This window comes from Bombina bombina, chromosome 5 (assembly GCF_027579735.1).
Source record: "Bombina bombina isolate aBomBom1 chromosome 5, aBomBom1.pri, whole genome shotgun sequence".
In the NCBI taxonomy this organism is placed as follows: Eukaryota; Metazoa; Chordata; class Amphibia; order Anura; family Bombinatoridae; genus Bombina; species Bombina bombina.
Window position 1 is genome coordinate 1,092,689,548 of NC_069503.1, and position 72,089 is coordinate 1,092,761,636.

The window sequence follows — 72,089 nt, forward strand, 5'->3', positions numbered from 1 at the left end:
AAACAACTTTCCAATTTACTTTTATCAACAATTTTGCTTTGTTCTTTTGGTATTCTAGTTGAAAGCAAACCTAGGGAGGCACATATGATAATTTCTAAGCCCTTAAAGGCCGCCTCTATTTTATTTACTTTTCACAGCAGGGGAGAGCAAGCTCATGTAGGCCATATAGATAGCATTGTGATCACGCCTGTGTCTAGTGGCAGACACTGCACTAATTGGCTAAAATGCAACTATATGCAAAATAACTAAAAGTCATGTGATTAGGGGCGGTCAGAAGATGCTTAGATACAAGTTAGTCACATAAGTAAAAAGTGTATTAATATAACAGTGTTGGTTTTGCAAAAAACTGGGGAATGGGAAATAAAGGGATTATCTATCTTTTTAACAACAAAAATTCTGGTGTTGATTGTCCCTTTAACCCCTAATCTACCCCCCTACACCGCTGCCAATATATTAAATGAATTAACCCCAAAACCTAAGTCTAACCCTAACCCTAACACCCCCCTAACTTAAATATTATTTAAATTAATCTAACAAAATATTCCTATAATTAAATAAATTATTCCTATTTAAAACTAAATACCTATAAAATAAACACTAAAATAGCTACAATATAATTAATAATTACATTATAGCTATTTTAGGGTTTATTTTTATTTTACAGGCAAGTTTGTATTTATTTTAACTAGGTACAATAGCTATTAAATAGTCATTAACTATTTAATAGCTACCTAGCTAAAATAAATAAAACATTACCTGTAAAATAAATCCTAACCTAAATTACAAATACACCTAACACTACACTATCAATAAATTAATTAAATAAATGAACTACAATTATCTATAATAAAATACAATTAAATAAACTAAACTATATTACAAAAAAAACAAACACTAAATTACAAAAAATAAAAATATTACAAGACGTTTAATCTAATTACACCTAATCTAAGCCCCCTAATAAAATAAAAAAGCCCCCCAAAATAATAAAATTCCCTATCCTAAACTAAATTACAAATAGTAGTAATCATCTCTTTTACCAGCCCTTAAAAGGGCCTTTTGCGGGGCATTGCCCCAAAGTAATCAGCTCTTTTACCTGTAAAAAAAAGAAATACAATACCCACCCCCAACATTACAACCCACCACCCACACACCCCTACTCTAAAACCCACCCGATCCCCCCTTAAAAAAAACCTAACACTAACCCCCTGAAGATCACCCTACCTTGAGCCGTGTTCACCCACCCGGGCCGAATTCTTTGTCCAAGCGGGGCAGAAGAGGTCCTCCATCCGGCCGAAGTCTTCATCCAAGCGGCATCTTCTATCTTCAATCATCTGGAGCGGAGCAGAGCAATCTTCCATCCAGCCGATGCAGAGCTATCTTCTTCCAACGACGTCCTAACACCGAATGCCTGGTCCTTTAAATGACATCATCCAAGATGGCGTCCCTCAAATTCCAATTGGCTGATAGGATTCTATCAGCCAATCGGAATTAAGGTAGGAAAAATCCGACCTCGCATTCTATTGGCTGATCCAATCAGCCAATTGGATTGAACTTCAATCCGATTGGCTGATTAAATCAACCAATCAGATTTTTCCTACCTTAATTCTGATGTTGGGGGGGTTGTATTTTGTTTACAGGTAAAAGAGCTGATTACTTTTAAGGGCTGGTAAAAGAGCTGATTACTTTGTAATTTAGTATAGGGTAGGGCATTTTATTATTTTGGGGGCTTTTTATTTTATTAGGGGGCTTAGATTAGATGTAATTAGTTAAAACTTCTTGTAATTTTTTTTATTTTCTGTAATTTAGTGTTTGTTTGTTTTTGTACTATAGTTTAGTTTATTTCATTGTATGTAATTTTAGGTAATTGTAGTTAAATGTTTAAATTAATTTAATGATAGTGTAGTGTTAGGTGTATTTGTAACTTAGGTTAGGTTTTATTTTACAGGTAATTTTGTAATTATTTTAACTAGGTAGCTATTAAATAGTTATTAACTATTTAATAGCTATTGTACCTAGTTAAATTAAATACAAAGTTGCCTGTAAAATAAAAATAAATCCTAAAATAGCTACAATATAATTATTAGTTATATTGTAGCTATCTTAGGGTTTATTTTACAGTTAAGTATTTAGTTTTAAATAGGAATAATTTAGTTAATAATTGTAATATGTATTTAGATTTATTTAAATAATATTTAAGTTAGGGGGGTGTTAGTGTTAGACAGGTTTAGGGATTAATAAGTTTAATATAGGTGGCGGCGGGTCCCGGAGTGGCGGTTTAGGGATTAAACATTTTATTTCGTTGCAGCGGCGTCCGGGATCCGCAGGATATGGGTTAATAACTTTATGTAGTTGGTGGCGGTATAGGGGTGGCAGATTAGGGGTTAATATGTATAATGTAGGTGGCGGCGGGGTCCAGGAGCGGCGGTTTAGAGGTTAATAACTATTATATAGGTAGCTTACGTCACTAGATTCTATTTTTGCCGGTCTCTAGCCTTTGGTAACTATGGCGAATCGGCCTCGCCACAAATACGCTGTGGAATTCCAGCATATTTGCGGTTGACGGCTTGATAACTAGAGGCCATAGTGCATTCTTATTTTACCTGCTGATGGTTGCTCCCAGATATGCCTATTCTCCCTATACTATATTTGGGAGAAAAATTGTATTGTATTCTTTAAGAGAGTTTGATGTGTCTGGTTGTACCAATATAATCGTCTACGCTTGTTCTATATCTAGGTGTATAATTTTGGAGGTCCATAAGTGGCCTATATAACTTAAATACTACCCCTCTTATTATGGTGTCAAAATATGTCCTGAAGTCCAAGTGGCTTCAATTAGTGTGGGGGATACTGCTTCCATAACTATAGTATTAATTGTTGCATAGCTTTAGAGGCCCAAAAGTGACTTGTACAAGTCAAATAATGTCCCTCTTAATACAGTGCCATAATGTGTCTTGAAGTCCAAAAGTGGCTTCAATTTGTATGGGTGATTTCTCTTCCATAATTTTTACCTTACTATTTATAGTTCTATAACTTTTATAGCTGTTACATATATTAAGTGAAGGCGTAGGTCCAAGAGTGGATTGCGTCGCCTAAAAATCCTAAGTTTAGAGAGCTATACATTTTTGGGGTCCGTAAGAGGCCTTGGATGTTAATGAGGGCGAAAAAGAACAAAAGTGGCTAATATAACTTAAATACTACCCCCCTTATTATGGTGTTAAACTATGTCCTGAAGTCCAAGAGTGGCTTCAATTTGTGTGGGGGATTCTTCTTCAATTATTATAATATTAACTGTTATATAGCTTTAGAGGCCCAAAAGTGGTCTAGTTCATTTAAATAGTATCCCCCTTAATAAGGTGCCATAAAGTGTCTTGAAGACCAAAAGTGGCTTCAATTAGTGTGGGGGATTTCTCTTCCATTATTTCTATCTTACTATTTATAGTTCTATAGCTTTTATAACTGTTACATTTATTAAGTAAAGGCGCAGGTCCAAGAGTTTAAGATAGCTATACATTTTTGGGGTCCGTAAGTGGCCTTGGATGTTAATGAGGGCGAAAAAAGAACAAAAGTGGCTTATATAACTTAAATACTACCCCCCTTATTATGGTGTTAAACTATGTCCTGAAGTCCAAGAGTGGCTTCAATTAGTGTGGGGGATACTTCTTCACTTATTATAATATTAACTGTTATATAGCTTTAGAGGCCCAAAAGTGGTCTAGTTCATTTAAATAGTATCCCCCTAAAAAAAGTGCCATAAAGTGTCTTGAAGACCAAAAGTGGCTTCAATTAGTGTAGGGGATTTCTCTTCCATTATTCCTATCTTACTATTTATAGTTCTATAGCTTTTATAACTGTTACATATATTAAGTAAAGGCGCAGGTCCAAGAGTTTAAGAGAGCTATACATTTTTTGGGTCCATAAGTGACCTTGGATGTTAAAGAGGGTGAAAAAGAGGGGTGATCATAGGTTTGCTTATCAAATATTTGGAGAGTGGGTTATTTTGTACTGTGACTGGTTAATATGTTTGTAACCACCTACTGTTTTCTTCTCACGTTGATGCAGTCATATTTCTGTGCGTGCAATATCTTCTTTTTGACCTGTAAGATTGATATGCTACATGAGCAAACTGTATGTATGTTTTTGTATTTTTTTAAAACCCTCAATAAAAAAAATATATAACCCCCCCCAAAAAAAAAACAAAATAACAATGCAATAACACCTACTCTAAATTTGAAATAAATTTGTGAGCTTTTGGACATGCTCAGAAGGAACCACAGAAAGTATGAATATAAAAAAACGGTGCAAACTTTGATAATGGAAGTAAATTGGAACTGCATGCTCTTTCTGAATCATAAAATTATATATATGTATACAAAACTCCTGTAAAATATATATATATATATATATATATATATAAACACACATGCACACACACACCCAATAGAAAGTCCCTAATTTAAAACCTTGCGGTGCATGCCTTCAATCAAACAGATTGAGATACAACCAAGGTTGACATAGACCCTTTGTGTTACTCAGACATTGTCAGACATAAAAATACACCACCCCAGTGAAGGTGGAGGCACAGGATCAATGATGGTGTATTTGACATCAGCTACTCCATGTCTTGCTTCAGAAAAATGCCCATGCCAGCGGCTGTTCTGAAGTCCCTTGATTAAAATGTGGCACCTATTGCCATCCTATGGTTGGCCATAAAGGTTCTCAGGTCATCTACTGTCTTTCCAACATAAAAAAGTCCACACAGACAATGTAGAAGGTACACAATGTACCTTATAGAACTTATGGAGTAGCAGCATTATTGATCATGTGCCTCCACCTTCACAGGTTGGTAATAGGGCTAAATCCCTATTACAATGTAAAGCCAGGTGAATTTATACCCTTGGCACTTTGGGGCCAAGGGGATTGAATACCTGCTTGGGCCTGCGTTGTTTCCTATAGCATCAAGTGCTAGGACCTATCTTTACACTAAAAACTGACTGCAGTCTCTTGTTTAATCATATTGGACATCTTGATGTATATCAATAGACCAAACTAATCTCATTTAATATAGGGGGCCCGATACTCACCGGCATGGAGAGAAATCAAGAAAAATCTTTGATTTTTTTTAGAACTTGCACTGTAATGTAGGAGTCTCTGTTTCACATAAAGAACACTACATACTAACATAAATATTTCTCAAGGTAACATTTGTGCTTCTACATTTTTTTTAAGGGCCTCACCGTAACAAGGAAACTTCTTGGATCATCTCAATTGAGCAGGAATATTTTGAATATTAGGCCAGAGTCTTATTTTATTCCTCTACAGCATACATATTTTTGCTATTTACTGTGTATTCTTATAGAGTTTGTGTCTTCCACTAGTTTATTTCTAATCATGTAATCCTTTTATCCTTTAGCCTGTTTTGATCTATCCTATTTGTAAGGTCAGACTGATTGCAATACCACCTTAAATAGGACTACTGTCGGATATTAAATTGCCATTTTATTAATACACTGAGGTCTTTTGTGCAGTATTCTGACATTTATAAATTAATATGATAGGATGCAGGAACTCTGGTAAAGCTAAGTGTTTTTTTTTTATAAAAAAACGTTTTTAAAACTTGTGGTGCAGTTTTGTATCCATAGCACACTGTGTAGTGGCGTCAGGTTGCTAGGAGTTGGTCGAGGTCAGGTGATGGGTGTCACGTGGTGTTGTGCGCTTCTGGAACGCCACTGACGGGCATGAAATGGATCCATGGCATAGAGTTTAAATGATGTATTCTCATGTCTGAGGACAGGGGCAACCCCAAAACTTTACATTTTTTAATAAATGCTTTTGTATTTTTAAGACTCAGCAAGTGCCTTCTATGCCTGGATGCTTATATAGTTGAATGGTAGTGCACCCCGGGTACTGTGTGAGTGCTTAGCCCTACACTGAAACTATATATTTCAATTAAAGCACAACTAAAGCTTGTTCTAAAAGGATGTTTTAGCAGAAAATGTGAAAATGTCCTCTCACAACATTTTGAAGCATCAAAGAATTACATTTTTCTTGCTTCTTGCCATGTAAAAATTGATGCAGCTGTCACTACATCCTTTTCCTTCACACAACACAGCTAAAAAAGTTCACACAGACCTTGAGTACCAGAAATATGACACATTGCATTGGCCATTGTGTGCCTTTAATTTTCTACTACTTTGTCTGAAACCATTAGGGATCAATTTCTACAAAGTCATAAAAATAAAATAAATTGTTTTCTGTATGTCAGGAATCTGCAGTTTCCTGCTAGTAACCTTGGAAACATACATTTTCAATATATTCTTTGTTCTTTCAGGATATGATTAGCCTTTCATTGCTTCATTTCTTCACTAATCACCAAGAATATATCACACATGTGGGCATTTGTATTTGACATTTGTTGACTTTTTTTTTTTTTTTTTTTTTTAAAGGATCCAGTCAATAATTCTGAGTTTTCTCTATAGTTTCAATATTATTTTTAAGCAACAGGATTCCAGTATTTATTTAATTTCTACGTACAGTTGCGTGTGACATTTTTTTTTAGGTTATACTTCTTAAGACCGCTGATACTTAACTAGTGTTTCAGATGAGCCTGAAATGCTGGGGCCCCAAAGCTGGTTTCACAGCTTGATAAATGAAGCCCAGAATGTGCTTGCAAATATCACAATACAAAATACTAAGTAATTGTTGACTTAATTCATGATATATTGTGTGTATGTGTGTGTATATATATATATATATATATATATATATATATATATATATATATATAAAATTATTTTTTATTTATTTATAAATTTATTTTTTTTTAAGTAATTTTAAAAACGTTCAGAAACAATCTGCATATAAATATGTTTAAATGTTGCAATACAAATATGACATGCTGTAGTTTTTTAGAACATTATATTTATGAATTACTAAGACTGGATACCTTGTTTTCAGGGGTGAAACACATAGGCCTCTATTTATCAAGCTGTCAACCGCAAATACGCAGGAATTCCGCAGTGTATTTGTGGCGAGCCTGATTCGCCTTAGTTATCAAACCCTACAGACCGGCAAAAGTAGAATTTTGTGGCGTAACATACGATCCGCCGGACTCAGTCCGACACAGATCAATTCTTATGTCACTCCAGATGTTCCGAACACAAGTTCGACACAATCTGACTACTTTTGCAAGTTACCAAATAACTAGCAGGTACGCTCGCCACTTTTCCAGCCCAGCGTACCTGGCTTTCAATCCACCACCCTGGAGGTGGCAGATACCATAGGAATCAATGGGAGTCTGAAAGCAGCGAAAGCTCGTGTTCGCTGCTGCCCGATATCCCATTGATTCCTATGGTAAATGTCTACACCTAACACCCTAGCATGTGCCCCGAGTCTAAACACCGCTAATCTGCCCCCCCCCCACACCGCCACAAATAAATAAAGTGTTTAACCCCTAAACTGCCGCTCCCGGAGCCCACCGCTACCTACATTATATTTATTAACCACTAATCTGCCCCCCTTACACCTCCGCCACTAAATTAAAGTTATTAACCCCTAAATCTAAGTCTAACCCTAACCCTAACACCCCCTAACTTAAATATAATTTAAATAAATCTAAATAAAATTACTATAATTAACTAGATTATTCCTATTTAAAACTAAATTCAAGTTTGTATTTATTTTAACTAGGTAGAATAGTTATTAACTATTTAATAGCTACCTAGTTAAAATAAAGGCAAATTTACCTGTAAAATAAAACCTAACCTAAGTTACAATAACACCTAACACTACACTATAATTAAATTAATTTCCTACATTAACTACAATGAAATAAAATAAAATTAAATTAAATTAACTAAAGTACCAAAACAAACAAACAATAAATTACAGAAAATAATAAAATAAATACAATAATTTTAAACTAATTACCCTTAATCTAATCCACCTAATAAAATAAAAAAGCCCCCCAAAATAATAAAAATCCCTACCCTATACTAAATTACAAATAGCCCTTAAAAGGGCTTTTTGCAGGGCATTGCCCCAAAGTAATCAGCTCTTTTACCTGTAAAAAAAAGTACAATATCCCCCCCAACATTAAAACCCACCACACACACACCCAACCCTACTTTAAAACCCACCCAATCCCCCCTTAAAAAAACCTAACACTAACCCCTTGAAGATCACCCTACCATGAGAAGTCTTCACCCAACCGGGCCGAAGTACTCAACGAAGCCGGGCGAAGTGGTCCTCCAGACGGGCAGAAGTCTTCATCGAAGATGGGCAGAAGAGGTCCTCCAGATGGGCAGAAGTCTTCATCCAGACGGCATCTTCTATCTTCATCCATCCGGCGCGGAGCGGCTCCATCTTCAAGACATCCGACGCAGAGCATCCTCTTCTGGCGACGTCTTCAAACAGAATGAATGCTCCTTTAAATTACATCATCCAAGATGACGTCCCTTGAATTTCGAATGGCTGATAGAATTCTATCAGCCAATAGTAATTAAGGTGAGAAAAATCCTATTGGTTGATACAATCAGCCAATAGGATTGAAGTTCAATCCTATTGGCTGATCCAATCAGCCAATAGGATTGAGCTCGCATTCCATTGGCTGTTCCATCCGGATGGATGAAGATGCCGTCTGGATGAAGACTTTTGCCCATCTGGAGGACCTCTTCTGCCTGGCTTCCATGAAGACTTCTGCCCGTCTGGAGGACAACTTTGCCCGGCTTCGTTGAGGACTTCAGCCAGGTTGGGTGAAGACTTCTCAAGGTAGGGTGATCAAGGGGTTATTGTTAGGTTTTTTTAAGGGGGGATTGGGTGGGTTTTAGAGTAGGGTTGGGTGTGTGGGTGGTGGGTTTTAATGTTGGGGGTATTGTACTTTTTTTTACAGGTAAAAGAGCTGATTAATTTGGGGCAATGCCTCGCAAAAAGCCCTTCTAAGGGCTATTTGTTATTTAGTATAGGGTAGGGCTTTTTATTATTTTGGGGGGCTTTTTTATTTTATTAGGGAGATTAGATTAGGTGTAATTAGTTTAAAATTATTGTAATTATTTTATTATTTTCTGTAATGTAGTGGGTTTTTTGGTACTTTAGTTAATTTTATTTAATTGTATTTAATTTTATTTAATTGCAGTTAATTGTAGTTAATGTAGGTAATTAATTTAATTATAGTGTAGTGTTAGGTGTAATTGTAACTTAGGTTAGGTTTTATTTTACAGGTAAATTTGTCTCTATTTTAACTAGGTAGCTATTAAATAGTTAATAACTATTTAGTAACTATTGTACCTAGTTAAAATAAATACAAAGTTGCCTGTAAAATAAAAATAAATCCTAAGATAACTACAATGTAACTATTAGTTATACTGTAGCTATCTTATGGTTTATTTTACAGGTAAGTATTTAGTTTTAAATAGGATTAATTTATTTAATGCTAGGAATATTTATTTAGATTTATTTAAATTATATTTACGTTAGGGGGTGTTAAGGTTAGGGTTAGACTTAGGGGTTAATACATTTAATATAGTGGCGGCAGTGTAGGGGGGGCAGATTAGGGGTTAATAAATGTAATGTAGGTGGCGGCGGTGTAGGGGGGCAGATTATGGGTTAATAAGTACAATGTAGGTGGCTGTGGGCTCTGGGAACGGTGGTTTAGGGGTTAACACTTTATTTAGTTGCGGCTGGGTCCAGGAGCGGCAGGATACGGGTTAATAACTTTATGTAGATGGCGGCGGTATAGGGGCTGGCAGATCAGGTGTTAATTTGTATAATGTAGGTGACGGTGGGCTCCAGGAGTGGCGGTTTAGGGGTTAATACATTTATTAGAGTTGCGGTGGGCTCCGGGAGCGACGGTTTAGGGGTTAATACATTTCTTAGAGTTGCGGTGGGCTCCAGGAGCGGCGGTTTAGGGGTTAATAACTTTATTTAGTTGTGGCGGGGTCCAGGAGCGGCGGTATAGGGGTAAAACAGTGTAGTATAGTGTGGGTGTTTAGTGACAGTATACCAAGAAAGCTGTAAAAAAGCCGAAGAGCAGCGAGATTGATGACTGTTAGTTAACAACAGTACCCCATGCTTGGTGCTCAGCTTTTTGACAGCTTTTTTTAAAGTTTTGGAGAACGTATTCATGTTAGGCGATCTTAGGCGAGCGTATTGGTGCCGTCGAATGCAGGTAAGTTGACGGCTTGATAAATAGAGGCCATAGGCCCCAAGCCCTGCAGCTTCGAAATAGGACACAGATAGATTAGGAGTGGCAGTCACATGGTTTTCTACAAGCAGGACTTTTCTTTTGTGTAGGTTAAACACCTTGATATCTTACTAATTAGAGGTTATCATTTCTTCCATCACAACATCACTTTAAAACTGCTATTTTCTTATGAATTTTTTTAAGGTGTGTACTTTTTGATTAAAGATACTTCAGCGAGTGAGTGTATATCAGCGATGGTCAGCATTTTAAAATATATATGTATATGAATATATAAAGTGAATGCAATAGACATGCCGGCACTGCTTCATTAAAACTCGATGTTTATTGTACAAAAATTAAAATAACACAAATTTAAAAAACACAGATAGACACAGATAACACTAAAACAACCTTAAAATGTAAACCTCATGCTGCTGTGTCATTGGCTCTTGTCACACCATGTGACTTAAGTGTTCAATTATTTCAGTGACAAGAGCCAATGACAGAGCCACGTGAGGTTTACAATTTAAAGTTGTTTTAGTGTTAACTGTGTCTATGATTAAGGCCGTTGGTCGAAACATATCATACAAGTTTTCTTATGCTGTCTGTGTTTTTTAATTTTTGTGCAATTAACATCGAGTTTTAATGAAGCAGTGCCGGCATTTCTATTGCATTCACTTTTTTCACCAAGCAAGGCACTTTTATTGTGTAAGAAGGATCGTTTTCTACACTTTCTGATTGGCGTTAGCGTGGGCTGTGTTTACTAGCACAAAAGAGTGAACAAAACCCTCAGTGTATCCCCTGGTTTCAATTTCAGGACGGTGACATCACATCAGACTTCGGATCCACAAGGAAGACCGAGAGTTCTCTCCCTCTGTGAGCGGTGAGAACCGCACGGAGGGGGTGGTGAGAATAAGCAGTTGTTATTATTACTTGTGTCATTGTCTGTGAGGGATTTACTGTACCATTTACTGCACCTATTTAAGAGATCAGCCTTCAATACCGTACCCCAGCACGTATCACAGCAGATTGGCTGTTTTGACCCCAATGTCTGGTTGTATTATTTCACTTAAACCTGAGTGATATGTTTCTTGGAGTTTATGCATATAAATATATACATATATATTTATGTGTTAATATGTGTACAGTATATACACATATTAACACATAAATATATATGTATATAAGCATTTAAAGTTGTAATCAAAATTATTTAACCCCCATTGCAAATCAGGTTTATTGTCAAAATGTACAGACTTTCAGATGTTTGCAATGAACAAATCAATCAAAAGCAATTGAAATAGCTCCACACAATCAATGCTTCAAGTGGTGTCCCGCAATTCAACTGAAAATGCAACTTTTTAATGAATTCTACAGTTTAAAAATTATTCAACCCCCTGAATAGAATCACTCAAAACAGCACAAATATACAAAACAGGTGCTGTCTCAAGCACACCTGATGCAACTATATCAAGGGCTTTAGGGCTTTAATAGTTACACCAAATGTGCTTGAGCTAGAACAAATTAAATCCCTGAACTGGCTAGGGGTTTGTTGAGTGTCACATTTGACTGCATATTAGAAATATGGCTAAGTCAAAAGAATGGTCCAAAAATTTAAGAGAAGAGATCATAGCCGCTCACAAACAGGAACAGGAAAAAAGATAGCAAAGGCACTGAATGTTCCTTGTGACAACATTGGAAGCATAGTTCGCAAGTTGTTAATGGATCAGTGGTTACACTACACGGACAGGGCAGAAAAAGGAAGCTACCAATGGCTGCAAACAGATTTCTGAAAAGGCAAGTTGAGAAAAACCCTTGAGTGACTGTAAAAGACCTGCAGCAGGATTTGGTGGCATCTGGCACTGAGGGTTCAGTTTGCACAGTAAGGCACTTACTAAACACAGAAGATTTCCATGCCAGAACTCCAAGACGTACACAATTACTGACCCAAAAGCACAAGAAAAGTCGGCTTCAATATGCTCAAAATCATAAAAATAAGCCACATAAGTTTTGGGATTCTGTCTGTGGACCGATTAAACAAAACTGAAACGTTTTGGCCAAATGGATCAGCGGTATATCTGGAGGACGAAAAATGAAGCATACTGAAAAGATCACTCTGCCTACAGTTAAGCACAGTGGTGGCTCTGTGATGCTCTGGGGCTGCTTTGCATCCTCTGTCACTGGAAACCTGCAGCGTGTGGAAAGCAAGATGGATTCATTGAAATATGAGGAAATCCTAGGAGAAAATGTCATGCCATGTAACATTCCTCAACCTTGGTAATCATACTACGCTACTATACCTTTAAATATTACAAACAGTCTCTGGATCAGCCTATAAATAGGCATCTCTTACTCACTTCCTTGTTATTGTACCTGATTGGATCTTTTTCCACTTCCGGATTTCAAGCCCAGAAGTCTACGGATCGTACTTGTATTCTTCTTTAGCAGCAACAATACTTTCCTACCTGTTAGGAACTTCTTACGACTTGGCATTTACTCCTGAAGCAAGGTATTTGTTTTTGTGTTTGCCTTCTCACTCGCAGCATAACCATCATGGCTCTGTGACGTCATCGCCATCTGCCATACATACACTTCCTGTAAGCTCTGAAGCTGTCTCCTTGCTCCGGTAAGCAAACAAGATTATATGTTACACTGGCTCATTGAACTCTCTAAAGACTGTAGTTATTCTATCTGTATAACCTCTGGTGAATCTTTATCAACTTATATTTATTATATCCATACCAGTTCCTAAACTTATGCAGTACTATGTTGTATTTTCTATTATTTCACTTTTGATATCATTCTTCCAGAGGTCTCAAGGTAATTATTAGGAACTAGGTTCCTAGTCATAGCTGTGATAATTACCTGAGACTATTGGAGAATTTAACTGCTTTTATCTAAGTTACTCTGTAAAATCAGGGAATTCTACTTAGTACCTTGTTGGTTCCACAACCATTTTTTCTCTCATCAAGCAACATAATTATATACACTCTGCATTCTTATGTTGCATTCTGTTCATAAATTATGCAGGAACTGCAGCTGTTATTCAACACTTGAAGGACTAACTGGATAATCAGTTAAACCTGCTGACATTTATAACATGCCGTCTGCGAGGGAGCTGGAGCTTGGACGTCATTGGACCTTCCAACAAGACAATGATCCCAAGCATATCTCAAATTCCACCAAGGCTTGGTTGCAGAAGAAGTCCTGGAAGATTTTACAGTGGCCATCACATTCACCTGACTTGAACCCTATAGAAAATCTGTGGTGGGATTTGAAGAAGGTGGTTGCAGCAAGCGAACCCAAGAATATTACTGAACTGGAGGCCATTGCTCGAGGAATGGCTTAGATTCCTCAGGAATGCTGCCAGAGGCTGGTGTCTGGCTAATTACTAAAGATGTTTGCCATGAAGGGGTTGAATAAATTTGAGACTGCAAAATTCATTAAAAGTTGCATTTTCAGTTGAATTTGGGGAAATCACTTAAAGCATTTGTTGTGCTGAGCTTTTTTTGTTTAATTTGTTCATTGCAAACTGCTGAAAGTCTTTACATTTTGACAATAAACCTGATATGCAATGGGGGCTGAATAATTATGATTACAACTGTGTATATACTATATATATATATATATATATATATATATATATATATATATATATATATACATGCACATACATACATACACACACACCCACTTTATATATTTAGACTCATTGTTTAATGTATATGTTTTGTATAATGTTAGAAAACGTATATACTTTGTGAAAGTGATTGTTATAATCCTCTATTATGTCCTTAAGCTTTTATTTTTACTTATTTTAAGTTTGTGTGTTGACAATATTTATATTTACATTATATTGACAACACGCATTGTGATCACAATATTCATATTTTAGCCATATTTCAATCACGTTTCCGCTTTTCCATATTTCTTAATATTGCTTTCCTGATTGTGTAATATTCTTTTACTTATAATATTGTGATCGTACTGTAGCAAACGTCTTCTATATTAATATTAATTTATATCTATTGAACACGTTGATATGAATGCATGTTCTCCATATAATGTAAATATGAATATTGCAAATGGGCATAAGTAAAAATGCACGTAAAAGGACACAATAGAAGATTAGTACAATCACGTTTACAGTTTACATACATTTTCTGACATTATTCTATACAATCCCTCAGCTCCTATAGTTCTAAATAGAAGTTGTTTTTTTTCTTCTTTTTATTAACAAAGTAGATCACAGACATAACAAATATATAGAGTTCTGTGGAAGTTTATTGGGCGTTCCATGGGAGTAACCTATATATTTTTATTTTTTTATTTTTTTATAAATATTTTTATTGAAGTTTAAGTCTAGGCATACAATATGTTTCAATAAACTTTAGTTACAAGAAAGAACAAAGACTTGGGGGCCTACTTATCAAGCCATCAACTTGATTCCCCTTATTTATCAAACCCTACAGACCGGCAAAAGTAGAATTTTGTGACGTAACATACGATCCGCCGGTCAAAGTCCAACACAGATCGATGCTTACGTCATTACAGATGTTCCGAATGCAAATTTGGCCCTATCTGACTACTTTGCAAGTTAACAAATACCTACCAGGTACGCTCGGCACTATCCGGCCCAGCGTACCTGGTTTTCAATCCGCCGCCCTGGAGGTGGCGGATGCCATAGGAATCAATGGGAGTCTGAAAGCAGCGAAAGCTCATGTTCGCTGCTGTCCGATATCCCATTGATTCCTATGGAAGAATAAAGTTACGTTTACACCTAACACCCTAACATAACCCCCGAGTCTAAACACCCCTAATCTGCCGCCCCTACACCGACGCCACCTACATTATACTTATTAACCCCTAATCTGCTGCCTGCCACCGCCGCCACCTACATTATACTTATTAACCCCTAATCTGCTGCCTGCCACCGCCGCCACCTACTTTATACTTATTAACCCCTAATCTGCTGCCCCTACACTGCCGCCACCTACATTATACTTATTAACCCGTAATCTGCACCCCAACACCGCCGCCACCTACATTATGTTATTAACCCCTAATCTGCCATCCCCAACTTCGCCGCCACTATATTAAATTTATTAACCCCTAAACCTAAGTCTAACCCTAACAACCCCTAACTTAAATCTAATTTAAATAAATATAAATAAAATTACTATCATTAACTACATTATTCCTATTTAAAACTAAATACAATAGGATTGAGCTCGCATTCTATTGGCTGTTCCAATCAGCCAGTAGGATTGAAGTTCAATCCTATTGGCTGATTGCATCAGCCAATAGGATTTTTTCTACCTTAATTCCGATTGGCTGATAGAATTCTATCAGCCAATCGGAATCTAAGGGATGCCATCTTGGATGACGTCACTTAAAGGAACCTTCATTCGTCGGGTAGTCATCAACCAAAGAGGATGCTCCACGTCGGATGTCTTGAAGATGGACCCGCTCCGCGTCGGATGGATGAAGATAGAAGATGCCGTCTGGATGAAGACTTCTGCCGTCTGGAGGACCACTTCTGCCCGGCTTGGATGAAGACCTCTGCCCGTCTGGAGGATCACTTCTGCCCGGCTTGGATGAAGACGTCTCCCGGTAACTCGATCTTCAGGGTTTTTATTTAAGGGTGTATCGGGTCGGTTTTATTTTTAGGTTAGGGCTTTGGGCTGCTAAAGAGCTAACTGCCCTTTTAAGGGCAATGCCCATCCAAATGCCCTTTTCAGGGCAATGGGGAGCTTAGGTTTTTTTAGTTAGTATCTTTTTGGTGGTATCGGTTGTGTGGGTGGTGGGTTTTACTGTTGGGGGGTTGTTTGTATTTTTTTTTCAGGTAAAATAGCTGATTACTTTGGGGCAATGCCCCACAAAAGGCCCTTTTAAGGGCTATTGGTAGTTTAGTTTAGGCTAGGGTTTTTTTTATTTTGGGGGGGCTTTTTTTATTTTGATAGGGCTATTAGTTTAGGTGTAATTAGTTTAAATTTCTGTAATTTGTTTATAATTTTCTGTAATTTAGTGTTTGTTTGTTTTGTGTACTTTAGCTAATTTAATTTAATTTAGGTTATTGTATTTAATTTAGTTAATTGTATTTAATTTATGTAATTTATTGAATTGTAGTGTAGTGTTAGGTGTTATTGTAATTTAGGTTAGGTTTTATTTTACAGGTACTTTTGTATTTATTTTAGCTAGGTAGTTATGAAATAGTTAATAACTATTTAATAACTATTCTACCTAGTTAACATAAATACAAACTTGCCTGTAAAATAAAAATAAATCCTAACATAGCTACAATTTAACTATTAGTTATATTGTAGCTATCTTATGGTTTATTTTATAGGTAAGTATTTAGTTTTAAATAGGAATAATGTAGTTAATGATAGTAATTTTAGTTATATTTATTTAAATTAGATTTAAGTTAGGGGGTGTTAGGGTTAGACTTAGGTTTAGGGGTTAATAAATTTAATATAGTGGCGGCAACGTTGGGGGGGCAGATTAGGGGTTAATAACATAATGTAGGTGGCAGCGGTGTTGGTGGGGCAGATTAGGGTTTAATAAGTATAATGTAGGTGGCGGCGGTGTAGGGGCAGCAGATTAGGGGTTAAAAACATAATGTAGGTGGCGGTGGTGTAGGGGGCGGCAGATTAGGGGTAAATAAGTATAATGTAGATGGTGGCGGTGTAGGGGCAGCAGATTAGGGGTTAATAACATAATGCAGGTGGCGTCGGTGTAGGGGGCGACAGATTAATTGTTAATAAGCATAATGTAGGTGGCGGTGGGTATAGCGGTAAAACAGTTAGTATAGTGGCGGTGTTTAGTGACAGTATACCAATAAAGCTGGGAAAAAGCCGAAGAGCAGCGAGATCGATGAATGTTAGTTAACAGCCCACTGCTCATCGCCCCGTGCGCAGCTTTTTGACAGCTTTTTTGGTAACTTTGGAGAACGTATTCAGGTCCATGCCAGCGATGTTCGGTGATCTATGGCGAGCGTATTGGTGCCGTTGAATGCAAGTAAGTTGACGGGTTGATAAATAGGGGCCTTGGAGTACACCTCATTGGCTAATAAAAAGAAGTCCAGTACAAAGAAGGCTTATAAACAACAATTAAATAACATGCCAGCCAAAATGTAAACCTTCTCTATTACTCAAAAGGCCACTCTTGGACCTTCTAAGTGTAGGCAATAATGATAATAAGAGAGAAGGTAATCAGCTATAAAGGAGGCCGCTCTTGGACCTCATATGGTGAACCTTGTTTCTTTAAGTTCTAAAGCTGTAGATCTAGATAACATTAAGCATATGAATCTCAGTTATATATGTTTTGCTTATATGGTATCTCAGAGCAACTTTGTAGAACAGGCAAGGGATTATGGATATGAAAAGAGTCACACTTGAGCTCAATTTACGGATTAATTAAAAAAAGTAGCCTACCTATTATATAATGCTAAACAACTAAGGAATGTAGGATACACTGTGTCACCTTAATATAGTTATATAGAAATAAAAATAAAGGGCAATATGAGATTTTACTCTTTAGGAGGGAGGGATAACATGTTGATATTGGTTAATCAGGCCTTAAGTGCTAAAGGGAGCATTCTAAGTAAAACCTCTATAACCCGTAGACCCATTTTGATAGGGAAAAGGTTTACTGGATCACCGATTAAATATAGAACAGGTGTGAATAACTAATACAAAGTTATAGATTAACAAGAGCTTGAAAAAACCTCTATTATATAAAGCAGTCGCATGCAACACAGTAGTATATTATAGATTATAAGTCCCATATTATGAAATGGAGTGTGGAAAAATAGTAGTTCAGTGTAGAATGTTTCAGACCTACTATGTATAGCAGCTATAAAGTATGAGACCCTCAGAGGGAACATGCTAAAAGTATCATATGTTGTTCAATGTAATCGTAGATTATAAACATATCAGAGCCTATAGGGTCTAGACATCCACATTAATAAAACTATATTATTACTATATAGCCATAATTTTATAAATTCAAAATCATTATGTTATATTACAAATATAAAGAAAGTGAGATGTCATTTGTGGAGTTGCATGTGGCTGAACTAAGTATAAATATAAGAAATCAATAGACTAACTCTCATAAAAAGGTATGTACCTAACTACAGCAAAAATTATATCCAAATGTATAATAATTTACATAGGACCAATGTTCTTGAAGATAACTGTGGTTAACAGTGCAGTAAGCATACAAGATATAGTACAGCTAGGAGGAAGAACTCTCTAATATAGGTATGCAAGGCTGTATCACAAAGGAGTCATACTAACTGTGAACAAACACAAGTATGTATTACATTTTAAATAAACTCTACCAGAGATGTCAGCACATAGTGTCTAAGGGGAATTTGTACTCCACACATAATTTTTAATAGTCAGACATATAAATAACTGTAGCTGACCTATAGAAAGGGAATGCACAGTAAGAGTTAATTAAACTCACAAGTGATAGAAAGCAGAGTGTTCCGTGGTATGCAAGAGATAAGGAGAGAAGCACTCGCAAATAAATCTCTTCAAGTTGTATTGCTTCGGCTGCTAGCAGTAGGGCAACAGATTCTAATGTGCAGAGAGGAAACCTTCTAAAAGCTTAGTGTGTCCGTTGTATATAAAAACTATGGCTAGAGGGATTTAGAGGGATGGTGGAGTAGCTGCATGTGTGTTTCAAGTAGAGCATGCAATTTTAAGCAACTTTCTAATTTACTCCTATTATCATTTTTTTTTTTCTCTTGCTATCATTATTTGAAAAAGAAGGCATCTAAGCTTTTTTTTTTGTTTCAGTACTCTGGACAGCACTTTTTTTATTGGTGGATGAATTTATCCACCAATCAGCAAGGACAACCCAGGTTGTTCACCAAAAATGGGCCGGCATCTAAACTTACATTCTTGAATTTCAAATAAAAATACCAAGAGAATGAAGAAAATTTGATAACAGGAGTAAATTAGAAAGTTGCTTAAAATTTCATGCTCAATCTGAATCACGAAAGAAAAATTTTGGGTACAGTGTCCCTTTAAGTGTCACCACATAGTAATACACAAAAAAATCAACCAGCAAGACAAGACATTTACAGAACATTAGAACCAAAATATATTTAGTGATTAAAGCATGAATGCTTCCAGTTCTGGAAAGTCTTTGCATAAATATATCTCCAGATATATGTAGGGAGATTGTCTCCATGCAAGTAAAACATCTTCCTTAAGTGTTACTTAATAATGCTACCAAGATAAATTCTAGCAAGACATTTTCAATGTATAAGAAAAAAAAAAAACAACAACGGAGCATAATTAGTATCTACAGCAGGAATGTAATCTCGTTCTAGAAAAGTGTAGAAAAGTGTAAGCATAGTTTTTGTTACTCCGTAGTTTAAAGAATTTTACAAGCAATATATTTAACCCACTCCAGAGCGAGCCCACATGAGAGAGGCAGTTTTATCATTAAGTGCTAGCATTGTCATAAGTGCTGATGTTCTGGATAGGGCAGCAGAAAGATAGAACCTTAGTTCCCTGTTGGTCTGCACTGACTTGTAGCCATAATAATAACAGAGCGAGTGCATGATTCCCTAGGCGCCGGGAGGTTAGTGGATTAAAGGCTGGGTGGCTGCTGGTTCAGTAGTGAGCAAAGTTGTGTGCACCATAACGCTAGAGAGCTTCTCAGTAACTGGGGTGTAGGAAGAGAAGTCCTTAGGGATTATATCAGCTGAAAGCCCCAGGGCTTTAACTGTAAGAATCTTCCTTGCTCCTCCACGGATGATTCCTCTGATAACTTCTGCGTGATTACAGGAGCAGTACAGCGCATCCGCCCCACTGTAGTAACCCTGGTCTGCAGGGCACAAGTGAGGGACATATGTGGGCTTCCTTTAGTTATTCCACCTTCAGAGGGCAAAACAAAAGCTGGCTCAGCTCCATCTCCTAATGTTAGACATTCCTGACAAATAGGGTCCGGGTCTCCAATTCTAAAAAGTAATTCCACTAGGGTGGATAGTAGGGCAAGTTTGTTTGGAGAGGCAGTCATCATAGCTTCTTCAGAGAATTCTGGAGCGGGACTCTGTAGGGTATCTGCCTGTGGCTGCTCCTCCATTGCTGCGTTGCCACGTGGGTCTTCATGAAATGCCTTCTCTATAGCCTTTATTAATTGGGTTCTGTGAGCTTCCAATATTGCTTTTAGGTCAGCAATAAGAATGTGATAGTTCTCCATTGGATCGAATATTAGTGTCACTGCACTGATTAACCTCACTTAATGGGGGGGGGGGGTGTAGAGAACCTCTCCTGGATAGGGCCGCCACAGGCCTCAACGTTCCTGATCAGAAAAGAAGTGCAGAGTCCCAAACTTTTGATATCAATATACTCAACTTTGGTTATGCTAATATATAGATATTAAATTTGAATGAATATTAAAGGGACAGTCTAGTATAAATTAAACTTTCATTATTCAGATAGTACTTTTAATTTTAATCAACTTTCCAATTTATTTTTATCAGCAAATTTGCTTTTTTCTCTTGGTATTCTTAGTTTCAACTAAACCTAGGTAGGCTCATATGCTAATTTCTAAGCCTTTGAGGGCTGCCTCTTATCACAGGCTTTTTAAATTCCTTTTCAGCACAAAGAGACAGAAAGTACACGTGGGCTATATAGATAACACTGTGTTTAGGCACAGGGAGTTATTTAAGATCTAGCACAATACAATGCTAAATGCAAGACAATAGATAATAAACAGTCACAGTCATGTGATCAGGGGGTTGGAAGAAGGTTCCTAGATACAAGGTAATCACAGAGGTAAAAAGTATATTACTATAACTGTGTTGGTTATGCAAAACTGGGGAATGGGTAATAAAGGGATTATCTATCTTTTAAAACAATAACAATTCTATGGTAGACTGTCCCTTTAAATCTGCTGATATTTGACGGTTTAACAGCAGTCTGACCACTTAAGGTGCTGCCCAGAGTAACCTATATTTTAATAGAGAAAAAGCACTGTAGGTTTCTAATAATCAAAGCACTGTCCCCCAACTTAGCTATTCCTTTTCTGCCATATCAGTCAGCATGCTTTTCAGTGGTGCTATTTCCCAGTTCGACAATTCTAGTAAATTTACAGTGAAACTGAATATATATATATGCATAATTTGAAGTGTTACTACACTATTTAAAGACAGCCCCCCCTTCCCCGGCGCCGACATCGCAACTCAGTGGCGATGCCTGCAAGAATTTTGCTGAAGTTGCCATCCCCATTATATCCTATGGGAGACACATTGCTACTCATCAGCACAATAAGGTCCAGACTGTAGTGATGTCCCGAACTGTTCGCCCGCGAACGGTTCACAGCGAACATAGCTTGTTCGCGTTCGCGTTTGTGGGCGAACACATGGCGATGTTTGATCCGCCCCTATGTGTCATCATTGTGGAAACTTTGACCCTTTATGTCACAGACGCCTGACACATTAGAGCCAATCAACATCAGACACTCCCTCACAGACACTCCTAGCTACTCGGAATCCGCCATTTTAGACTCATAACGACCTTGCTTTTTTAATGAGAGGACGTGTTGTGTTTTCGCTCCTGACATTAATAGTAAAAACATAGCTAGGCTAGTGTATTTACAGTCCAGAAGGACTCCACTCATCTCTGCTGCAAGCACAGCACCCCAAAAAGCCCTTTTTAGGGCTATATTTCGTGCCGTTTTTTTTTTTTTTTTTTTTTTTTTTTTAGCATTTGCCTGGCTTTCAGCTGTGTGTTTAAGGCTCATAGCATATGCTGTGACTACTGCCACCACTGATATCTCCCTAACAACATTAGTTTAAATTTAACTAACCCAAAAATATAATTATTTTTCTATTGTAATTTTTTTTCATTTTCTATCAGGCCAGTGTCACACAGCGTATACTCTGGTTCATTGCTCTGTGCCAGCCAGCAGCCAGCAGTGTTAATATCCGTTTATAACATTATTTTTAATTTAAAAAAAAAAAAAACACAAAAAATATTTTTCTAGTGTAATCTAATTACATTTACTATCATGCCTGTGTCTGTCAGGCTCACTCAGCATTAATATACCTCTTTTTTTTCAGTCTTTTGGTTAATTGGTCTGTGCCAGGCAGCCACCCAGCACTCATATCTATTTTTCTTTCACCTTAATTTTAATATATAAAAAAAAAAAAGTTTAAATTTGTTTGCTAGTGTAATCAAATCTAATTTTCTATCCGGCCTGTGTGTTTTGCTGACATAGAGAGCCTACTGTGTTTACTTGCTGCCCTCCCTAGTCTATGAGCCACGACTCATATGTGTTTAACCTTTTTTTAATTCCCCCCCCAAAAAAAATAATTTCAATCATTTTTCTAGTGTAATCTAATAGTATTTTCTATCAGGCGTGTGTGTATCCGACATACATAGCCTACTGTTTTTAATAGCTGCCCTTCCAAGGCTATCAGCCACGACTCATATGTATGTGCTTAACCTTTTTCTTAAAATTTCCAAAAAAAAGTCTTTAAATCATTATGCTAGTGTAATCTAATTGTATTTTCTATCAGGCCCGTGTCTAACTGTCTATCTGACTTACACAGCATACTGTTGTTATAATTGCTGCCCTACGTAGCAGCCAGCCAGTGCGACCACTCATAGAGTCATATGTGCATTGCACTTCTTAACATAATTTTAATATTAAAATCTAAAATTTTAAAATATTTTGCTAGTGTAATGTAACTTAATTTTCTATCAGTCCTGTGTTTTTGTCACTTACACAGCATACTGTGTTCAATTACTGCCCTACCTACCATCCACGACTCATATCTGCCAGCCTGTCTGCCAGGCCCAAGTAGCCAATTAGTGGCACCAATCACAATTCTTGTAACAGTAATAAAAATAAAAAAAATCATAATTTTTTGGACTGCAAATATTCAGTCTCCTAGGGCCATTGAATTTCATTTACCTCCTGCCTGCCACTGCCAGCCTATTGTGCCAGGCCGTCTAGCCAACTATTTACACCAATCATAATTGTTGTCACAGTCAGACAGTATAGTTATTAATTTAAATAAAAAATTTTTTTAGTGTTGATCTTAACCCTCAGTTTGCTCGTGCCTTTGAATTTCACTTTTCTACAGCCTTCCAAGCCTGTGTGCCAGGCCTACTTAAAAAATATTTACATCAATCATATTTGTTGTGACAGTATTCTAATAATTAAAAATTAAAATTTTTGGTAATAGTTGCTGTGATTTGAATTGTCAGTTTGCTGGTGCCATTGAAACACACTTTCCTCCTGCCTTGCAGCCTGCTGTGAGCCAGGCCCCTACCTAGCCAATTGTTGTCAGCAATCATATTTCTATTAACAGTATTGCAAAAATTGTCAATCATCACTGTTTAGACTGTCAGTAATCAGTCTCCTAGTGTCCTTGAATTGCATCTCCCTCCTGCCTGCCATCCTTTTGTGCCAGGCCGTCTTGCCAACTATTTACACCAATCCTAATTTTTTGTCACAGTATAGTTACTAATTATAATTAAAAAAATCTTTATTGTTGATGATCTTAACCCTCAGTTTGCTCGTGCCTTTGAATTCAGTTGTCTACAGCCTTCCAAGCCTGTGTGCCAGGCCTACTTAAAAAATATGTACACCAATCATATTTGTTGTGACAGTATTCTAATAATTAAAAATTTAAATTTTTGGTAATAATTGCTGTGTTTTGAATCGTCAGTTTGCTGGTGCCATTGAAACGCACTTTCCTGCTGCCTTGCAGCCTGCTGTGAGCCAGGCCCCCACCTAGCCAATTGTTGTCAGCAATCATATTTCTGTTAACAGTATTGCAAAAATTGTCAATCATCACTGTTTAGACTGTCAGTAATCAGTCTCCTAGTGTCCTTGAATTGCATCTCCCTCCTGCCTGCCATCCTTTTGTGCCAGGCCGTCTTGCCAACTATTTACACCAATCCTAATTTTTTTTCACAGTATAGTTACTAATTATAATTAAAAAAATCTTTATTGTTGATGATCTTAACCCTCAGTTTGCTCGTGCCTTTGAATTCAGTTGTCTACAGCCTTCCAAGCCTGTGTGCCAGGCCTACTTAAAAAATATTTACACCAATCATATTTGTTGTGACAGTATTCTAATAATTAAAAATTAAAATTTTTGGTAATAGTTGCTGTGATTTGAATCGTCAGTTTGCTGGTGCCATTGAAACGCACTTTCCTGCTGCCTTGCAGCCTGCTGTGAGCCAGGCCCCCACCTAGCCAATTGTTGTCAGCAATCATATTTCTGTTAACAGTATTGCAAAAATTGTCAATCATCACTGTTTAGACTGTCAGTAATCAGTCTCCTAGTGTCCTTGAATTGCATCTCCCTCCTGCCTGCCATCCTTTTGTGCCAGGCCGTCTTGCCAACTATTAACACCAATCTTAATTTTTTGTCACAGTATAGTTACTAATTAAAATTAAAAAAATCTTTATTGTTGATGATCTTAACCCTCAGTTTGCTCGTGCCTTTGAATTGCAGTTTTCTACAGCCTTCCAAGCCTGTGTGCCAGGCCTACTTAAAAAATATTTACACCAATCATATTTGTTGTGACAGTATTCTAATAATTAAAAATTAAAATTTTTGGTAATAGTTGCTGTGATTTGAATCGTCAGTTTGCTGGTGCCATTGAAATGCACTTTCCTGCTGCCTTGCAGCCTGCTGTGAGCCAGGCCCCCACCTAGCCAATTGTTGTCAGCAATCATATTTCTGTTAACAGTATTGCAAAAATTGTCAATCATCACTGTTTAGACTGTCAGTAATCAGTCTCCTAGTGTCCTTGAATTGCATCTCCCTCCTGCCTGCCATCCTTTTGTGCCAGGCCGTCTTGCCAACTATTTACACCAATCTTAATTTTTTGTCACAGTATAGTTACTAATTAAAATTAAAAAAATCTTTATTGTTGATGATCTTAACCCTCAGTTTGCTCATGCCTTTGAATTGCAGTTTTCTACAGCCTTCCAAGCCTGTGTGCCAGGCCTACTTAAAAAATATTTACACCAATCATATTTGTTGTGACAGTATTCTAATAATTAAAAATTAAAATTTTTGGTAATAGTTGCTGTGATTTGAATCGTCAGTTTGCTGGTGCCATTGAAACGCACTTTCCTGCTGCCTTGCAGCCTGCTGTGAGCCAGGCCCCCACCTAGCCAATTGTTGTAAGCAATCATATTTCTGTTAACAGTATTGCAAAAATTGTCAATCATCACTGTTTAGACTGTCAGTAATCAGTCTCCTAGTGATGATGAGATGAAAGAGCTAAGAATAGTAGAACTTGAAACAACAGAGTTAGCCATGGGTGTTAGTGCAAAACCGCTTGGCTTTTTTTTGGCTTTGGGTGCGGCTATTCATGCAGGCCATATAGAGCTGACAACATTCGGTGTTGTATCAGCTATTAAACTAATAAGAACAGTACTACCAAAATACAGCCAATGAAGGGCCTTAGGAAGACTGGGCCAAGGTTGGATTGTAGTATTTGGTTAGGCTAATCATGATGGCCATGTTGACCACCACCACCGAGAGTCCTGGAAGTAACAGGGATGATGAGATGAAAGAGCTAAGAATAGTAGAACTTGAAACAACAGAGTTAGCCATGGGTGTTAGTGCAAAACCGCTTGGCTTTTTTTTTGGCTTTGGGTGCGGCTATTCATGCAGGCCATATAGAGCTGACAACATTCAGTGTCGTATCAGCTATTAAACTAATAAGAACAGTACTACCAAAATACAGCCAATGAAGGGCCTTAGGAAGACTGGGCCAAGGTTGGATTGTAGTATTTGGTTAGGCTAATCATGATGGCCATGTAGACCACCACCACCGAGAGTCCTGGAAGTAACAGGGATGATGAGATGAAAGAGCTAAGAATAGTAGAATTTGAAACAACAGAGTTAGCCATGGGTGTTAGTGCAAAACCGCTTGGCTTTTTTTTTGGCTTTGGGTGCGGCTATTCATGCAGGCCATATAGAGCTGACAACATTCGGTGTCGTATCAGCTATTAAACTAATAAGAACAGTACTACCAAAATACAGCCAATGAAGGGCCTTAGGAAGACTGGGCCAAGGTTGGATTGTAGTATTTGGTTAGGCTAATCATGATGGCCATGTAGACCACCACCACCGAGAGTCCTGGAAGTAACAGGGATGATGAGATGAAAGAGCTAAGAATAGTAGAACTTGAAACAACAGAGTTAGCCATGGGTGTTAGTGCAAAACCGCTTGGCTTTTTTTTGGCTTTGGGTGCGGCTATTCATGCAGGCCATATAGAGCTGACAACATTCGGTGTCGTATCAGCTATTAAACTAATAAGAACAGTACTACCAAAATACAGCCAATGAAGGGCCTTAGGAAGATTGGGCCAAGGTTGGATTGTAGTATTTGGTTAGGTAATCATGATGGCCATGTAGACCACCACCACCGAGAGTCCTGGAAGTAACAGGGATGATGAGATGAAAGTGCTAAGAATAGTACTACTTGAAACAACAGAGTTAGCCATGGGTGTTAATCCAAGACCGCTTGGATTTATTTTTGTATTGGGTGCAGCTAATCATGCAGGCCATATAGAGCTGACAACATTCGGTGTTGTATCAGCTATAAAAATAATAAGAACTGTACTATCAAAATACAGACAATGAAGGGCCTATGAAGACTGAGCAAAGGTTGGATTGTAGTATTTTGTTCGGCTAATCATGATGGCCATGTAGACCGCCCGTAACAGGGATGAAAGTGCTAAGAATAGTACTAATTGAAACAACAGAGTTAGCCATGGGTGTTAGTCTAAGACCACTCAGCTTTTTTTTGGGTTTGGGTGCAGCTAATCATGAAGGACAGATAGACCTGCCACCATTTGGTGTTGTAACAGGTATGAAAATGCAAAGAACAGTACTACATAACACAACCTACTTACCATGGGTCCCAGAACATATGTTTGGTTGTTTTGTAAGGGTAATCATGCAGGCCATATAGACCTCCACCGATAGGGTGAGTATGAGTAACAGCTATTAAAATGCGAAGGACATTACTAATTAACACAACATAGTTACCATGGGTCGCAGACCAAGAGCAGATGTCTTATTATTATATTTTGTATGGGTAATCATCCAGGCCGTATAGACCTCACCAAATAGGGGGAGTGACAGAGATTAAAGTGCTAAGAATGGTAGTACTTAAAACACAACCTCGTTAAAATAGGTAGCAGACCACATGTCTTATTATTATAATTTTTCAGGGTAATCTGGCAGGCCATATAGAACTCCCACGATAGGGGGGGGGGGGGGCAGGGATTAAAGTGCTAAGAAAAGTACTAATTGACACAAGCTAGTTGGGTCCAAGAACGCATGTTTGATTATTAGAATTTATCAGGGTAATTATATATCTAACAAATATATCTATTTCTCTTCTATCGATTCTATCTAACTATCAATCTATGTATATCTACCTATCCTATCTATCCCTATCAATCTATCTTCTGTCCGGGATGTTTTGAGACAGCCACTTTGGGAATGTTAGTTGATTTAGACCCATTATGGCTTAAAAGCAGACTCTGCATCAACTATGTAATTTTCCATGGGAGTTTTGCCAGGGATCCCCCTCCAGCATGCAACAGTCCAGGTGTTAGGACCCTTGAAACAACTTTTCCATCACTATTGTGGCCAGAAAGAGTCCTTGTAGGTTTTAAAGTTCGCCTGCCTATTGAATTCAATGGCGGTTCGCGCAGTTCGCGCGTTCGCGAACAATACCGGAAGTTCGAGTCCGCGGTTCGCGAACCGAAAATTTTAGGTTCGCGACATCACTACCAGACTGCTTTTTAAAATGTCAATGTTTTGAATATCAGGCACAAGTGACTTTCCTTTTTTTTTACAGCTTCAATAATTCCAGCTACCCTGTGTTCTCTTACATCTGGTAGTGCAAACCTTATGAAGTGATGTATGTTTTTTATAATTATATCTCATGGAAGTTATAATTGATTTGGCTCTTTTTAGAATCTTGATTGTACTTTCAAAGTTCCGGTTATATTTCATTAGTCTTGCTATTTAAATGTGCTAAATGTATATTTGTTATGCTGATATAGATAACATTGTATTTGTAGCTGTATTTGCTTCATTTATATTATTAGCATAAGACTGTGGACTGTTTTCTTTCAAATACGAGCTGATTGACGAACATTATTAATAGCCACTAAATTCTGCATCAAGAGTAACTATTTTTAATTACACTGTCAGGTGTCTTCACATCACAAAATTCTACAAAACTGCTTAAGAAAAAACTATAGGAAAAACTATCCAGATGTTATAGTCAACAGCCAGAACTTTTAGAAATAAACACTTAATTAACATAACACATCTCAAATAGGAAGCTGAGCGATTTCAGTTTCCCGGATCAAATCTGACCAGCTCCACAGAGACCAATAAAAGATGATTGCAGGGAAAAAAATAGATGTTATTTCATTTTATTACACAAGATAACAAAATTAGAGTATTTCAGAGCACAGCAAGCATCACAGATCAAGTTTAAAGGAAATAGACTACTATATACAATAGATGTGCAATTTGAGATGGTGTTGTAATCTACAACAAAACATATTTTTTCTTTTACACCTAATAAACTTTACCAACTATAGTTTTAAAATAATAAAATATTTTATTTAAAAAAATTGCAATTATTAAAAATCACTGAAAAAAGTCCATAGCAAATCTAAATTTATCATCTATTAAATAACCCTGAACCATTGTTACAGCATAATAATGGCTTTGTTTCTTAGAAGTTATTGGAAAAATAAACTACTTTGCATGTCATAAAATCCAACATTATAAAACCTATTGTGATGCTTTCTGCAAATCGTACATTAATGGTTATATTACTTTTGTAATTTACATTCTTTTTTTTTTTATTGAGGTTCTGAGTAAGGCATACATGAGATATGAAAAACAAACCCAGTGATAGTAAAATGCAGGGAACATATAGTACAATTCTGTGCAACACCATAATACATTTCTAAAAGGAAAATGCAAAAGCATATTATTCAAGAGTTATGCCTAATAGTCTGTGTGCCTCCTAGATGACAAAAGAGGCCACTCTTGGACCTCATTCATATACACAGAATCATACATAGGGGGCTATGTCTAGTGAAGAGACCACTCTTGGATCTCTAAATGAGACCCTCTTTTATATAAATTTAATAGTGACTCATATAGAAATACAGGGTAGTATAATGTTATAAATTTGATAAAGTCACATATAGATTTAGAATATTTGGTATACACAAGGTAGAATTAACATTGTAAGAAGCTTTGTAAGTGTTAAGTGTATATAATAGTATAACATATAGTTAGTCAGCAATCTTTATGTACAAGGTATTTCAGATATCTGCTGTACATGTCCAGCCATAAATAGGAGGGGGGAAGCCAGTTTCCACATTACCAGGCAGATATTCAACATCTACTGCTCATTACAGACTTAATATGAATAGAAACTAAACAGCTATGTGATCTTCTAACAAGATTGTAGTAAAACGTGGTGTGGGGAAGGTACTGAAGTACAGGAGTTGGGCCAGGTAACCTGTTAGTCAAACAGACACCCTCAATCATATAGGCTGTAGGTAATATAAATCTGTATGGTAGGTATGAGCCTATGATCTATTAGAAATATGGCCAGGCCTGCTCCCCTCTTAAGAGTAGTTACACACTATTATATATAACGTTTTTCAAGCTATATCACATAGAATATCATGTGTTTACTATATTGCTATTGGAAGCTTATTCTTAGCCCTCTAGTATGTTATCCCTGGCCCTCCAGAGCTTAATGCAAACTATCAGACATATCATACATTAACCAGGTCAGCTAAAGAGTACATATTATATCACAAATTTGGCAAAAATGATAGCAATAAACTTTTATCTTATCAGGTATAGCAGTTTAGGAAATAGTGGTATCGCATACCCCAGACAAGCAATGTGAGTATATACTGAAGCCCAAACACACAGTATGCTGCCCTGCCTCGGCCGCAGGCAGTGCAACAGGGTGCCGGGTACCTCATGAAAGGATATTGTCAATAAGTAGAGTTTATAGTTAAAGCGGGCATCTCAAATAATGCTCAATAGCTCCTGTAAGTCTCATACACAAGTAAACAGATTAATTAATTAAGCCCCACATAATGTGAGATCTGGGATACGATCGATGTGCAATAACACCTATAGGTAAATAAACAGTTGTAATTTGTCCCTAATAGTAACCTTCAAAACACGGCAAGTAAGGTGGGGAGGAAGCTCTGTCTTTTATGCGGAGGGGTCATATGCTAGCAGTATAAGGTATAGATAGGAAAGAACATTGAGGTCCGGTAACTGTATAGCAGTCCTCATGCTATCATCATAGAGTTACCCCACTCCAGATCTATCAGGCAGTGATCGGCATCCCGCGCAGGAGAAAAAGTTCAGTGCGGTGATCCAGAGAAGGTATAGTAAGAGGGATGTCGTAGTTGCAATGTCCCGCTCACCTCTGTATAGATTTCCAGGAACTTTAAAGGGCTGTAGCGATAAGGGTAGGTACCTTCTTCCAGTGCGCACCATGGAGGTGAAATCCAGATACCTCCCTAACGATGGCTGCATGGAGCTCACTTAGCGTGGTTGCTGCCTTTCAGCTGAGTCCAGCGATTCCTGGGTTCCGGTAGGTCTCGGTAGGGACTGTGATGGGGCACTAACTCCATGATGTCCTGAAGCAATTAGTATTGCAGGTATTGCTCCAAAAGATTCAATTTCGCCATCTAGGCTCACTGCTGTAGATTCTCCCTCTACGAGTACGGTAGTTTCGCTGCTATCCCCCAATTCCATCACAGGGAGCTTCTCACTCCCGCCACTGAGCAGGTAATTAGTGTCCGAGTCGCTATTAACAGCCAGGGAGGCAGGCGGCTGATGCCGGGGCCCCAAAGCACCGCCACCCCCATACCCATTGGGTGCATATATAAGTTTCTCGCCCAGTGGTTTGGGGTGAAAAGCTGCATATAAGGCTTTGGTGAAAGCTGTTTGATATGTGTCTAGCAGATCGCTGATCACCTGTAAAAGTAAATCTGCCATCTCTCCAGCACTTTAGATAGATATTGATGGCGGGTGTATATAGTATAGAAGAAAAGAAAGGGTGCTCTCTCACAGCCCTAAGTAACGACAGAGATCCAAGGACACTCTGCCGGGGGGTTAGATAGGAGGCCGCAACCTCATATAGTCTCCGGTATATAGTAGTTGCGAATAAGTTAATACATTTTTGCTGCAATCAGTTGAGCTTTGTCATCTGTATCAGAATTTGTATTTGTTTCTGCTCAATGTCAGATGTGGAAACAGATATTTGCAAGATTAATCTTTAGGTCTGTCGCAGCTGGATGTAATGCGACCTGTCATGGCCGCTGCCCGGAAGTTCCCCCGTAATTTACATTCTTAAAGGTCACTTTATAACACATATTTTGATAAACCTCGAACAACTGATGTACAATACTAATTTACATTTTCAAGTGGTAGAAGTACTACCATATAGTGTTGTGAAATAAAATTATCTAAGTTCATCAAATGATATCTAGAGCCTATTCTTGGATAAAACAAATAATTTAATCACAATATATTGTCAGTGAAACCTTATTTAGTAAACATATACACGAGGAGAGAAAAAAATGTGGCCGAAAGTTTAAGAATTTTTTTTAAAGTTTGGTTCAGACAAATTTTGACTATGCTGAATTTCGGTTTGGATAAATATTGGATTTTAATTTTTTAACATTGCTTCCAATGGAATAGCTAATATAGACAATTAATAGTATATATAGGATTCGAACAATTGAAAGAACCTATTTTTCAATGTTAAAAAATCATACAACTACTGTATGACTAAAATCCAACATTTAGTGCAAGACAGGCTGTCCCTAACATTAGTCATAAGTAATCCTATAGCAGGATTGGATAGAAGATGATGGGAAAATGTATGGTCAGACCACATGTACATCATTACAAACAAAGGAGCTCATTAAAAGGGACAGTCAAGTCCAAAAAAAACTTTAATTTTTCAAATAGGGCATGTAATTTTTTTTATTTTTTTTATTCTTTTTTTATTTAGCAAAAGAAAAAATAACTTCTAACAGTTTACGCCTTGCAAGACGTATTTTAAGTATTTAACAATTATGGTCTACAGTTCAACCGCAACAGTTTGTTGCGCCACGCAGGACGCAATTTAGGCATTTGAAAAAGAAGGTTACTTTATAGTCAACCTATCTTAATAGCAATAGGGAACCAAAGAAAGAGAAAAAGAGAGAAGAAAGAGAAGATGAAAAAAGAGAGAGAAGTAATAATAATGAAAAAAAAAAAAAAAAAAAAAAGGGGGTCCCCCTCCTAATCGAGTCGTTCCCCTCGCCCGCCAAGGGGCTGTGCTTAACAAGGTCTATAAAAGATACATCTAGTGCAATGTAATAGGTCGACTTTCTCATCTGAATTTCTACCAAGCCCCCAGGAGTGCCAATTCGAAATTCCTGAATGGGAAAATTAAATCATTTATCTCCGTATCCGGGAAGGATCTAATGAATACTGACCATTTATTGAAAAATTGTATAACATCCTCCTCATTATCTAAGTTAGTATCTCTTTGCTCTAGCAGGCATTGTTTTTTTAAGCAATTTTTAATCTCTGGAATGGATGGGGTTGCTCTTAGCTTCCAGTTTTTAAAGATAAGATATCTAGTAGCTAGTATGGAAAGGAGGACAATGTTATCATTTATTTGATGTTCGGAGTGGTTTGGGAGCCCAAATGCAATTTGTAACTGTGTAAAACCTGGTATAGGAATTTTAAGAGTTCTGGTGAGCCAGAATTCTAGCTTCCACCACAGGTGTCTTATTTTAGGGCACTCCCATATCATATGGATTAAATTTGCTGCTATATGCGAGCATTTTGGACACTTATTGAACCCGCAGTTACGGATTCTGCTCCCTTTCTTGGGGGTAAAATATGAATTGTGTAATAGTCTAATATGCGACTCACGCCAGGTGGCTAACCAGGTGACCTGAGCTATTTTCTGGATTGATGATTGAATGAATTTAGTATCAATAATATAATGAGGGGTCATCTGGTTTCATAGTAGAGCAAGTTTCTGAGTCACCAAATCCGCTTTGCTTGAATTAATTAATTGATAACATAAAGAAATGGATCTCTGACCATTTTTGTACAGTGCTAGCCAGCCTTCCAGTTTGCCCAGAAACCATGTCCAATCTGATTCTGTCATGAGCATTGTAACAAAATGTCTACTTTGTAAATATGCGAAAAAATCCTTGTTGCTAATATTAAATTCTCTTTTTAATTCTTCAAGGGATTTAACACATTTCCTGTCTGTATCTATTAAGCTTATTATTGTATCCAAACCTTGATTATGCCAAGTTTTAAATAGAGTCAACCTCAACCCTGCTGGAAATTTCGGATTGCCAGGAATGATAAATATTGTGAGACTTTACAGTTTAGAGATAGAAGTTCCCCTACTTTCCACCATGCTTTTAATGGATTGAAAAGGGATTTAAACATTTTAATTTCTTTAGGTAATTCTTTAGGAGGACAGTGAATTAATGCTGACGGGATATACGGATGACATATGGTTCCCTCTAATAAATTGTTTGTTACATAGTTACTATTAGAAATCCAATCAGCTATTACTCACATAAGAAAGGCATAATTGTAGAAGCGAATGTTAGGCAGGGCAAGGCCTCCATATTCTTTTGAAAGGGATAGTTTCTTTAAAGATATCCTTGGTCTTTTCCCCTGCCAAATAAACTTGCTGAGTGCGCTGTTAAGTAAACGCACATCCCTTTCCAATAGCAGTATTGGAGTATTCTGTAATACATAAAGAAGTTTTTGTAATAAGACCATTTTAAAAAGAGCTATCCGACCGGAGATAGATAATGGAAGGCCCTGCCAGTTTTTCAATTTCTCCCTTAAAGTGTTTAGAATTGGAGTAATATTAAGATCATAAAGCTCCGCTGGGTTAGAGGCAATGAAAATTCCTAAGTATCAGAAAGAGTCTGTTGCCAGGCTAAAAGGGATGTTGGAAAGAGAGTTTTTATTCTTCCTCAGCCATATGTCAGTATATTTATGAAAATCTTAGCAGTATTCTCTAAACAATGTGTAAGTATATGGCAGGGAATATATTTAACAATCTTCCTTTAAACTAAACCTGCAATCAAACATACATTTGCTAAGACAATAAAATTAATCTAAATATCTGAATTCTTTATTATTAGTAAATAACTATGAACATGTTGATACGTACATATTTGTAATGATTAGAATATGAGTTAATATTATATGCGTTAAAAAAAAACTATTTAAAATATACTATGCAAAGCTCATACCAATTTACTTTAAACCCAATCTTTCATTCAGAGCTGCATTTAAAATATTACAATGAAACCTAAAATAGCAGTTACAAACATTCAGCAATATAATTTACAGTGTTAATTTAAGCAATAGGATAATATATATGTTCTGCTATTTAACTGCAATCCTAATACAAAATTAACTTACAATATCAGAACTTGCACAGATGATTTACTTAGCAAATCAGATACAGATTTAAACAATATCCAGGCGTATGATTACCAATTTAAAATACAATATACTTCACCAATTTTGAACCAATTCGTAGCAGTCTTTAGGTCATCTCAGAAGACAGATAAGTAATGTTTTGCAATCAATGAGAAGGAGGTAGTCAGCTTGTTTAGATTGGTTTTAAAATGCCCAGCAGCAGATATCATCCAAAGTTAAAACAGCCTTTTTTCCTATTTCTCTTTTGCTTACTTATATATGTTTTCAATCATTGATGACATCATGTGGGTGGCACTACGGGAGCTGACCTTCCCATTGGTTACCCGGGAAGTCTAATCGGATTGGCCCTTGGAAATTTCATTTTTAACAGCCAGAAAGAACCTTCTGGCTGTAGTTCTCGCAAACATAACACCAGGTGGCAGCATTACCAACAGACAGTACAAAAACAATGCAGCATGACAATACATATAAATAATTCATTTAACCAACATTTTTAGCCAGTGAAATATTTCTTTAAATTATGTAATAACTGCCATAATTTCTTGTATTAATCTCTCCCAATATTAATTATAGGTGAAGCGGCATCAGATTAATTTCCTGATCGTTTTGATATGAAACGTCATGTTTTATATTATTAACATTGTATTATATTAAAGCAATTTAACACTGCTTATTATTAGTTTAAAATGCATTATAATTTTATCAGTATTCTGGCATTTCTTTGTAAATAACAGCTTATTTTTATATCTCCAGATTGGTAGTATTTAAAACTCATGATATACTGCATTCACCCAGATATAGTATGTGACATTTCTGTGTATTTCTTCCTGAATACATAAATCCTGTTTATGTAGATCTGAAATAAAAATAAATGTTAATGATCACTTCTCTTCAGGTCCATAAACATCTATTCATGTTCTTAAACACACAGAGGCTAAGATATTCATGCTTTCAAAATATGTATGTCTTGTAGTTATTTTCCTAGTATATTTTATTTGAAATCTAACTACAGTTGCTTTGAAATCATAATGTAAGCCATGTGTCTTCTCTATGTTATTCTAACCCCAGACACAATGTCTGTGTCACGTGTATTCTGATGTTATCAGCCACACAGCCTGAGTCACTTGGCAGGCAGTTGTCAATTTTCAGCTCCTTTGAAGAATGTTTGTATCTCTCACATTTCTTCAGACGGATCGGCATTTCCCTTGGAGGAAATCCATATATGGGCCTGTATCCTGTTCTCTGTCAAAATTACTTCCCCAACATTCCTCTAAGTGACTGTATTAAATTGGGCAGGCCAAATGTCATAGAGTCATAAAACTCTGCATATAGTCAAATGAGCATGGTCACTGAGTCAGTTCCTTTTGGAAAATGTCTGTGTGCTCACACTGCAGGGGTCGTGCTTCAAAAGGCTATGCTGATTTCCAATCCTGATAAATGTGTATTCACCCAGCTCTCATCTTGTAGGGGGTTTTGAGTTAAATCCTGACATCAGAATTTCTATTCTACAGCACATCTGATAAAATAGACGCCTTCATATATATACACACATCCTTTTTATATTATTTCATTTACGTATATATATTAGTATATATATATATATATATATATATATATATATATATATTATGTGATTTACCTTTACCCTGACATAATTCCCCCTTTCAAATTCAAATATATGTAGGACACATGTTTTTGAATTGGATCAAAGTCAGTGGTACTCGGTGAGGATGTTGGCCATATACAACATAGACAGTCTCTTATGTAGAAAGTTTGTTATTTTGAGCCTTCATGTTTATCAGTTAGGCATCTTTAAACTACAGTATGTCTTTAGTGTAGATGGGGATAAGATACTTCATTCTCCCTCTATAACTTGTAGTTGGGATCTGGGATGACATGCCCGCAATTGATTGATATGGACCCATTTATCTATGAAACTTTCATTTTTGGGGATCCGTATTTTATAGGCCACTGGAGATATTTTGTCAGTAATGACAAAAGGACCTTTCCATGAGGGAAGAAATTTCTTCTCCCTAACCTGATCTCTTCCAAAGTTATAAAGATAAACTTTATAATTTATTTAATATTCCTTTTTGGATGTTTTGAGATCATAATAGGTTTTAGTGGCAGTTGCGGCTCTTTCTAAATTCCTTTGAGCAAATGCAAAGGCATATTGCAGGTGTTTTCTTAGGTTTTCCACATATTGATGTGTATTGGCAGCGTTTATTAAGTTTTGGTCTGATGTACGGTATAGCAGATGTTGAGGTAGAATCATTCTTCTACCAGTCATCAGCTCAAAAGGTGACATTTTGGTAGCACTACTTGGAGTTGCTCTTAATGCCATTAAGACTAGAGGTAGTTTTACATCCCAGTCTTTACCTGTTTCACTCACAAACTTTTTGAGGATTTTAACAATGGACTGGTTGTAACGCTCTACACCACCACTTGAGGCAGCTCTATAAGCAATATGGAGCTTTCTTTTAACCCCTAGTATTTTCCACATTTTGGTCATCACTTCGCTAGTGAAGTGGGTCCCCCGATCTGATTCGATTCTTTGGGGCAAACCAAATCTGGAAAATACATGGTTGATGAGCAATGCTGCACATGTTTCAGCACTATTGTTAGGTGCACTAATGCACTCTACCCATTTAGTGAACAGGCATGTCACTGTTAACATGTACTTGTTACCTCTTGATGACCTTGTTACCGGACCAATAAAATCAATTTGTATATCTGACCATGGCATTACCATCCCCCTTTTCTGCAATGGCGCTCTATGCGTTGGTGCAGTGGGTTGGAATTGTGGGCAGATTAAACACCCTTGACAGTAGGTTTGAACATCTTTCAACATGTGTGGCCAAAAAGCGTAATCACGCAATATTTCATATGTGAGTTTGGCACCACGATGACCAGATGTGGGAGCATCATGGGCATGTTGAAGCATTAGACCCCTGAACTTGGTGGGTACTACCCACTGCTGGATGCCAGTTTTGGAGGTTCTAATTAACAAACCATCCTGTAACTTGAATTGTGATTTAGATTTTATTAAGATTCTCAGATCTTCTTTGCCAATACAATCATCTTTTGAGATGGGGTTGCTTTCAGGATCTTCTATGTGTTTACAGAAGATGCCTACAATGGAGTCTTCTTTTTGACTAGTAATCAGGTCCTCACTAGGAGAATCCTGACTCCATTGTACCAAGTTAGGCTCACTCTGTTGTTTTGCCTGGTTTCTGGTAATGGCTTCTACCTGAATTGCACCCATTAAGTGGTCAATATTAAGGAATTCTCCAGTTATGGCTCCTTGTTTGGCTAATGAATCCGCAAGGTCATTGCCTTCATTATCAGGACCTAGAACTCTGGAATGACCCTTGGTCTTTTTCCAGTGTATGGTTAAATCATTGGATACCACCAGATTATCAATCTCGCAGAACAACTTGCCATGCTTGACTGGCTTGTTATTGCTTTTCTGCATGCCATTTCTTTTCCAAGTTGGCAGGTATTCAACAAAACTGTCACGCACATAAATTGAGTCAGTTATGATCACAAATTCATGAATACCATGTTCAATAGCCATTTCAATGGTTTTGAAAACAAACGTTAGTTCTGCAACTTGACTGGATCTTGGTCCAATGTTGAAACCTACAGATATATTTGAGACTCCATTTGTCCAAGTTATACCAATGCCAGCGACTAATCTGCGCTCATTATCAATAGTGGCATGGTAAGAACAACCATCAACATACACCCAAGGTAGTGTTTGACAATGGTCCTCATGGTATATTTTATATGGGGAAAGCAATTGTTCCTCCAGAAAATCATCTTCTGATAATTCTTCCCCAGGATTTCTAGCAGTACAATCGTGGAGCTCAGCAAGCCCTTGTGCGACTGGATTCTTTTTATTCTGCTTGTAGCGAATTTCTAGTGGCCAGCCTTGCAAGGAAAGAGTCCACGCTGTTATGCGGCTATTAGACAAATTCCCATCTCTTATTCTCTCACTTTGCAAATATAGCAAAGGCTGGTGGGCCGTTTCTACAATAATTTTCTCACCCTGTATATAGCTGCGGAAATTTTGTAGAGCCCATACAGTAGATAAGAGGGCTTTTTCGCAATTGTTAAACTTTATTTCTACTGGGGATAGATTTTTGCTCGCATAAGCAATGGCTTTGTTCAAATTATCATGCTTTTGGTATAAAACAGCACTCATGCTTATATCTGTGTAACCTGTCTCTAAGAAGAAAGGTTTACCACCTTCAGGGTACGCTAAGCAAGGTGCTTGAGTGAGTTTTCTCTTCAGCTCTCTGATGGCTGTCTCTTGAGACTCACTCCAGTGCCATTTTACATCTTTCTTTAGAAGAAGTAGTAGTGGTTTAGCTAATTCCGCATAATTATCAATGAATTTGCGAGAATAATTCGTCATACCCAGGAATGATCTCAATTCCTTTAAGTTAGTTGGGTTTTTAGAATTCACTATACAGGGAGTGCAGAATTATTAGGCAAGTTGTATTTTTGAGGATTAATGTTATTATTGAACAACAACCATGTTCTCAATGAACCCAAAAAACTGATTAATATCAAAGCTGAATAGTTTTGGAAGTAGTTTTTAGTTTGTTTTTAGTTATAGCTATTTTAGGGGTATATCTGTGTGTGCAGGTGACTATTACTGTGCATAATTATTAGGCAACTTAACAAAAAACAAATATATACCCATTTCAATTATTTATTTTCACCAGTGAAACCAATATAACATCTCAACATTCACAAATATACATTTCTGACATTCAAAAACAAAACAAAAACAAATCAGTGACCAATATAGCCACCTTTCTTTGCAAGGACACTCAAAAGCCTGCCATCCATGGATTCTGTCAGTGTTTTGATCTGTTCACCATCAACATTGCGTGCAGCAGCAACCACAGCCTCCCAGACACTGTTCAGAGAGGTGTACTGTTTTCCCTCCTTGTAAATCTCACATTTGATGATGACCACAGGTTCTCAATGGGGTTCAGATCAGGTGAACAAGGATGCCATGTCATTAGATTTTCTTCTTTTATACCCTTTCTTGCCAGCCACGCTGTGGAGTACTTGGACGCGTGTGATGGAGCATTGTCCTGCATGAAAATCATGTTTTTCTTGAAGGATGCAGTCTTTTTCCTGTACCACTGCTTGAAGAAGGTGTCTTCCAGAAACTGGCAGTAGGACTGGGAGTTGAGCTTGACTCCATCCTCAACCCGAAAAGGCCCCACAAGCTCATCTTTGATGATACCAGCCCAAACCAGTACTCCACCTCCACCTTGCTGGCGTCTGAGTCAGACTGGAGCTCTCTGCCCTTTACCAATCCAGCCACGGGCCCATCCATCTGGCCCATCAAGACTCACTCTCATTTCATCAGTCCATAAAACCTTAGAAAAATCAGTCTTAAGATATTTCTTGGCCCAGTCTTGACGTTTCAGCTTGTGTGTCTTGTTCAGTGGTGGTCGTCTTTCAGCCTTTCTTACCTTGGCCATGTCTCTGAGTATTGCACTTTGGTAAAATGAGAGGGCGCTAAAAGCTAGGTATACTTAACACACCTAATTGATTCAGATTTATATCAAAAGTAAGAATTATCAAAGACAGTATTAATTTATAAATCATTTACTGGTGGGAACGTTCCCTATTGCGGTGCAATACATAAATTCATAAAAACAATTGCCAGTCACATAAAATATTTAACATGATATCTTCAACTTATAATTTATGGAATACCACCCTGATGAAAAATGATAACAAGCGCTTAAAAATAAAATTGATTAAATGCTTATAAACCTTAAAAGCAATTTATTCCAGAGTATAAAAGACCGTCTCTATTTCGTTTAGTCCATAATATATCTTCAACAGATGGAATCCCTTATGTTTATTAGGGTATATTATATGTGAGACTTGGCTCTGTGATTATAACCAAAATGATTGGTATTTTTAAAAACGGCAAAATGTTCTTATTTTGAATACTTTGTATCCTTACTTTGTTATATGTGTAGCTTTAACTCACAGATAGTTGCAGCAGCTGTAACCAAATGCTGCTGTAATCCGTCCGAGATTCTGTGGTCCTTTGTAGCAACACGTTCCTTGCGTGTGGGCAGCCTTGTATACTGCAGCTCCTAGTCTCCGGCACAGGATTCACCACTCCCTCCGTGGGGAAGTGACCGGCTAAGGCACGCCGCTCCCTGCGTGTGAGTAACCTGACGGACTGTTGCCTTCGGCTTCCAATACTCACAGCTCCCTGCTTGTGAATAATTATCTGGATCCTCGTCAGTGGTATCGCAAACAGAGGCAATACTGAAGGTGGAATGGACACCCGCTCTTAGCGTGATATACGCGTGGGCAATTACTAGGTACCTAGTGAGTTGAGTTCTGGTAAACGAGCAACTTCTTACTTCGAAGTTATGAATTTATGTTTTTATGAATTTGACTTCAGGGCTGCATTCTCATCCTGAAATACTTCAGGGACCCCCTTTAACCTGCTCCAGAGGCAAGAGTTAATCAAATCTATTTGTATGGCATATCTATGTAAGATATCATTGCCAATGTATATTTGATTATGGGGAGTATTTAAAACTAAGAACAGGTGCTTCACTGACTTATTTCCTATAGAGATAGATAATGAGCACTTAGCTGTGATGTTATAGCTTTCAAACCAGTCATCCAGGTTGCTGACACTGTGGTCTTGGGGAGAAAGATATTTAATCACTTTAGGTTCAGCTATTTGCGCTAATAAACCTTCGCTTATATAGCTAGCTTCCTGATTTAAATTTAATTTAGCATACTTGGTTTTACCAAGGTCATGCACTTGTATAGGGATAAATATATCCTCTTTAACTCTCTCAATCCCTGTGAGGTATTGAGCGTGGCCTCCCCTTGTGGAGTGATATGGTTAATACATCGCCATCTAGGGAAATATTCGCTATTTTTCCAGGCGAAATTTTAAAAGTATTACCATCATAGTCTGATCATCTATTTGTAGAATAGTGATTTCAGGTACATAGTTATTCCTGAAATGAATCTCCACAGCGTCTGGTTTCTCTTCCACCACGTGACAGCTATGTCGGGTGTGATATATACCAGATTTTTCATAATTGATAGGCCTTTAAACTTGTGACCAAATTACATTATTTATGCAATCAATTATGGTGCTTAATCGCTTCAGGAGATCACTACCAATAATTAAACGATCAGTTGGCAGATCCACTATAATGACAGGGTGTCTTATGACCCTGTTCCCCAATTTAAATTTTAACCAGGCAGTACCGTAGACTTTTAGGGAGTCACCCCCAACACCTATTAGAGAACCGTCAAATTCTTTTATTTTAGGTTTGTGGGGTGTTAGCTCGTTTAGCTGTGTGTAGTACCTGTGGGATAAGATAGTTGCCTGTGACCCAGTGTCAATTAATCCCCTGATAGGGTTGGAGACTGAATCTTGCAGCTCAACTAATACATAATATCTTCCTGCAGTTTCTACCATTTCGCACATAAAGTTGGCGTTAGCATACATTTGTGGGCTTCGCCACATCTTACCTGAGTTTGCCATGCTTTCTGATGCAGAAGAATCTTCATACCTACCTGTTTCCTCTATGACAGGTTCGGCTGGATTCTTGTGTACTGCATCTGTGGAGATAAGGTTAAGAGAGTGCTGCGAAGGAAGAGATTCGTTAGTTTTTCCCGGATGAGGTTGCCTGTCATCACAGCTAAATTGTCCATTTTCGGTCTGTGGGGAGAGAACATGATTAGTATCATTGATATTTATTATTACATTTTGTATATCTCTCCCCTCCCCCTCAGGTGATGCTGCAGTATTTATGACTGTGCCTGTGGTCCACTGCTGACCACTGGCTGTACCCCTAAAAAAGTATTGTTCAGTTGCTGAGCCGTAGATTTTTGACGCATATTAGCGATTTGTTCGCTCAACCGATTTAACTGGGTAAACAGCATATCTACCTGATTGTACAAGTTACCTCTACCCCTGGGTCTATCTCCTGGTGCCCCATTGTAATGATTCCTGGACCATTGGGTACCCTCAGAATCAGGGCCGCTATTTCTATTCTGGCGTGGTTGCCCCTGGGGTTCAGCTTGCTCAGTATTAGTATCTTGGGGAGCATTATATACCTGGGGTATCTGGTTATCCTGAGAATACCTTCGCCGTCTATTTTATCTACCTTTGCGGGGGTACCCATTATTCTGTGGGTATTCTCTTTGGGCGTAATTATTCGCCTGAGTATGTCCCCCGCTTTGGCTATATTCTCTCAGCGTCTCATCCCATGTTGGGGAAGGGGTAGAGTTAAACCTCTGTGGAGATGGCCCGTTTTCTCTGGCCACTTCCGCATAGGTTTTCTTTTTAGACTCCAAATTTAGGGGTTCAGGTGACACCCTAGTTTCGGCCACTATTTTAGGATTGGGATTTTTCTCCCTTTTATCCCCCTGTTCACTGGATTGCTGAATAGAGTATAACTTGGTACTCTCTTTGATCAGCCATTCCAATGAACAGTTCTCCTCAAAATCTCTAGCTAAGTTGATTTTGATGGGTGTGGGGAGTGCTTCAAAAAATATATTCACAAACTCTGAACCTTCAAATATGGGATCATCTTCAGCCATGCTGTACGCATTCTTCAATACAGAAAGGAACTCGATTGGACTTTGATTCGCACTACATTTTAAACCATATACAGCTATTCTCGCTGCCGTTTTAGTGCGATGTTGTCCGAATTCTTTTCTGCATTGTTGTTTTGTTTCACTCCAGGAATGAATATTCATATCCTTTAGTGAAGCAAAGAATTTGTGATGCTTACTTTCAAATACCCAGGGTAGAAATTCAATTTTTAATTGCTCACTTGTAACACTCATTATAGATAATGCGTTTTCAAAGGCCTCTAAGTGGTCAATTATGGAAGTGGCCCCCCCCTTTAGAAAATGGGCGTACTGTATTCTTTAGGAATTTAATTATTGTGGGGGTGTCATACACTTTATTTGGTATATCACTGGACCTTACTGGGGACTTATTGTTTGAGCTAGAGTGCCTTTCATTTGAAGCGTAATAATTTTCTGGTCCCCCAGAGTTATGTAGTTGTCTAGGGGAAAAAGTTATCTCTGGGCCTAAATTAGGGCTATAGTTTGGGTATCTTTGTCTATCCTCCTGCCTGGGATCTTGACTATCATTTCTGTCCCAGTCCTTATAGCTGCTAATTTGTCTCTGTAATTTATTTATTGCATGCTCGTATGCTTTTTCAGCCTCATGATATCTAGCTCTTAAAGTTTTATTTTCATCTTGGCACTTTTGATATTCTTCTTCCAAAGTTTTAAAATCAGCCATTAGTTCCTGATTATATTTATCTAAATCAGAAGCCTTTTGGCTAATATGGAAAACCTCTGTCTTTGTCTGAATAAAGGCATCTTGAAATTCTCGTAATGAATTATTTTCATCCCTTAGCCGCCCTAATTGTCTGTTCTGTCCTGCCATTTGGTTAGACATTTCACAGCTCAAATACATTAGGATCGGCCAAGTTTCGAAAATTAATTCATCACGCCCCCTAAGTTCCGTGCATCTATTAAGTTGCAGTAACATTTGGTATAATTTGCCCATCTTCAAACCACATATCTTTAACTAAATCTTTGGCTTTATCTTTACACTAATTAATATACCTGGAGACATCGTCCCCAATATCAAGTCTAGTCATGATGTGATTCATGGCGTCTAATTTGAGCGTTTTTTTCTGAATCACTTCATTGACGGAGGACACAATTTCATCTTGCACAGAAACGCTAGCATTACTTTTTGCTGAAGACATCGTTATTTTAGTGTTTGTACTTAATAAGATAAAACGCTAATACAATTTTGACCAATAAGAGAGAGAGAGATAAAAAAATTATATCTTCAAAATATCAATATCAACTTTGAAATATGACAAAACTAATATTTTTATTAATCTTGAAATATGAAAAATTTATATTTCTGATTCATTTTGAAATATGAAAAATTTATATTTTTATGAATTTTGAAATATGAAGAATTAATATTTTTATGAATTTTGAAATATGAAAAATTTATATTTTTATGAATTTTGAAATATGAAAAATTAATATTTTTTTTGATCAATTTTTTTTTTTAATATGAAAAATTAATATTTTTATCAATTTTTCAAAAATTAATTTTTAATAATATTTCAAAATATTAACATTAATCTTGAACACAAAAATCAATATTTCAATTTTCAAAAAAAAAAAACTTCTATATTTTCAAAATATCAATTCGAAATATGAAATTTTTTCTCTCTTCTATAATAATTTCTATTTACCACAAATATACTATATCAATATGATAATTACTTATAATATCTCACGCAATGCCTCCATACAATATGTCAGTATATTTATGAAAATCTTAGCAGTATTCTCTAAACAATGTGTAAGTATATGGCAGGGAATATATTTAAAAATCTTCCTTTAAACTAAACCTGCACTCAAACATACATTTGCTAAGACAATAAAATTAATCTAAATATCTGAATTCTTTATTATTAGTAAATAACTATGAACATGTTGATACGTACATATTTGTAATGATTAGAATATGAGTTAATATTATATGCGTTAAAACAAAAACTATTTAAAATATACTATGCAAAGCTCATACCAATTTACTTTAAACCCAATCTTTCATTCAGAGCTGCATTTAAAATATTACAATGAGACCTAAAATAGCAGTTACAAACATTCAGCAATATGATTTACAGTGTTAATTTAAGCAATAGGTTAATATATATGTTCTGCTATTTAACTGCAATCCTAGTACAAAATTAACTTACAATATCAGAACTTGCACAGGTGATTTACTTAGCAAATCAGATACAGATTTAAACAATATCTAGGCTTATGATTATCAATTTAAAATACAATATACTTCACCAATTTTGAACCAATTCGTAGCGGTCTTTAGGTCATCTCAGAAGACAGATAAGTAATGTTTTGCAATCAATGAGAAGGAGGTAGTCAGCTTGTTTAGATTGGTTTTAAAATGCCCAGCAGCAGATATCATCCAAAGTTAAAACAGCCTTTTTTCCTATTTCTCTTTTGCTTACTTATATATGTTTTCAATCATTGATGACATCATGTGGGTGGCACTACGGGAGCTGACCTTCCCATTGGTTACCCGGGAAGTCTAATCGGATTGGCCCTTGGAAATTTCATTTTTAACAGCCAGAAAGAACCTTCTGGCTGTAGTTCTCGCAACATAACACCAGGTGGCAGCATTACCAACAGACAGTACAAAAACAATGCAGCATGACAATACATACAAATTCATTTAACCAACATTTCTAGCCAGTGAAATATTTCTTTAAACTATGTAATAACTGCCATAATTTCTTGTATTAATCTCTCCCAATATTAATTATAGGTGAAGCTAATTATTAGTTTAAAATGCATTATAATTTTATCAGTATTCTGGCATTTCTTTGAAAATAACAGCTTATTTTTATATCTCCAGATTGGTAGTATTTAAAACTCCTGATATACTGCATTCACCCAGATATAGTATGTGACATTTCTGTGTATTTCTTCCTGAATACATAAATCCTGTTTATGTAGATCACTTCTCTTCAGGTCCATAAAAATCTATTCATGTTCTTAAACACACAGAGGCTAAGATATTCATGCTTTCAAAATATGTATGTCTTGTATTTATTTTCCTAGTATATTTTATTTGAAATCTAACTACAGTTGCTTTGAAATCATAATGTAAGCCATGTGTCTTCTCTATGTTATTCTAACCCCAGACACAATGTCTGTGTCACGTGTATTCTGATGTTATCAGCCACACAGCCTGAGTCACTTGGCAGGCAGTTGTCAATTTTCAGCTCCTTTGAAGAATGTTTGTATCTCTCACATTTCTTCAGGCGGATCGGCATTTCCCTTGGAGGAAATCCATATATGGGCCTGTATCCTGTTCTCTGTCAAAATTACTTCCCCAACATTCCTCTAAGTGACTGTATTAAATTGGGCAGGCCAAATGTCATAGAGTCATAAAACTCTGCATATAGTCAAATGAGCATGGTCACTGAGTCAGTTCCTTTTGGAAAATGTCTGTTTGCTCACACCGCAGGGGTCGTGCTTCAAAAGGCTATGCTGATTTCCAATCCTGATAAATGTGTATTCCCCCAGCTCTCATCTTGTAGGGGGTTTTGAGTTAAATCCTGACATCAGAATTTCTATTCTACAGCACATCTGATAAAATAGACGGCTTTATATATATACACACATCCTTTTTATATTATTTCATTTACGTATATATATTAGTATATATATATATTATGTAATTTACCTTTACCCTGACACATAATAGCTCTGATTTTGCTTGATTGATCTTGTAACCTGAGAAAGATCCAAACCTAGTAGCAATATCTAAAAATTTTGGTATGCTAAACTGGGTGTCTGAGAGATAAAGTAAAACATCGTCTGCATAGAGGGCTATTTTTATAACTTGGTCACCTATTTTAATTCCCGGCAATTGCTGTCTGACCATAATCGCCAGGGGCTCTATTGAGACGTCGAAGAGCAGGGGGGAGAGGGGGCACCCCTGTCGGGTTCCTCTTCCGAGGGTTACCTGTGAAGAGATGCTATTGTTAACAATCAGTCTTGTGTATGGATCTTTATATAAATTTTTAATAAATCTTAGAAATTCGCCCTTGAATCCAAATTTATTTAAACAAGTGAAAAGATGATCAAAATGAATTGAGTCAAAGGCTTTCTCTGCATCTATTGAGACAATAGCTAAATCAGAGACATCCCCCTCCCCCCGACTCTTCGACGTCCCACCTGACTTAAAATATTCAGTTACAATCAGAGCCTCTCTAATTTTTGCCGAGGAATTTCTTTTAAATAAAAATCCAGCCTGGTCTGGGTGTATAATTTTAGTAAGTGATTGCTGTAGGCGGCTGGCAAGAATTGAAGCTAGGATTTTATAGTCTACATTTAAGAGGGCTATCGGTCTATATGACTCTTTGAGTGAAGGATCCTTCCCACCTTTCAAAATTAAGATTGTGTTAGAAGCAGAAAAGGAAGTAGCGACTGGCTCTCCCTTAACATAAATACTGTTATAAAGATTGTTGAGATAAGGGGCTAGCTCAGTATTCATAATTTTATAGAGCTCATTGGGCATACCATCTGGACCTGGTGTTTTATTAAGGGGAAGATCTGAAATAATTTTTATGATCTCAGACTCCCGTATTGGAGCATTAAGAATTTCAAGTAAATCAGCTGTAATTTTAGGATAGGAAATTTCATCCCAGAATTGCCTCTAATTGAACTGGTCCGAGCTCTTGTGGGAGTATAGGTCCTGATAATAGGTAATGAATGCTTGGGCAATCTCTTCAGGTTTCTTTAAGGGAATACCCTCTTGTTGTATGGTTTCGATACAAGATGATTTTATTTCTTTTTTAACTAAATTGGCGAGCAGCTTGCCCGATTTATTCCCAAATCTGTATAACCTGGCTTGGAGCTTTAGATCCCTCTGTGTCTCCCGGAAGACCGCAAAGGCATCCCCAGCATTCTTGGCTCTAATATATTTTGCCCAATTCCTGGGCGAGTTTTCCAGGAGATACGAATTATAGGAATTAATTATTGAGTTGGTAATTTTTTTTTCTCTCAGTCTTATTTTCCTCAGTCTCATAGCACTATAAGCTATTATTTCACCCCTAAGGACAGCCTTCGCTGCCTCCCAGAAGAGCAGAGGAGAATCTATATAATGGTGATTATGTTGAACATAGTCAGCAAATTTAAGTTTAAGCCAGTTTTTAAATTTTAGGTCTGTTGTAAGGAATGAGGGAAAAATAAAACGTATAGGTTTGTTTTTAAACTGACTCAGTTGAAACTCTAAATATGTTGGACCATGGTCTGAGAGAAAGATGGGAAGGATGCCTGTCTTTACTTCAAATTTACATAAAGAATCACTGATAAGGAGTAAGTCGATTCTGGACATAGTCTTATGAGCCCTGGATAGGCAGGTGAAGTTTCTAACATCTGGGTTTTGACATCTCCAAATATCCTTAACTGCCAAATTCTGCTTAATCGATTTAAATAATTTTGCTTCTAAGTTATCTCTCTTTTGTTTAGGCAGTTTTGCTGAGTGTCTCATTCTATCCAATGGGCAATTAGGAACCATTTTAAAGTCTCTGCCTAAAACCAGATGACCCTCTTGCACAGAAAGAATCTTAGCCTGAATTTTATACCAGAAGGCTGGAACCAGTTTGTTAGGGGTGAAGATATTGCAGAGAGCGAAGATCTCTTTACCAATTTTTATCTTTAACAGGACAAATCTACCCTGTGAGTCTGCCTCACTGTGAATGACCTCTAGGTCCGTTTTTTCCCGATTAATATAGCCACCCCTCTCTTCCTTCGAACACCTAGGGAAAAAATGTTTTCCTTCACCCAGGTAGACTTAAGTTTTAAAGACTCTTCTGGGGTCAGGTGGGTCTCCTGTAAGAATGCTATGTTGGTATTTAATTTTCTCAGGTGCGTGAGGATGGATTTTCTATTAATGGGAGTGGAGATCCCGCCCACATTCCATGATACTAACTTAAGGCTTGCCATTCAGAGAGAAAGGAATGATACCTGAAAAAGTGGGCGAGGGGAATGAAAGGAGGGGGAAAAAAAAAAAGAGAAAAAGAAAGGAAAGAAGAAAAAACAAACCCTATCTAACATAATCCAATTACTGTTGATACAAAGAAAAAAAGAAGGGAGAAAAGAAAACAAGGAAGAAAAGAGAAAAATCAAGACACAGGAATTAATTTAGGAAGGAGCTAATGACCTGCCTTGCTCAGATGGTTGTTTATCTAACAAGTTTGATTCTTTCAGGAATTGTTCAGCCTCTGATAAAGAGTTAAAAACATGAGTGTTTGTGCCTTCTATAATTTTTAATTTTGCTGGATAGATAATAGTGGCCTGATATCCTTGCTGAATGAGTTTGGAGCAAATTGGGGCCAGGGCTCTCCTCCTGGAGGACGTCTCAGAGGAGAAGTCCTGGAAGAGGAGAATCCTGGATCCGCCAGTGAATATAGGTTGATTCTTACGAAAGAACTGTAGCAATGCGACTTTGTCTTGAAAATTCAAGAGTTTCGCTATTACCAGTCTAGGCCTATGATTCCCTTTGTTATCTATCCAGGGCTTACCTAGCCTATGCACTCTTTCGACTATGATCTTGGGGTAGTTAGGTGGGAGTTTAAGAAGTTGTGGCATTGTTTCTGAAACAAACATAGCTAGGTCCTCATGGGCCTCATTCTCTGGTATACCAATTATCCTTATATTATTCCTGCGGGAACAATTCTCAAGATCTTCTAATTTAGTCTGTATTGTTGTAATGGATAAGTTAACTGCGTCTAAGTTAGTGGTGTGTAGTGTGGTTAGATCTTCCAGATCCGAGACCCTCTGTTCAGCTTCGCTGATTCTGATGGCGAATTGCCTGACTTCTTGTGAGAGTGATGCAAGGTCTTGCTTAATCTCAGCCTTGAGTATGTCAAAATTTGGTGTCAGAGCCTCTGAAATTTTGGTAACCAAAATTTGCATGTTATATGTATCAGGTGCGAGAGGTAATGTAACGGACGTTTGAGACTCGGGCAGAATGTCTGCAGTATTTTTTACTCTTCTGTCTCTTTGTCTTGCCGCCATTGTTGGCGAGGGAGTCTTGGGGTGAATGTGAAAAAATGTATCCATGTGCCGCTGTGTGCGCAGAGAAAATGGTGGAAAAAAAAGAAAAAAAAGAAAAAAGTGAAACTAGGGGAAAAATCCTCCCCGTGCCTACAATGTTAAAAATATCATGGGAGAGTGGGGGTAGGGGGTGAGGAAGGTGAGGAAATAGTGTCAGTGAGACAATCTATTGCCGACGTGCGAGAGAAAAAAAAAAAAAAAGAGTGAATTAGAGGCCAAGCCAGGTGAAGTGAGTAAGGCTCGATCGCCAAAACGATGGTGGCGGCAGGAAGGGGGCAGAATCAGGGGACTAATTTGACTCAATGTAGAGCCTAGGAAAAATTAAGGCCTAGAGAACCTTGAAGTAAAAACTATGCACCAGTCACAGCCTATGGAAAAAATGTTAAGTAGATTGTCTGACTTTAAATAATAGCCTCTACTGAGTGGAAGGCCGAGAATAAAGCTTCCCTTGGCCCTACACCAGAGAGATTATAAATTTACCTATGGGCCAATGGACATACTAAACATAAAAAATATACAAGGGTGAACTTAAGGTGGAAATCGTGTGTGCAGAGTAGCTTGTATAACAGGTTATATACAATGCAAAACAGATTTAGTCAGTATAATGAATAACTTGATTTAATCTAGGAAGGCCAGGTAAAGTATATAGTGAGGGGAATTTTAAAGATTAAGCACAGGGGAGTAGAGAGTCTCAAGAAATGTGATTTGACTAAATTCTAAATTGTGCTTGCTGACAGAAGTGAATTGTTGGGCGTTAGTCTAAGAAATCCTATATTTTACAGAAACCTTTCAACAACTGCAGCAAGATAGATATACTGCAAACAATCAAGAAATGCTTTAAATGTAAGCCCTCTTCACTTCCCTCCCAGGCTCCAGTTTACCCTTCCTTGATTTTTTTTCCTTTTCCCCTTTCTTTCCTTTTAAGTAAGGGGTTAGATCGCCCAGTAACTTGTACCATATTGAGGATAAATTAAGTAAACCTTGAGGGGCATCAGTTATTACAACAAACAGTGGTGACAAGACTGTGAAAAAAAAAAATGCTAAGGATGCTAATACATACAATAATGCTTTAGAGAACAGCACTATTCAGGCAAAAAGGATTTAAGGAGGAATAATTAGAGTGTTGTAAATAAAGGCTTTTTCCAGCGTCCCCGGCGCTTATCGTCTAACGAAAGAAACAAAAGTTCGTTCAGGCTTATAATAATTTCCCTTGAACAGTCTTTTCACTTTGACTGACAGCAGTCCCAGTATGTGCTTAAAGATAGGTTGACCCTTAATTTACTGAGTAGGCCCTTGCTGGCATCAGTACCTGCTTCCAAATCACTTAATGACACTACGTTTGACTTTTCGCCAGCCAGGCTGACTCAGACTCACCCCCTCCTGCGGTGTCCTTAGGCCGGTCTCGCTCCGTAGTTATTTCCAGCTCGTTGTGTCACAGGACCAGTCCAGCGGACGTGCCATCCAGCGGAACGGCTTCCAAGCCAAGAGCCGCACTCAACTCCCCCCACGCAGCACCGGTGGGGGGGGGAGTGGGCGCCGCCGCGCCGAGCGGCCATCACAACGTGGGGGGAACTGTACAGTGAGTCCACGCACAGATCCAAGTCCGACTCCCCCCCGCGCAGCACCGGTGGGGGAGGGAGAGGGACGGGCCCCCAACGACAAGACTCGTCAGACGGGCAACAGGCGCAAAAAAGTAGGTTGATGTGAGACTGTCGGAAAAAGCAGTCGGAGATGGCGAGTGCAGGGAGGGGGGAGGGTCAGGGTCCGTTAGGGTTATCAACATTGGAGACGAAAGCAGGCTGACAAGGTAGGGCTGTCAGTAAGAAAAAAATAGGATTAAGTCTGCTGATGAGTGAGCAGGTACAAAGTTAGTGCCTGTGTGTTGAGTAGAAGAAAAGGGTAAAACAAATTTGGGTCAAAGCAGTGGGATGGTAATCCACTGTATAGGGTTCCGGAGTAGGTGATGTAACTGTCAAGGGTAAGCCCCAAGACAAGGGGCTAGTGCGAGAAAATCACCGCCAAGTTCCAACAGACTGGAGAAACAAGCTGAGCCACTGCTGTGTAGCTCCTCCTCCACCGGAGTAGGGCATGTAATTTTAAACAACTTTCCAATTTATTTTTATCAACAATTTTGCTTTGTTCTCTTGGTATTCTAGTTGAAAGCAAACCTAGGAAGGCGCATATGATAATTTCTAAGCCCTTGAAGGCCGCCTCTATTTTATTTACTTTTCACAGCAGGGGAGAGCAAGCTCATGTAGGCCATATAGATAGCATTGTGATCACGCCCGTGGCTAGTGGCAGACACTGCACTAATTGGCTAAAATGCAACTATATGCAAAATAACTAAAAGTCATGTGATTAGGGAAGGTCAGAAGATGCTTAGATACAAGTTAGTCACAGAAATAAAAAGTGTATTAATATAACTGTGTTGGTTTTGCAAAACTGGGGAATGGGTAATAAATGGATTATCTTTCTTTTTAAACAACAAAACTTCTGGTGTTGACTGTCCCTTTAATCAAACAATATTACTCCTTCCCCAATTCTTGCACCTTTTTTGGGTTAAATGAACAAATTTATTTTGTCAAACAATCATTCATTTTTGTCTGTTTGGTTCAATAATGTATTCGACTGTCCTTATATCAAACAAATCAACAAAATTCAGAGGAATTTGCAGTTGACTGAATCCTAAAAGAGCATCTCTACTATTTAAGCTTTTTTCATAAGATAGATCACACCATTTTATTTTTAATATTGTGTCAGGAGGAAAATACACAACAGTTATAACATTTTTAAATTAAAATAGTAGCATAGAGTTTAAATTATTAAAATGTATACTTTTTTTCATGAGTAATTTGTCTGAATGTTTTTTCAGTTCACATGTTTGATAGATGATAGATAGATAGATAGATAAATAGATAGATTCCAGTCAGCAGCACTCTTAATAAATTTCATTTTGATGATCCTTTTTCCAGACAAAAAAAGACACATTAAAATAGCCTTAACATCCAACTGTGCTTTGAAATTATAAAACTAAAAACAAGATAAGCCATAATCTAAATATAGTTCTAGACAGGCAATAATGCATACATACAAGAGTAACTAGAAATAAATTGCATCAGGAACATATATGATGATGACGTAGCCTACAAGCAAAATAATAAATCTGGCAGTGGTGGATTATGCATCTCCACTTATTTATGGGGTCTACAATTTAAATAAATAAATATTAAATATAATAGCTTTTGTCTGTCACTATATTATTAACCCCTTAATGACCAAGGACATGCCAGGCACGTCCTACAAAAAGTGTCAGTTAATGACCAAGGACGTGCCTGGCACGTCCTCTGGGGTTTCAAGCGCTGGAAGCGATCGTGATCACTTCCAAATGCTTTCAGGGTATTGCAGTGATGCCTCGATATTGAGGCATCACTGCAATACCCTTTTTAAGCACACTGATGCAGAGAGGGCCATTCTGTAGTCCTCTCTGCATCGGCCAGAGATGGTGCCGATCGTTGGTGGTGTGGGAGGGATATAAGGGAGACTGGTGGGCAGCCCATTGCTGGTTCACATTATGTCAGCTGGGATCCGGTTGCAGCAGTGCGGCAAGGTCGTCAGGAGCGTGCGAGAGGGTGGATTGCGTACATGCACTGTTTAGTACAGAGTAGGGTATATTATAGAGTGAAGGAGGGAGAGGGAGGGGGTAAAAAAATAATTAATTATTGGGAAAGGTATCTGTGAGAGGGAGGGGGTAGGGTATTGAGGGGGGGGGCAGCTACACTACAGAAAAATAGGGTATAATTATAAAAAAGCCCAATTTTGACCAAACTAGGTACTGGCAGACAGCTGTCAGTACCCAAGATGGCGGCAAATAGGTAGCGGGTGGAGGGTTAGAGAGCCGTTTGGAGGGGATCAAGGAGGTTGGGGGCTAAAGGTGATCCAACTAAACATTATATATATATAAATATATATATATATATATATATATATATAACAATTATATTAACAAAAAGCCTTTTATTTTAGTACTGGCATATTTTCTGCCAGTACTCAGACAGACAAGAGCCAAGTACTGAAAAGCCCACTTCAGGGCCAAGGACTGTAGTACATACTTCTAGGAAATGCATGCTTTGGTGCTAAATAAAGGAAATACTGCTCCTGAGGAAATCAAAGGGAATAAGAGCTTCTGGGCTAAGCAAAGGAAATACAATGTTCTGAATACAAGCTGCAAACAGAAGCAAAGGCACAGCAGGCAATAAGGTACTGGAGCTGGGAAACTGCAACAGGGAAAGTCCAGGCAGAAGTACTAACTGTGCCATTTGCAGAGGTCAGGACAGTCCAAAGGCAGGCAGCAAAAATCCAAACTTAGGGAATGTCACCAGCAGGAAATCCAGCAACAAACAGGAAGCATTAACAGGATAGAATTCAATGCCAAAGCAAGGAGCAAAGGCATAAGCTGATCCATATGTATCCAGAAAGCACTTCCCTTATTGGCTAGCATCCAGAGAGGGTGGAGCTGAGAGACACACATACTGATGATAATATTCCTCCACAAACCCCTGCAAGTAAATATCCCTCAGTAGCACAGACAGAGCAAGCTGGACTCTAATCCCAAGCAAGGCCCATCAAGGGAGTCACCAGCGGCGTCCCCGCCATGCAGTTTGCATTTTAGTATGAACAGAGTTTATGGGATCCTGACAAGTTAGCACCACATTTACACTTTACAAAGTATTGTTTTACCCCTGACAAACATTGACCAAAACTTACAGTGGGAATATCAGTGTGTTTTGCACATGCACAAAATCAATGTTCCTTTTGAAAACTGTTTTTTTGGGGGTAATCGATAATAAGTAGAAAAGTGTTCTTTGGAGGGTCATCAAGTTGTTTAATAATGGGTATAAAAAATATAAGCTCCATTATGAAATTTACCGTTTTTTGAAATGCAAAGACAGAAATAAAAACAGTGTAAATGTCAGACTTTTTCCATCTGTAATATGATCTTCCAAAATTCAAAAATCTAGAGAAAAACAAATAGTTAATAAGTAGGGACATTTTAAATAAAACAAAAAAAGTATAACTCCCTGATTGCATAAGTCTGTACACCCCACCTGTATAGTATGGGCTAGATTTAACAAGCAGCTGATGCTGCTGTTTCCGCCCGAAGTTGCCAGCTCGCCAGAAACTGAAGTTAAGAAGCAGCAGTTGTAAGACTGTTGCTCCTTAACTTGTCCGCCACCTTTTACTATCGGGATGATTGACACCCCCTGCTAGCGGCCAATTTTCCACAAATGTGGAGGGGGCGGCATTGCACAAGCATTTCACAAAAAATGTAATGCAATGTTAAATGCTGACAGTGCATGCTGTCGGCATTTAACGATGCCTGGCGGACATGATTTGCTACAGCGAATCATGTCCGCCCAGCATTTAATAAATCTTTGTGAATAAGTCTCTATTAACTTTGCATATCTAGACTTCAGAATTTTATCCCACTGTTATTTACAAAAAAAATAAAATTCCTTCAAATTGCGAGGGGATCTCCTGTGCACAGCTCTCTTTAAGTCATTGATAGAACAAGAAAAATATCTAAAGGAGTGCCTATGCAAAGGCAAGGTCTATTAACAGAGAGTCTAATATGGTTAAAAAGCTTAGTTAAAAATAATTTAATGACACATATAATTTGTACCAATAAAACATCAATAAAACTCACAAGTTAGTGCATGGATCCATGACTGAGAAATAAATAAAACATAGACTCCAATCTAAAAATAATAAAAAATTAATAAAAACGTGGACAAAAGTCATACAGTAATAAACAAGTAAGTGCTCTAGGATGTATGTTATTCCTAATATGCCAAGTGGATAAATATATTATGCAAAGGTAAATGCGGACAATAAATAATAATAAATAAATAAATACAATGTAGTGATAAAACTAATGGGTGAAGTGGAAAGTTCATCAGAAAGTTCATCAAATGGTTCCTCAAGTGTAAACAGTTCTCCTATAACATGATGAATCCAAAATACGAGTGCAAAAATATTAATGAAAAATCCCCAATGGTGTTAGTGTACACAAAAGTGGAAAATGCAGTACAAATAAAAATACAAAAACAAAAATTAAAAATTGTGAATGAAACCACTGTGTATTTCCAAAAAAACGAAAAATCAAACAGAAAACAAAAATAGAAAAAATGAAATCTATTGAACTGATATTAATCAGACAATAAAATGGTAATAAAATCCTATTGTGAAGGAAGTGATCCAAAAAACGTGGTGAAGGTCTTCAAATCCTGTAAGTGAAAAAAACAATAACATAGCACAGTATTGTTTAAAATGAGTAACAAATAATAGATATAGAGCTCACCATATGTTGTCAACGCGTTTCGGCCCACTATAGGGCCTTTTCAAAAGTCTTGTGTCATGTGCACTCGCACTATGATAAATCTACCCCCTTGTCTCATCCTGTAGGATGCAACACTAAAAGTTCAAGCAAATCCAACAGCAACAGTTGACTTTAATTTGGGTTTAATCAGAATCACTTTCATTGCTGGTAGGTTTATGCTAATTACCTACAAGCATGATTTAGAATGTGACTGGTTAATTGTGAACACATCTACAAATGATGAAAATGTTCTTAATTTACTATTTGTTATTTCTCTGTATTTTTGTTTGTTAGAAGATCATATTGTTGGTTTTTCTGTCTTTACATTTCAAAAACCTGCAATTTTACATAAGGGTGTGTAGACTTTGTATGTCCACTGTAGCTGTGGAATTTGATAAGTGAAAACTGGCCAAATAAATTTGCTGTTAAATATCAAAAATTTGAATTGTGATAAGAAAAACAAGATTGGCATATGTTAAGTATAGAAGTTTTTTTTTCACCAAACAATTAAAAAAAGATTATTGTGAACACATCAACATCAAAATGCCTCATCTAAAGCTGCTAAGAGGCAGATAATTATCTAACTATAAACTGTGATCAATGCCTTTGTTTAATGTTGTAAGGTTTCCGTTGTACTATAACTGCAATAAGGAATATTACTTTCTGTATGCCTGGCTCTCAGTTTGAAACTTAAGCGACCATAAAACTAAATACTTGCTACTGAAAATCCATTGTCAACACAAACTGCAAAAAATATCATAAATTTCAGCTGTTCCCCAGAAACTATTAATAATTTTACTATAAGTGTCATGTCATATCACATCTGTAGTTTTTAACTTTTCCATATTATATTTTTGGAGCATGCTGCATTACACTTTCATTGATTTCATATTTAAAAGTGATCTGATCAATTTTTATGACATGAAGCCTAGAAAAAAAAATATGAGCTTCATATTGTGCCCGTATTTCCTCTGTGTATTGTTTCCGGATGTGATATGACAACTTGTTTTAGTGAATTAGATGTTTTACTACAGAAGTGGAACACTTGAGGATTGGTCTTTTTTTACTGTTATTTATGGTTTTTCTTCACAGTACGTTAGTTTCAGGCAATCTGTTCTTTTCTACTCTAATGATTGTAGGTAATTGGTAGAATTTATCAATTTTTTTCTTGTCTCAAGTGCTTTAACAACTCCATATTTATTTTCACATAGTGTAATAAACAAGCTATAGTCATTTTTTATTCTAAAACTATGCACCACACTTCCTATTAGGAGGACACAGATAATAATATAGAGAAAAGATTGTGCACTTGACTGTACATGGATTTATTTGTTTTCGTTATTTCTTTTGGCAATAATTTAATAGGGCATTAGAACTTTTATGTTTGTTTTAAAGGGATATTGAACTCAAGATTGTATTTCTCAGTAAAATGTTTAAATAAGAACAATAAAAAGTACATTGCAATAAACAATTTTATTTATTTGGTCTGTTTACACTGTAAAATACCTCTATAATTACTTCAAAAAGGCTGGAATGCCTCCTTCATACTTAAAGAAACATTAAACACTTTGATATGGCAAATATATATATATATATATATATATATATATATATATATATAAACTCTGCAATATACTTATATTATTCATTTTGTCCCTTTTTCCTGTAATTGCATTCTGAAATTGTGAAATTGTGAGCTTTTCAGTCCCTGTTTCAAATGGAAGTAGTGAACACTGTTATATTCCACACAGCCATTGGCTGGAGACTCTAATGACCTATTCATAACTAGGGATGGGCAAATGTGTAAATTTTCGAATTTCGAATGTAGAACGAATGTTATTACTGAAATTCGAATTCTAAATACGAATGTCGATAAGAACGAATATTCTTAAAAATTCGAAAATCAAATGTTATTTACAGTTTTCGAATGTCACTTTCGAATTTGAATGTTTATAATTATATCGAATGTCCACATTCGAAATTTCGAATTTAACATTCTATTTAACAAATGCTATTCAGAAGTTCAATAGTTCATGTGGTAGGGCGGGAATCTAGTAAATTGATACATAAATAGATACAAATATATCATTTTGAATGTTTCCATATAGAATATTGCATAATTTGAATATTACATTTAAAGAAAGCATTAGAAATACTATTACAAACATATAAATTCAAATTTTTCGAATTCAAATATAAATTCGAATTTTTTGAATTCGAATATAAATTCAAATTTTTCGAATTCGAATATTGCATAATTCGAATATTACATTTAAAGGAAAAGCATTAGAAATACTATTACAATCTAAATTCGAATTTTTCGAATTTGAATACACGTATTGCATAATTCTAATATTACATTTAAAGAAAAAGCATTAGAAATACTATTACAATCTAATTTAACATTTTTCGAATTCGAATATTGCATAATTCGAATATTACATTTAAAGAAAAAGCATTAGAAATACTATTACAATCTAAATTCAAATTTTTCGAAAAGAATATTTTCGAATGTAATCGTAAAATTCTAAACCGAACATTCGAAAATCAAATGTTAGAATGTTATGTAAACATTCGAAATTCGATTTGAATGAACGAATGTGTTAAAATTCATGCCGTTTTTCAAATGTTGTGAAACATTTGCCCATCCCTATTCATAACTGTCTCTAACTGGCCACAGCAGAATAGGTAACCTAAGTTACAACATAGCAGCTCCCATTGTTTTATAGACACTAAAAATGTACACTTATTTTGTCAATATTTAAACAGCTATTCAAACTTTCAAAAAATATATCTACATGTTATACTCAGACTAATCTTTTCTTTGAATGCCTCATTCTATATAGCATTTAATTAGTGCCAGATTACAAATGGTGCGTTAATAGTTATGCACAAGCGAAAAGGGGTTTATTGCGGCTGTTTGCACACATTGGGTTAACAGCTCATATTACAAGTTGAAAGTAAATGCAAACATGTGAGCGCCATCACGATTTATGCTAGAATGATTAACCTGTCCTTAGAGCTCTGGTTAACTGGTTAGTGAATCAAAAAAGTGCCAGAAAATGCGTCAAAAATATATTACAAAGTACAGTTACACTCATACTACCACTGTCTAATAAAATTATATGTGTATTTACACACATATAGACATATACCTGTATATATAAGTGCATTGGAGCCCTTTGCAGTTGAGTCGATGAAAACATGAAAAAGCATATTTATTCAATATTAATTTTGTGTATTTACTGTAAATATTTCCCATTCCCATGTTCTTCACACAGGGGAATATGTTCTAAGTATTTATCAATAGATATTCCTATATATATCTTTATATATCTATACCAATATATAATTATATACAGTATATATATATATATATATATATATATATATATTTCAAAAGAATGGTGTAAATGCACTCTCACCAACGCTTGCAACTTGTCAGGGTGCTGTAAGGATGATTGTAGAAATGTAGAAAAAGAAGCACTAACTGAACTTACTTCAACAATGACAAGATTTAATAGAATATAGTGACGTTTCGGGACAGCAACAGTCCCTTCCTCTGACCAATTAACAATGTGAAAAACAGCCTTTAAATAGGCTCCAGATAACACTCCCCACAAGATTGACCACTCACGTCCAATTGTTTGACACACCCCTCATAGTGACCAATCAAAATCCCTGATGGATAACAAAATGTTTGTGTTTTACAAATGTGTATGACAAATATATATATACATGAATAGGTATAGATATATATTTTACCAAAATACCATCAGATATATGTAGAAATATGTATTTTTTATATAAATAGAACATATTCTGCTATGTAAAGAACACTGGAATGTGAAATATTCATATATTCATGTCGGGTTAGCGCACTTGAGAATATGCAATCAGATTTGCTCATGAGTAGTGTGTTAGGTTTTTCTCCACTTTTTTTGTTCCATTGACTTCAATGGGGGAATACATTATCACGTGCATGATATTCGAAGTTCATCTTTTTACGCGTATTGGGTTAGTGCATGAGTGAACATTTTTACTTTCAACTTCTACCAGAGTTAGTCTATATATTATTATGGAGTTGGCAACCTCAAGGGTGTTAGTAGGAGTTATGGGTAGTACAGTAGTGATATACACAAACTGAATACACAAAACAGAAGATCTTGGTGCATGGGGACAGAACGATTGTAAATTACAATGACATTGAACTGATATAAATGATGAGGAGGAATGAAGGATTATCTCTGATATGAAAAACATTCAAGACAAGTGCTTTTTTCCTGATTTGATAATATGACCTCATATTGTAGAATTAATTTGATAAGTTCAATGTTAGCACTATATTATGGGCCCTATTTAACAAGCAGCTGATAGAAAAGGTTCACAGCTAGGCAACCTGTCAAACAGAAATTGGGATTTACATGGCATCTGCATTTAACATTGTATATACAACTGCTTGTGCAGCCCTTAGTCCTGCTCTCACACAACCGATGCTAGAGCTCCCAAGCTTGATTGGTTTGTTGGAACATATTTATTTTGAATACTATGAATATAAAAGCTGATTATTGTTTAATTTATTTGAATTTACTTTCCATAATATTTAGGTATATGTAGGCATATTTCATTATTCAAATGGAAAATTAAATACAATCGGATAAAAAGTTGAAATCAAATGAAATTCAAATGACTAAAATAAAAAAAAGGAACAGATATAGCGCAAGACATATAACATGTGAATCAGGAAAATCTTTATCAGTATTCCACTGCAGCTCTGTATTTTTCAACAATCTGATATAGACAGAGATGAATCAAAATATAATGTAAAATGCCAAAATCAGGAATATTGCTTGAGGGACTGCTAGTGCCCTTATTATTATTATTATCGGTTATTTGTAGAACGCTAACAGATTTTGCAGCGCTATAAACAAATGCGGAATACAACAAAACAATTATAGGGATCAAATGGGTAGAGGGCCCTGCCAAGAGTCGCACTGTTGTAGTCAGCTCTTAAGAAGGTGATCAACAAACAGCTGGACTCTTAGGATTACATACTAAGGGGGTTCAGGGGATAACAATGGAGGAGAGGATCTGGAATAAAGAAAGGTTAGCATATAGAGTCTTTAGGGAGCGCTTGAAGCTTTCAAAACTAAGGGAGAGTCTTGTGGAGTGAGGCAGAGAGTTCTACAAGATGGGAGCCAGTCTGGAGAAGTCCTGTTAATGGGAGTGTGATGAGGTAACAAGAGAGGAGGAGAGTAGGAGGTCATGAGCAGAGTGAAGGGGACGGGAGGGAGAGTATCTCGAGACAAGGTCTGAGATATAGGGGGGAGCAGTGCAGTTGAGGGCTTTGTATGAGTGAGAATTTTGAGTTTGATCCTAGAGGCAAGAGGATGCCAGTGAAGGGATTGGCAGAGAGGTGCAGCAGATGAAGAACGACGTGTAAGGAAGATGAACCTGGCAGAGGCATTCATTATGGATTGTAAAGGAGCTAAGCAGCAGGTAGGGAAACCTGAGAGGACAGAGTTGCAGTAATCGAGGTGGGAAAGGATGAGAGAGTGGATTAAAATCTTAGTTGTGTCTCGTGTAAGGAAGTGTCTAATCTTAGAGATGTTTTTGAGGTGGAAGCGGCAGGCTTTAGCCAAAGACTGAATGTGAGTAGTGAAAGAAAGATCTGAGAAAAATGTGACCCAGAGACATCGGGCATGCGGGGTAGGGGTAATGATGGATTTGTCGACAGTTATAAAGAGATTGGGGTGGAGATTTTGGAAGAAGCGAGAACAATAAGGAGCTGAGTTTTGGAGAGATTTAGCTTGAGGTAGTGAGAGGACATCCAGGAAGAGATGTAAGAAAGACAGGTAGTGACACGAGTAAGCAAGGAAGGAGATAGGTCTGGTGCAGAGAAGTAGATGTTGGTGTCGTCGGCATAAAAATTATATTGGAAACCAAGGGACTTTATTAGGAAACCTAGTGATGATGTGTAGACAAGGGGACTGAGGACAGAGCCTTGTGGTACTCTGACAGAAAGTGGTGACGGGGCAGAGGAGGCCCCAGAGATGGTTACACTAAAGGTACGGTTACAGGTAGGAAGAGAGCCACGAGAGGGCTGTGTCACAGATGCTGAAGGATTGGAGGGTTTGGAGCAAAAGAGGGTGGTCAACTTTGTCAAAGGCTGCAGACAGATCAAGGAGGATAAGCGGAGAGAAGTGGCATTTTGATTTTGCTGTAAGTAGGTAATTGGTAACCTTAACAATTGCTGTCTCTGTGGAGTGATGGGGACAAACTCCAGATTTCAGTGGGTCAAGGAGGGAGTTTAATGTAAGAAAGTGGGATAGGCGTGCATATACTAGTTTTTCGAGAAGCTTTGAGGCAAGAGGGAGGAGGGAAATAGGGTGGTAATTGGATGGGAGGTAGGATCAAGGGAAGGTTTTTTGAGGATAGGTGTGACCAGTGCATGTTTCAGAGATGAGGGAAATATATTGGTGCTGAGGGAGAGGTTGAAAATGTGTGTGAGTATAGGGGTAAGGGTAGCAGAGAGGGAGGGGAGTAGCTGTGAGGGGATAGGGTCAAGGAGACAGGTAGTGAAGTGAGAGCGCAGTATAAGTGCCAAAACGTCTTCCTTAGTAACAGGGGAGAATGAGCTAAGTTTAAGGTTATGTGGGTTGTGGTTGATTGAGAGCATTTGAGGGGGTGAGAGAATAGAATTATGTTGAGAGCTGATTTTGTTTCTGATGGAGTCAATTTTGTTATTGAAGTGGCTGGTAACGTCTTGAGCTGACAGAGAAGTTGTATTAGGAGGTGGGGGAGGGTGGAGAAGAGTTTTGAAAGTGGAGAACAGACGTTTTGGGTTTGAAGAAAGATTAGAGATAAGAGTAGAGAAGTAGTGTTGCTTATAGAGATTAAGGGCAGAATAGTAGTAGTTCAAGATGAATTTGTAATGAAGGAAATCAACTAAACTCTGAGATTTTCTCCGGTGCTGCTCAGCAGTACACGAACATCTGCGTAGATACCATTTCAGAGGAGTATGCCAGGGCTGAGGATGAGTGTGTGATTTCCGAGCTATGGTAAGAGGGGCCAGATTGTCAAGGACGGATGTAAGGGTGGAATTATAGTGGCAGATAGATTGGTCAGGGCAGGAAAAGGAGGAGAAGGATGAGAGGAGAGGTTCGAGGGAATTAGCAAGCTGGGCAATGCAAAACTTTTCAGTTAAGTTTCAGCCTGTCTTCTAAGGATGGGCAAATGTTTTGCAACATTTGAAAAATAAAATGAATTTTTACACATTCTTTTGTTCTTTTAATGTAGTAGTATTTCTAATGCTTTCTTAAAATGTAATATTCAATGCAAAAGTTTCTCAGAATTCGATTCAAATTATGCAAATTTTCAAGTTTGAAAATGTTTTAATTAATATATTTGTAACAGTATTTCTAATGCTCTCTTTAAATGTAATATTCAAAATAGAAACATTCAGATGTTATTGTTATTGACCTAAGTATGCAATAACCAAAATGCCATGCCATTTTAATACACAATGTTTAGTTATGTGTAATGAAGCAACTTTGCAATATAGTTTTGTTAATTATTTGGCCCCCTTTACATATAATTTAGCTCTGAAAATTGAGGATTTTTTAATTCTGAGAAGTTAAAATGCACTTTACTGACTTATTAAGACTATTAAGGCTAACTGATATATTTTACTAACTGGCTTTACCAGATAAAAGCTGAAAACCACTTTACTTTATACTAACATACTGGCTGTGACTAGCTTTGTTAGCTGTAGATTGGCTCCTCAAAATAATGCAAATGATGTTCAGAGTTTGGGTATTGAAAATAATTTTGTTTTAAACTGTTAATGCTTGGCTGATATTTTACTCTATAGCAAGACAACAGAAATGTCTTATAATTACAAGATGCTTACTGTCCCTTTAAAAAGTAACCAGCCTCAGATTTATGAGAAACAAAACATAAAATGCATTATTTTTGAGAAATAGTTACTAACTACGCATTTCACATGCATTGTTTACTTTAAACATATTATTACATGATGGATGTATTCTATGAAACATTTTATTGTTTATTCTCTTTATATATAATAAAAATGTGTATCTATTTGTATTTGTAATTAAGCTTAAGACAAGTGATACTTATTAAGATTTATTACACTTTTTTGTATACATTACATAATTTTCTAGTTCAGAGTATATCATTTGTCATTTCATTTATACATCATATAACCTAAGTGATATTTCATTTACAAGTAATGTAATTCAGAGTGAGGAAGAAATAAGGTACCTTAAATGACTTGACATGAAATTGTTGATGTAAAGGACATATGAAAGGATGCATGATTTGATTTCAAGGGTAATTTCATCCTAACAGCATCACAATTTAACAATATTATTAAGTGAAATGAATAAACAATGTTTGCCAGGATAATTAAGAATCTTAACAATAATAAATGTTCTAAAATTCTTTTTTTTTTACATAAATGCACCATATATTGTGTATTCTGCACATGTATTTACACACATAACATAATTATTTTACATAATATTAGTAACTAGACTTGCGCACGGACTATATTTTTGGTTCTGATGAATCTTTTGTTCCAAATATACTCAATATTTTGTTTTTTTTAATACTCATTTCCCATTTTATTTTGGTATTTGTCTCAGTTTAAACAAAATAAAAAAGGACTATTTGTAAAACACTCACAATAGTTTTCATTGAACAAATGTACACGTTCCTTTGCTACAGGTGAAAAAGTTTAGCGCACTATAGAGCTGTGCTTATTTCATTCCTTCTTCACAAAGGGTGCGGTAATAGAAGGCTTAGCGTAAAGTCTCCCAGGGCCTGCTCTAAAGAACCTCTTATTAACAAGGACGGGGTTTTGTGACGAAGACGACACGATTATCGCGGCTTTCCAGCATGATAAAGTTTTGTATTTTAACTATTTAAAGGAAACTAATGAATATTGATGAATTCGTAATTTTTAACTTGTTCTCTTTAAATTTCATGCTACATTTTGTTCGGATATTTGTTTCATGAAAAATAGATGAATATCTGTGCATTCAAAGCGAAACAAATGCACGTCTTCTTATAACCAACTAAACACAAATATCACATGATTATTTCCCCAGGAAACACCTCACTCCCGTGCAAACCCGATCACATATTCTCATGTGCACTAACCTGACGTATAAATATGAATATTTCATATTCCAATGTTCTTAACATAGAAATATGTTCTATTTATGTATACAGTATATATATATATATATATATATATATATATATATATATATATATATATATATATATATATATATATATATATATATATATATATATATATATATATATATAGGGCTTTACACACCCCGCAACACAGCTTGTACCCTATGTGAAACCCTATGTGAATTAAGGTCAAGTTGAAGCATTTGAGTTTGACCAATTCTGCACACAATTTTCAAGAAATGTTTCCTTTTTTAAGAGCAATTGTATTATTGTTAGTGTAAACTACCATCTTTATGAACTAGTGAAGCCATTATGTTCAATAGTCTAATGTTATGTCATCTGTACATTTATATGCATGTGTGCTTAAGTATTTTATTATTTAATTTCTTCTAGCGCTACATGATAGGAAATAATGTTGCCATCTAGTGCTCTTGCTAATGTATAATATTGTTGTTAAACTGCTGCCATATAGTGCACACTTCTGAACTTACCTTCCTAAATTTCAACAAAGGATAACAAGAATATGAAGATAATTTGATAATAGACGTCAATTGGAATTAATTAAAACAGAATCATAATATATCATAGATATTGCATCAGCCAATAGGATTTTTTCTACCTTAATTCTGATTGGCTGATAGAATTCTATCAGCCAATCGGAATTGAAGGGACGCCATCTTGGATGACATCACTTAAAGGAACAGTCATTTAGTAAGAAGACTTCGTTGGAAGAGGATGCTCCGCGCCGGATGTCTTGAAGATGGACCCGCTCTGCGCCGGATGGATTAAGATAGAAGATGCCGTCTGGATGAAGACTTCTGCCCGGCTGGAGGACCACTTCGGCCGGCTTGGATGAAGAATTCTCCTGGTAAGGTGATCTTCAAGGGGTTAGTGTTAGTTTTTTTTTAAGGGGGTATTGGGTGGGTTTTAGAGTAGGGTTGGTTGTGTGGGTGGTGCATTTTAATGTTGGGGGGGGATTTATAATTTTTACAGTTAAAAGAGCTGATTACTTTGGGGCCAAGCCCCGCAAAAGGCCCTTTTAAGGGCTATTTGTAATTTAGTGTAGGGTAGGACTTTTTTTTATTTTTGGGGGGCTTTTTTATTTTGTTAGGGGGATTAGATTAGGTGTAATTAGTTTAAAAATCTTGTAATTTGTTTATTATTTTCTGTAATTTAGTGGGTATTTTTTGTACTTTAGCTAATTTTATTTAATTGTATTTAATTGTATTTAACTTAGGGAATTAATTTAATTATAGTGAAGTGTTAGGTGTTAGTGTAATTTAGGCTAGGTTTTATTTTACAGGTAAATTTGTCTTTATTTTAACTAGGTAGTTATTAAATAGTTAATAACTATTTAATAACTATTCTACCTAGTTAAAATAAATACAAACTTGTCTGTAAAATAAAAATAAACCCTAAGCTAGCTACAATGTAACTATTAGTTATATTGTAGCTAGCTTAGGGTTTATTTTATAGGTAAGTATTTAGTTTTAAATAGGAATAATTTAGTTAATGATAGTTATTTTTATTTAGATTTATTTAAATTATATTTAAGTTAGGGGGTGTTAGAGTTAGGGTTAGACTTAGATTTAGGGTTAATAACTTAAAATAGTGGCGGCGACATTGGGGGCGGCAGATTAGGGGTTAATAAATGTAGGTAGGTGTCAGCACTGTTAGGGACGACAGATTAGGGGTTAATAATATTTAACTAGTGTTTGCGATGCGGGAGTGCGGCGGTTTAGGGGTTAATATATTTATTATAGTTGCGGCAATGTCCAGTTCGGCAGATTAGGGGTTAAAAAATTTATTTTAGTGTTTGCGATGTGGGGGGGCCTCGGTTTAGGGGTTAATAGGTAGTTTATGGGAGTTAGTGTACTTTTTAGCACTATGGTTAAGAGTTTTATGCTACGGAGTTGCAGTGTAAAACTCTTAACTACTGACTGTAATGCGGTACCAGTCTTGACAGGAGAGGGTCTACCGCTCACTTTTTGTCAGACTCGTAATACCGGCGCTATGCAAGTCCAATTGAAAAAAGAGGATAAGCAATTTACTTAAGTGGATTTGCTGTATTTCCAAGTCTGGTCAAAAAAGTGAGCGGTGAGCCTGTACCTTCAAGACTCGTAATACCAGCGGGCGTTAAAAAGCAGCGTTAGGACCGGCCAAGCACAACTCGTAATCTAGCCGAAAGTTTGTGAAAAAGTTAACAATTTTTTTTTTTGTGTTTTACATATCTTCTTGGAAATACAAGCTGTACTCAGACTACCTGCCTTAATTAAAAATGTGGAAATTAATAAATGAGATAAAATTAAAAAAATAAATTGACTGGACAATTGGCTTTTCAAGAATAGACCCTGTAGATTTTACTGAATCATTGATTTGACACAGTTATTGGGAATTCTTTTAATATAATTTTTTCTAAATAATTCAGAATTGGTAGTTTTATATATATCTATATATATATATATATATATATATATATATATATATATATATATATATATATATATATATATATATAAATATATAATTTGGATTAATAAATGTTGTTCAACAAGTGTTACCACTTTGTGCTAAACACTCAGAATTTCCTCTCAGGTGGTCCATTAGCCCTCTGTGAACGTGAATTGCAAACTCCATTTGTTCCAGTCAAAAGGCATATAGCTACTACACTAACTAAGAAGACCCTTCGATGCGTCACTCTTTTGGAATTACAACTAAAAATAATTTTTGGATGGCATTACATTCCCTTTTGGTTATCACAAATATCACCATCGCACTCTGGACTTTGTTAGAGAAAGTGTGGCATGAGGGGGACCCATCTGCATGTATGGTAGGAGTGCCCTAGTCTTCACCATTTTTGGAAGTAGTTCTCTGCATGCTATTATTCAAGGGTATTGACCTTTCTTGGTCTCCTCTGACCATTTTATTTCATGTTGACCTCCCTTGCTTGCCTCAAGCCAAATTTCAGTTTTGCATCATCTTCTAAACAGCTTCTTAAAATTGGTTGACCCATTTTTGCTGCCTATATTTCACAACCATCGGTAACCCTAAATATCTTAAATCTATGGAGCTAGGAGAGGGGTTCCTCAGACCAGGGGTCTTACTGTGCGCTGCTGTTTGGGCCCTTTGGCTTTAGAGGGCTGGTGGGGAGAGCTGTTGTTTTCACCAGGCAGTGTATGCTTTTTTACCCCCTAACCACTCCTCCCTTTTCCTTCCCTGCATCTGCACAATGCATGTATCTATATTATTGCAATTGTTATACCAGTAACATCTCATTATAATGATTTATATTATTGCAGTTTTTTTTATTATACTACTTTAATGGCTTCATTAAAAGCAATACCACCAGGACACTACTTGTGGACTTTATGGAGAAATAGGGCTTATGTTCTGTTTCACACTGTGAAACTGTCTATTATGAGTTTGTTATAATTAGCATGTAACTAATTTAAATGTGTTTTTTTTTCTACAGGTTTATAGAGATTTTAACATATGTTCTAATTAACACTTATGACTGGACATAAGAAAAGATCATTTAAAAATTTGTGTGCCAGGAAAGTATAAGTAAAATAATGGTTTTCCAATTTCTTTCATCTAAAGATAATGTTGCTTTGAATCTTAAACTTTTTTTTTTTTAATAAAACATCAATATAAATTTCCTAGGTTATTCCTACAAAATGCACTAGTTAAAAGGGCACAATATATAATAATACTTTACTTCTGATTTTTAATTATAATTAATTAAAATGTTTTTATCCCATCATTCTTTGTTTGACCTAAAGGTAATTATTGATTTTATGTTATGCTACAATCACATGAAAGTGTCATGAATGTTTGAACTACACAAGCAGAGAACACATTTGGTGAGTCTGCATATGTTATCAGGATTGATTCTATGTAAATATCTTAACAAACAAGACATGAAATCATTTACTTAAAGAGACAGTCAACACCAGAATATTTGTTGTTTAAAAAGATAGATAAGCCCTTTATTACCCATTCCCCAGTTTTGCCTATGTGATTACCTTGTATCTAAGCCTCTACAGACTGCCCCCTTATTTCAGTTCATTTGACAGACTTGCATTTTAACTAATCAGTGCTCACTCCTCGATAAATTCACGTGCGCGAGCTTAATGTTATCTATGTGAAACACATGAACTAATGCCCTCTAGTGGTGAAAAACTGTCAAAATGCTTTCAGATTAGAGGTGGCCTTCAAGGTCTAAGAAACCTCCTAGGTTTAGCTTTCAACTAAAAATACCAAGAGAACAAAGCCAAATTGGTGATAAAAGTAAATTGGAAAGTTGTTTAAAATTACATGCCCTATTTATTTGACTGCCCCTTTATTAAGCTTGCTTATCTCTAGCTGTTAAGAAAAAAAAATCACCCTTTTACATTAGCTATTAATACCCTTTACTTTCTGTATTTAAATAAATCATTTGATGAGCCACTTGATTCAATCTAAAAGGAATTCAAACAGATACATTGCTATAACAATATTTTATTTTAAACAATAATTAATCTCCAGAGGTTCTATTTTAAATGTAATGACATACTTCATATACTCACATTGACACAATAAATACCTTCCAATGTGATCTACATTCTTTATTAGTTTTACAGGTTTGTTAAAGTGATAGTAAATTTAAAGGGACAGTCAAGTCCAAAATAAACTTTGATGATTCATATAGGGCATGTCATTTTAAACAACTTTTCAATGTACTTTTATCACCAATTTTGTTTTGTTCTCTTGGTATTTTTAGTTGAAATCTCAACCTAGATAGGTTCATATGCTAATTTCTTAGATCTTGAAGGCCGCCTCTTATCTGAATGCATTTTGATAGTTTTTCACCACTAGAGGGTGTTAGTTCATGTGTGCATATAGATAACATTGAGCTCACGCACGTGAAGTTACCTAGGGGTAAGCACTGATTGGCTAAAATGCAAGTCTGTCAAAAGAACTGAAATAAGGGGGCAGTTTGCAGAGGCTTAGATACAAGGTAATGACAGAGGTAAAAAGTGTATTATAACTTTTTTTTCAGCAAAACTGGGGAATGGGTAATAAAGGGATTATCTATCTTTTTAAGCAACAAAAATTCTGGTGTTGACAGTCCCTTTAACATTTGTCAAACCTGTCTTTCTTATCTATATGTTAGACATCATCGTCGCTGAAGATTTTTTTTTTAAACGTTATCCCTAACTTTTAATTTTTATTTAATGTATTCTGTTCTGCTTCTGTTATACATGCTACTGTTTGGACAAATGATTAATCATCATTACAAATAAGTGCGCTTTGGCGCAAGGAGGGTAAAGCAAGCATATAGTACAGAAATACTTATACACATAATAATCGATACACTGATAATATATGCATTAAGATAAATGAAGCTAATATTATTTTTTTAACAATGATTTCAAAGCAGCCTTGTGGTATCTGCAAGGTTCCCATCACTTTAAAGCTGTCAAATTCAGTAACAGTTTTTTTTTTTTAAAGGCATAGATCGGTAGAATTTATACTAGTCGCTTTACTTTACTTTACCATCATGCCGGAAAGGGTTACAAATATTCCGTACTTTCTTATGCTCACCACTCTTTCACGTATTTTGATATATGTATTTGTATTAGCTCATAGAAACAAGTATATCATTAACATAATAAAATAGGTGTAGCAGTAGCTACCAGGACATTTGTATTACTATGATAATCACTAGCAAGTTATACAGACATGTGACCCCACATTTGAACAGTGGTACCTCATTTATATGGTGAGGGTAGTGGTAAGTGGATATTTAGAGGTGCCAGGACACCTAAAATAGGACCAGTGCTGAGAAGCATTTGTCCGAATGTGCCAGGTATTTGTCATAATATTAACAGGGGCATGACCATTGATTTGAAAGATGTAAGGGTCTCAAGCACTCACATAAGTGTGGTAGGGGGAGTTCTAATTTTGCTGCCTGGTTACAAAAATACACTGGTAAATACATTTGTTTCCAGCAAATACAAAAATCTG